This window comes from Camellia sinensis, chromosome 7 (assembly GCF_055761805.1).
Source record: "Camellia sinensis isolate YWXY chromosome 7, ASM5576180v1, whole genome shotgun sequence".
In the NCBI taxonomy this organism is placed as follows: Eukaryota; Viridiplantae; Streptophyta; class Magnoliopsida; order Ericales; family Theaceae; genus Camellia; species Camellia sinensis.
In genome coordinates this window covers 164,558,917-164,631,005 of record NC_138967.1, presented here as the reverse complement: position 1 = coordinate 164,631,005, position 72,089 = coordinate 164,558,917, and the positions used below count along the sequence as shown (strand labels likewise).

Sequence of the window (72,089 nt, the reverse complement as noted above, 5' to 3'; positions counted from 1 at the left end):
CTAGTTGGATCAAATCGTGAGATACTTAATATGTTAAAACCTTTGGATTAATTCTGGACCGTCAAGTGAAACAATTACGGAATCGAGAGATCCCAATGGTAAAAGTTGAATGGCGAGAACATTACGGAACCGAAGCAACGTGTGAAAAAAAAGAGCAGATGCAACATCAATATCCACATTTATTCTGATCCGGAGGTAAAACAAGTTTGGAGGACCAAACTTATTTAGGGGGGGGAGAGTGTAATAACCCGACCCTCGTACATGATTCTGGTATCTTTTTAGTCCTCTATTCTGTGTTTTTGAATGCTTATTGTGAAATTCTATGTGAAATTACATTGAATTAAATGAAACTTGGAAATATGGATTTCTATCTGTTGAATAAGAAAATTATCTGTCGCACTTAAACTGTTTGAATCCGGAATTGGAAGCCTTAGAGACTTAATTTTCTGAAATTGATTTGACATTTGAAATCTGCATGATTTTTAAGCTATAATGAGATTTTCTGTGTAATTTCAATTTGGGATGATTAAACGATTAGATTTTGTTTTATTCACCTTTTATATATAACATATATATCTAAATCAAAGCTTGTAGATATCTTTGACTTGAAATATCTCCTGTTTGCAACCTAGAAGAGGGAAGTTCGTGAGAGTAGGAGAGAAAGTCCTTCAAGTGAAGGATTTGGGAAATTTTGTGAAGATTGTCTAATTTGAACTTAAGGTATGAAGAATTCCTTTATATAAACTCTCTCTTGATCATGGGTGAACATTCTCCTTTTGTTTTGAAAAGTTAACGTAGATGTTGAGGGTTTTATGTGATGATTTATGTTTAAGAACCAAATTGAGTTATAGGAGGGGAATCTACATCTTGCTTCCTTGCTATCTCATGAGAATACTCAACTATATGTTTGAATTATAGCTTAGATGGCTCTATATGTATGTGTTTATGTAAACCCAAAATAATGAGAACTTTGGAAAGGTTATGGTTGGTTTTGTGTATGGATTCAAATGATTGAGAGTTTAAGGAGTGTTGTGATTAATTTGTTGTGTGATTTAGCACTTTATTTTGATGTTAAATCTATCCATTCTGAGACCTTGTTTTGTGTTTTTAAAGATCGAGTTTTGTATTGAAGTGAGCTGCCAAACAGGGGCCAGGTCACACGTGCAGAGGTCGTGACCGCACGTGCGGAGAAGAGGAAAAAAATTGGGTTTGGCTACTACTTTCGGCCGCTCGAGCGGAGAGAAGGGACCGCACGTGCGGTGCATGTTCGCACGAGCGGAGGGGGTGGCCGCACGTGCGGCCCAGGTCAGAAACCTCGTTCGCTTCGTTTTACGTGCTTAACCCTCAGCTCTTTTCGAAATTTGTGTTTAACACCTTTTGATGATTTTACATGCAATTGAAATGTAATAACGCAAGAAATGGTTTAAAAGAAGAAAGAAACTAATGTGTGTTATCTATGTGTGTAGGACACACCACAGGAGGAACCACCGCTCCGCAATAACACTGTGAGTAATAGTACAAGAACGCACATTTGATTACCATTAATAATTCTTTTGTTTAACGCTCTGGTCTTCACAAGTAGTTATGTTAATCGTATGTTGGGAATCAGTGGGAACATTGCAAGATTTTGGGTGTGCATTTGTATGACTCTAAACCTCCTCTGTATTTTGGTTATGACTAATGGTTGTTGGTAATGTACCATCTTAAAAATTACCTATGATTCCGTATCAAAATGTCATACAAAGTATTAAACGGTGAAGCCAGTTAATAGAAAGGAATTGAGTATCAACGACATTGTTATGTGACTCATGTTGTGATATAATTGTTCTGACCTACTGATATACTGGTACCTTTACCTTCAGATTATTGTTAATGTTAAGGTTCTGCTAATTACGAGACAAGTATGCCGACTTTCAAAGAACCATGAAGAAATCTAAGTACATCATTGCACTAAACATTTTGTTTGCTACGGATAATGAATATGAGCATTATGTTATCTGCTAGTTAATAGTATTGAAACATGATAAGCACATGGGAGGTATATGCATTATGGAACTGTGGTATCTACATATTTCTGGAAGCGTTCATTCTGTAAAATATACTTACCTTTTTGCGAATAATTATCAACAACATTCTGTTAAACTGATATTATCTATGTTAATTCACATGAATAAAGGGAAGAATGTGTGTATGTTCTATATGATTCTGAAGTTAATCTATTCTGTATATTTCTGGGCCGAAAGGCTGTTCTGTATATATTTCTGGGCCGAAAGGCTGTTCTGTATATATTTCTGGGCTGAAAGGCTATTCCGTTATTTCTGGGCCTATGGCCGTTTTGTATCTGAAGACCTATGGCTATTCTGGGCTTAAAACCACTCTGTTAAGAAAACTGGATCTATGGCTATTTTGGAATAATTAGATAATGAAATCAATCATATGCCTCTGCAGTTTTATGCTTTATTATTCACGTTAAATCTTACATTATTTATGTACTATTATTCACTTAGTTTCACTCATTCTGTATTTTGTCTATTTCTGTAGGTAATCAACTGAGAGGCCAGTCCTAACCCTTAAGATTCGTCTCCCTCTTGTCAACCTCGGTGTGTCCAGGCACTAGCTGAAGCCCGTGCATTTTGTAACGTGTTGTTAGGTTTTTGGGATTTATGCTTTGATTATCTTTCGTTAATATGTTTTGTCATACACCCAATTATGGGCTGAGTCGATGTATGTGCGTATATTTCCTGTATATTATTTATTTGATATGATGTTGTGATCCTGGCATAATAGTAATAGCTCAATGGCATAGAAGTTTTGGTTATCAGGTGCTCCCGTTCAGGCCCCATGCGTTACGTATATTGGTTTTTGTTTATTTCTGAAGCGGTCATGTCCAACACTTTTAGGGGCGGTTTTGGGTCGTGACAATACGTGCTTAGATCGCATGTTATCCAAATTGATTCATATGCCATATTAGTAGTCGAGCCTAGTAATTGCATATCGCATGTATTGCATTAGTCATCTCACATTTTTCTAACTCATTTCTTTCTTTGGCTTGGAGTACTAGGTGAGCCTTTACTCGCTTTAGCATATCGCATGCGTGTGATTGTTTCCATGTCTAGCATACTTGCCATGAGGCTAATTGCTTAAGTACTAAGCTGCTTGAATGCTTGTGGATGAAGGCTAATTGCTTGAATTGGAACAATTTGAGTAAATGTTCATATGCGATCACTTTTTCAAGTGGTACATATTTCAAAACAAACATGAATCAAGTGTTCTAATTCTTGTAAGTTAGTTTATGCTTGTGTGTGTGCGCATCACATAGTAATGCTAGCCTAATAAACTGGAACAAGAGCATATAATGTACATAAGATTCATATCATGATTAGTAGAGGCCAATCTTTGATCGAGCGAGCGGGGATGCTCAATTCATGACCTTCTCCTCTTGTACTTAAGTTCCCGAGCCGAGACAATTTTGATGATGACAGACACGTAGCCTTGGGCACGAGTCATTGTAGACACCCCATTTTTGACCGACCTTAAGACTCAGACGTCACCGATTGAGCGCTCGGTGATGTTGCATATTGTGTTCGTTCAGAAGTTTCAGAGTCTCGGCTGCGAGCCTTGCTTCCGGACTTCCGGACTCTTTTGTGCTTTGCCTCGGTTTGCGAACCAGGCTCTGTTTTCTCTGTTTTCTCTTCTCGAAGGGAGGGAGAGGTCTCGTAGATCATCTCTCAGTGGCCGTAGGCCACATTTCGTGGTCGTAGGCCTTTTTGCCCGTTTGGAACCCAGTTTCCGATTTTTCGGAGCCGTTGGCCGTGTGCCTCGGTTCGGGACCGCTTAACCACCTCCGTTTGCCTCAGTTTTTGGCATACATCTTATTTTCTCCCTTTTGAGGGACACTGTGGTCCGAGACACCAACTTCGTGGTCGGACACCACTTCCGGTGCCTAACAGCCCACTTTCGGGGCCCCGAACTGCGTGTTTTGGCTCCTGAACCCTCATTTTGCATTTTTGGGCTTTGACCCGAACTTGAGATAGTCATATTTTGAGCTCCTTTTCATGTTTGATTGAGGACCTCTTGATGTTTGACATCTCCATCTATCACTTGCTTCTTTACCCCTCCATTTTTCCCTTTTCTTGCACGATAGTTTAGGCCTACGTGTATTTATTTTCGTGGCTTGATGTAAACTACAAAGTTCCTTGTTTTGAGACCCTTTTCAACTTTGTTGAAGGGATCTTGGCCATTTGGGACCCTCAGCTACCACTTCTCTCTTTGTCTCACCCTTTTGGCCTTTTTGGGGGGAATTTTGAATCCGAATTTCCCCCCCCCCCTTTTTTCCCCCTCTTTTTCCACCCCTTTTGCCTATATATACAGCCCCTCCCCTTCAGATTTAAGGGTTAGAAATTTTTGTTTAGAGCTCCTACATTATATATCTCTCTCTCTCTATATTCCAACCATCATAACTCCAAGTTCCCTACACTATTTCTTCGCCATTCCTTCACCACCACCTAGCACCACCACCACCACTCCATACCAGCAGTTTGGAGGTCATTTCCAGAGGCAAGGAGCATCTTTTTCTCAAGCCAAGTGGTTGCTAAAGACTAGTCTTCAAGGGTGAGTCTCGTTTTTCCCTTTTTTGCTCTTTTCTTGGTCTATATCTTAGCCCTTCTTGCTTATACATTTGAGCTCCGACCAAAACTGAAAGTGGTCATATTTTGAGCTTATTTTCATCTTTCATTAAGGGTCTTACCCTATTTGGGACCTCCTTGTTGCACTTGCTTCATTACCCTCTTGTATGCCATCTTTCTTGCATGATATTTTTGGCTTGTGTGTGATCTTTTTTGAGGCATGTTATAAACTGTAAGTGTGCTTATTTTGAGCCCTTCTTCAACATTGTTGAAGGGCTCATCACCATTTGATATTTCCATATGCCACTTGCCATTGTAGCCCTCTTTTCCCCCTTTTTTTGCATGATTTATTAGCCTATGGTGTTTTTGTTTTTGGACCTTGATTCGAACTGAAATTGGTATTATTTTGACCCCCTTGTCATGTTTCATTAAGAATATTTTTCTGTTTGGGGCATATTTTGTATACTTAGCGTTGTAACCTCTTTTGGGCCTTATCTTGCATAGCATTTTGAGCATACTTGTGTCTGTTTTTGGGGTTTTTACAGTTCTGTAAAACATCATATTTTTGGCCCCTCTTCAATATTGTAGAAGGCCCCTAACCTGTTTGGGGTCAGCAGCTGTGAGTTGCTTCTTTGTCTCACATTTAGAGCCATTTTTGTATGCTTGTTTTGCCCTGTTTTTGTTTACTGTTTGGCCGTGCTTTGAACTGTAAAAATGCTAATTTTGGGGCTGCCTTGCTACTGTCTATTCATTGCATGTCCATATTGTGCATGTTTGGTATAGCTATAGGCCATTTCGGGTGCCAAAATTCATGTTTCGGGACTATTCCATGCATCGGGTGTACTTTCGCCTCATTTCGGGGCTGTTTTCCCCCACATTTCAGTGCTGAAATTCCATTAGCATGTTTACATATCATTTTCCATGCCATTGCATTGCGTATGCCATTGCCTCGGTTTGCGTGCCCGTGTGCACGCATTTCGAGGCACTTCATTTTCATCCATCGGCCTCTTATGTGAGTGTGGCTGAGGCTCTCTCATGTTAGTATAAGTCCATGTTGCATTCTATATGCCATTTTAGCCATATTGCATTGCATATGCCATTGCCTCGGTTTGCGTACCCATGTGCACCCGTTTCGAGGCACTTCATTTTCATCCATCGGCCTCTTATGTGAGTGTGGCTGAGGCTCTCTCATGTTAGTGTAAGCCCATATCATATTTCCATGTCATTTGCATTGCATATGTCATTTTCTCGGTTTGCGTGCACGCATTTCGAAGCATCTCATTTTCACAGCATAGTGCATACTAGGTTGTATCTTAGATCGCATTCATGCATTTCCTCAGTTTGTGTGCCCGTGTACACGCATTTCGAGGCATCTCATTTTCACAGCATAGTGCATACTAGGTTGTATCTTAGATCGCATTCATACATTTCCTCGGTTTGCGTGCCCGTGTGCACGCATTTTGAGGCATCTCATTTTCATAGCATTGAGCATGCTAGGCTGTATCTTAGTTGCATTCATGTATGTCATGCATATTGTATCGTGTTCGGGATAGGAGTTAGCCCGGGCGCGGGAAATGAGGTGCGTTTCGTACTCCGAGTGACGGAACGCGTCTCAATTCCCCAGTCACCGACACTCCGGATCATCCATGATGGAGTTAGGTTTTGTTGTGTTTTCATGTACATTCATTCTACATTGAATTGTGCAATTCAGCTCCTCGGCCATCATGTATCGATATGCGTGATTGGTGGCACGAGGATCGAGGCATGCATATATTTGTGAAATACATTGCTATGCCCCTTTCTTGCTCTCTGTTGCAGCAAAAAATCAAGAATCAGCAACTTTTCGGAGTTTGGCGCGCATATCAAGAAAAAGTGCAAACAGAGGCTAATCGGGGCATCGCCGTGGATTTCCGCGCAAAGGCACCCGGGCATGCATCATTCATCATCCGGAGCGGAGTCAAGGCAGTCCCTGGCTTGCATGCCAGTTTTACAGCTTTCTTAGTTAATTTGTAAATTAATTAGAAATTTGTACATTATTTGGACTGTACTATTCTTTTATTCGGGACTGTATTATTTATTCGGACCCTCTGCGCGAGGGCACAACTGTAATAAGTGTGCGTGTGTGTGATGTATGTCTTCCAACCCCACGTCTTTCTTCCCTTTTATTTACCCGCTTATGATGGTTAGATTAGGGCATATTTCAATTAGCATACAGTATGACAGCATGTTTACATTCATTCATCTGTTTTGCATGCACCGGGCTCGGCGCATCATACTAACTGCATTGTATTTTCAATTCTAAGTTGAATACATGTTAGCTGTAGCATTTCATATGCCATGATTAGAATAGCCGAGCCTGCTATAGTTGCATTTTGCATGTGTTGCATTAGGCATTTCTGTGTGTTTAGGATCATGCATGATTTCTAATGAGCTTCTGTTTTGGCTTGGAGTACTCGGTGAGTTTTATGCTTTAGCATCCTTGCATGCGTGTGAGCGACTGCCATGAATAGCATGCTTACCATGAGGCTACTTGCTTATGTGATATATCTGCCTGAATGCCTGTGGGTGAAGGTTGGGTTACTTGGATTGGAATAATTCATCAAATATATGTTTTAAGCCCACTAGATAGTGGCAAAATCATGTTTTCTAAGCCCACCTGAGGGTAGCAAATCCACGTCTTAGCCTACTTGCGAGTAGCACCATCAAACCATTTTCAAATAAACAAACATGAAATGTTTTGTTCCAATTCAGGCGATCCAGTCTATACTTGTATGCTGTGTGCATCACATAGTAAATCTAGGCTAATAACCGGAATAAGAACACACAATGTTTTCAAAAATAGATATCATGGTTAGTAGAAGCCGATCTTTGATCGGGCGAGCGGGGGTGCTCACGAAGTGACCTTCCCCAATCGTACCCAAGTTCCCGAGCCGAGGCAACTTTGGTGATGACGGACACGTGGCCTTTGGCACCGAGTCAGGGTTTCCTAAATTCCCCCATTAAAAAATATTTAGGTGGCGACTCTGTATCTGGCAAAGCAGTCCATGTTTGGCACTTCTTTTCTAAAAATCTGTTTTCTCAAAACGATTTGCCGGATTTGGACTCTTTGGTTCAGATTAAGAACCGTGACAAATTTGAGAGTCCGAGCTGTAGTGATCCCAAATGAACAGAACGGGACTAACCCTCCCGGGGCGTTCGGGGACGTCTACAGTCATAGGTTTCTTAGATTTCTCAAAAATATTTAGGTGGCGACTCTGTATCTAGCAAAGTAGTCCATTTTTGGTAATTTGATTCAAAATTGATTTTCCAAAAGATTTGTCGGACTAGGACTCTTTGGTGTTTATCTATTTCACATTGCACTTGTGGAATCAGATTCAAAACCGCAGGAGTCCGATACTGTAGGGCTTATTTCGACTTCCGAAAGGGGGCACGAAAAAGCCGGGCTACAGAGTGCCTTGGTTGTGTTTGAAACAAGTTGGGAGTCTGTTTTCAAAAGTTGATTGCCTAAAATTTTGCTTGTTCGCTCGAGCGACTCTTTTTGTGCTCGAGCTATCTTTTATAGTCTGCAAACTACTAAGAGTTTGATATCTACGCTCGAGCAACGCTTCTTGGGCTCGAGCAAACTTTGGCAGGTCTGAACTACTATGAGGGGTGCATTGTATACTCAAGCAACCATTCTTACGCTCGAGCGGTGTTTTCATTGTGTTTGGTCACCCGAGCGACCATTCCTATGCTTGAGCGATCGGCACATATATCAGTCTGAAAAGGGTCACTTTGTTAGGAATTGACCCTTTCTAACCAAGATCGGTGAGACACAAAATAAAAAATAAGGAAGAAAAAATGAATCAAACAAATCACACACACAAGAACACACGGATTTACGTGGTTCACCCCAAAATAGGGCTACATCCACAGCTGCTGTAGTTTTCACTATGATCAGAAAAATACAACTCACTTTTAACCTAAAAAAGGCGCCCCCTCATCTATTTATAAGTATAGAATTAAGGTTACACAGAAGAAACATAGGAATTACGAAAGTACCCAAAAAATTTCAACCAGGGAAAGACCCCCTTCCCTCTTGGGGAAAGGCCCCCCAAACCTCCCATTAGACCAGTGTTTGAGTGAGCAGTAGGATTGAGTGAACAGTACTTATCAGGGTCCACCGACCCAACACACTTTTGAGTCATTTTTCTCATCTCCCTCTCTCTCTCTCTCTCTCTCTAAAACCTAGATCTATTTACTCTCTCTCTAGATACCTTGTCTAAAACTCAAATACATCTTGATATGTTGATTTCTACAGATAGTCCCTTTGATAAAAATATAGAGCTCACCTAGAGCTTTGTTTTAATTGGAGCAAAGTTCGTTTTCGACTTCGTCAAGTTTCAACTCTTGTTCTTCTTGGTCCTTGTCTTTGAGGTAGGGATTTCTTAACAATTTAGTTTGATTTTTAACTTAGTTATTTGTCTTTTCAAATAAATCATGGGATTTGGGGATTTTGATAAAAATCTAGGGTTCGGTGTTAAAATCAATAAAGGGGTTTTCAAAATGTGTTCTTGTATATGATTGTGGTTTTGTAAAAATGGTTGGGTTGTGATAAATGGTGAATTTTATCCATGGAGATTGATTTTTACAGGAAGGGGGGTTTTGCCTTAAATTTTGAGGATTTTCTTTTTGTAAAGAGAATGGGATTGATGTTGGTTTTATGGAATTAGAACAATGATGATGTTGGTGATGGAGTTGGATATGAATTATCACTCCTAATTGGAAATGTTGGAAAGTATATCTGTGCTGAAAATTAATTATATATTTAGAGATATCTATTTTGGGCTATTAGTGGAGGATAACTATGATTGTTGTAGAAATTGCATGAGAAATAGGTGAATTGAAACTAATTTCTCATTCATTTACATTAAGCATTGTAACATGTTTAACATATTGAAAATATTTATCGTTTTGAGAAAAAATAGTGAATACCTTGGTGAATCTGGGTAGGAGTGTAGTTATGGTATTATGTTGGCCTGTATGTCCTTGGTGAAAGTTCAGAAACCAGTGCGGATAGGTGCCGAGCCCTTCGATTAGTACTAGTAAAAATAGGAATTGGTAGTGCTTGTAGCCAACTTGTAGACACATCCTAGAGATTCCCAATGTTGTATCCACCACCTCTTTTCTATTGTGACATAAATGATTTTCATGAATTAGGACATGAAACTTGGCATGGCATGGTTTTAGAAAGAGATATAAATGTAGCGTTTGATAGAGTTTTAGGATTATAATTTGATAATAGAGTTATATTTTGAGTTTGTGAGTTTTAGAATTATGATTTAAAATGAAAAAATTTGTTTGGTTATGAGTTTTGAATTTTTGAAATTAGAAAAGTTGTTTGATTCAAAAACTTACAATTTATAACCAAATACACAACTTAAAATTTTATTCAAAACTCATACAAAAAATTTAAAATATTTTGAAAATACTTTTTATTTAAAATATAAAAAATAACAAGTGCCAATTGCTCCCCCCCCCCCCAAAAAAAAAAAACACTGTTCCAGTTAACCGGTCGGACATCCTGAAGGATGATCGGATAGGCATGTCTTCAAAAGTGAGTGTGGAATCAATTTTTGAAAATTCTAACCAAACACAACACTCAAACCAATGTGTGGAATAACGTTTCCAAAGCTCCACCAAACACAACCAAAATGTTTTAACACGAGTATTGTATATGCATTCACCATATAATTCTGTTAAAATTCATACACTGTATTAGAGTATCTTTACTGGACTTTAGCTCACCCTATGTGGAAAACTATTTTCAAGTGCTAATGATATGTCTCGCCAAGGCAATGGCTTGGGAGGAATTAGAGCCAAGAGCTTCTATTTTTGGTTGTTGTATTTATTTCATACAAGTCTAGGGCTTTATTTGTATTGAGTTTAAACTCACTTTTATTCTAACCAAGTATTATCTTAGAAAGTTGTAGCCAATAGGGCATTACCATATTTGTTTATTCTTATTTCTTATTTTTTACTAATGACACATGCTATAAATTCAATGTTAGGACTTGTGGATGTATTACTACATGTGTTACACTTTTGTAAAAAAAAAAAATTAAATAAATAAATAAAAAATGATGATGAAACCTTATGAATGAGAGAATATTATATTTAGACATATTTAATACCTATTGTGAGATGATCTTATTGTAATATTTTTGGGGTGTTACATCATTATTTTTTTTATTTAACTTTTTATTTTATTAAAAAATTAAAAATGAAAGAAATGAGTTAGAGAGACTTCAAGAACTGCCACATAGGAGAGAGAATGTTTACTTTCTTTGAAAAAATAGTATTGAGGTTTTGGAGAGTTTTGAAAACACACTACAATTGCTTATATGTGTTTTATTTAATTTTTTGTTATATTAAAAAATTAAAAATTAGAGAAATGAGTTAGAGAGACTTCAAGAACTGCCACATAGGAGAGAGAATGTTTACTTTCTTTGAATAAATAGTATTGAGGTTTTGGAGAGTTTTGAAAACACACTACAATATGATATACATATATTGCAGATATGATGGTTTAAGATAACCTCCCTCATCCCATTTCCATATATGTAAGACTAGTGATAATCCGTGCTATGTACGAGACTTTATAAATTAAAAAAATATATATTATAATTATCTTAAAGTAATTTAATATTTTGACTTGTGATATACATAAAATTTATAAGTTACCATTTATGTTTATAACTTTTTTAAATTATTAGTTTAAAAAATTAATATATATATATATATATATAAATAAATCTATTTAGTGTAATTTTGATAATTTGTATTAAAAAAAAATTACACCTGATTAAATGAAATTAAATGAGTTATGACATACCTCTTCTTATTATGAAAATATACAAATTTAAAAGTTATAATTAAGACAAATATACAATTTTATTATTAAATGTGAAGTGAAGTGATATTTAACAATAATTTATATGATATTTCTATTATTAATCCAATAATTTAAGTTACATTTCTTTTAATTTCACTTTCATAGCTAAAAACACAATATGAATATAATACACACACAGATTTGTAGTCTTTAAGAATAAGAAGATTTCAAAAAAAAAAAATCAACTTTCAACATTTTCTTTTAATTTTTTTACATAATTTTATTTTAAATTTGAATAAAAAATTTGATTTGATCTGAATTATTTTAACTTTTTCATTAAATTTTTATCAATTTTTAAAAGAACTATCATTCTTATTCCAATTTATTTTCTTTTCATACATTTTGATGGGGGAAAATATATATATATATATATATATAATTTCCAACGCTTCATCTTTTTAAATTTTTATCAAATTATAATTTGATAAAAAGAAATATTAAGCGTTGAAAATTCTCTTAATTGAAATTATAGTGAAATAAATATTGAAATAGTAAAAATTTGAGTATGTAGTTGGTTGAAATCTATAATTTTATTAATTCTCTTCTCATATTTATATAAAAATTGACACTTATGACTACATCATTATAAGTCGGATTATGAAAAGTTTTTTGAGGTGTCAAACATTTTCATTTTTAAATATCCTACCTATTAAAAAAAAGAAAAAAGAAAAAAATGTGTAGCTTTTGGATATGTATTTTGTCATGTGGACATAAACAACTAATGTTTCAATTTAAAAAATTAAAAAGTAAAAAAAAAAAAATTAGATTTGGTTTTTTGGGGATAAAAGAAGCCATCAATGTTTCAAACCCCCTTTGACCCCCTTTCCCTCCCATTGGCCAGTTTTTCTTCTTCTTCTTCTTCTTTTTTTTTTTTTTTTTTTTCAATCACCACCCACCACGTGTGTGTGGGGGTGGTGGGGGTGGTGATTGGAGGGGGTCTCTATCAATGTTGCTCATTTGTATACTATTTAAGATGGACTATTTTAATCACATAAAAAAATAAAAATTATATTTAGAGATTATTACTATATATTATGCTATTATATATAACTATAGCGGTAACAAATTAACTATAATATATATATATGAAAAGTTATACTAAGCTTTCATTTTTAATTAATTGTATTATAATTAACAAACTAACAAGTAGCAATAATAGTATAATGGGATAGAAAGAGGATAAAAATAAAAAACACAATGACATTTAAAAAATTTAAATTTACCTAGTTATACAAAAATCTAATGTTCTAGTGATGTCTTGAATTCTCAATAAATTTTCATATTTTCTATAAAATAAAATAATAATAAAAAATAAAAATTCGATACCTATTTTTTTTTACTTCAATTTTATGGTCTTCCTTGAAGAAAACAAAATATGATTAAAATCTTTGGTACAGAATGGATATAGATACTTTGATTGCAATCATCATCACCAATAATTATTCTCTACCATGCAAACATGTAAACAAACACATAAACCTCACTAAAACCAAAACCAAAACCAAACCAACAATAGAAAAAGAGAATCACATAGCGAAAAAAATAAAATTAAAAAAATAAATAAATTTATGAAGTGGTAGGATGTTACCTCCAACAATTTAGACCTCGCCCAGCCCAATCCATCAGCTCCTCCGCCAGTGCCTGCAAAGTCTAAGAGTTTGGATGACTAATTAAATTATTCTTTAAATATAACTTGAAAATTGATTAATTTGTCTCATTAAATGATTTTAAAAATTAAAAAAAAAAGAAGATAATTATATTACTAAATCATAATTTATTGTCATATCTTTTTGAGATCCATATCTAAATTCTTATTTTCTTTATTTTTGTGTGGTTTTTTTTTTTTTTGTTTGTTTGTTTTTTTTTCCAATTTATTTAAGATGGAGTTGTGGGTTTCTATTTCTTTTTTAAAATTTAATTTATATGTGGTTTCTATTTGTTTTTAATTATTATTATTTAGGTAAGTTATGATGTGAGTTAGATATGTGATAGATATGTGAGTTTTATTGATTTAAGTATGATGGTGAGAGATATTTTCAAATTAGATTAGTTTAGATAGACTTTAAAAAAAATTTAAAATTTAAAATTGGATATTGAGATGCAAAAGAAAGAGTTTGGGGGGGGGGGGAGAAGGAAGACAAGTTTTAATATTTATTTATTTTTTTTGGAAATTGGTGAGAGATATTAGGATGGAGAGATTATGAAATATTTTTGTTATCTTCCCATTTGAAATTCATAAATTAAGGGATAATTATTATTTCTAAAATAATTAAATAAATAAATCAGACAATAGTTTTTTTAATCTATTTTATAAATTAAAAAATCAATAATTTTAAAATGAGGGTTTTGAACTCTTAAGAGGTTTCTTATTAGAAATTCTTTTTTCATTAATATATAGATATGACCTCAAGAAAAAGCCCAAAGCCCATGGATCGGTTCAACCTGACCATAAAATGTATGGGTTGGGCTTGGGCTTCACTCTCTCTCTCTCTCTCTTAAACTTTTTGTGTTAGTAATTATATTTCCACAAGATTTCAATGCATACAATTTAATAACATAATCATAATGGATGTAATTTTATAAATAAATTACAAATTTTTTATATTTTTTATGATTCAATATGAAATTTTAATTGTTGTGATGCACTTCAAAATTCGACATTATGATTTCTTAATTATTTTTCAAAGAATTTTGGATTTTATAAAAAAAATCTGAATTAAAGCCAAAATCTGGACCAAATTAGGTCCATACGAGCCAAGCTGGCCCCTAAGCCCGTGAAGCCATACTTTTAAGCCCATGGGAAGGCTTAGGCTTTATAAATATAGACTAGGTTAGCCCAAGCCTGGCCCATTGACTAGTCAGGTATTGTGTTTGTCATTCAATCTGGGCAGTTGGACTGGTCGAATGGTTGGGCTAGGATTAAGGTAATGAATCTTCTGGTGCTGATTGGTGTAGTTTGTTCTACATTAAAAGCAGATAATTTAAAAGCAGAAGTCATAAGCATCTCTCAACTAACTTCTAAAAATTATTATTATTTTTTTTTAGTTTATTTAAATTATTTCTGCCTAATAAGTTATAAGAAAAAATTGTATCAAACAGTTTAGCATAGACTCCTAAAATAAATATTATATATATATATATATATAAGCACCTCAAATAAATTGTATCAAACAACCCATTAACACAAACTCTAATTTTAAAACACCACAATCATACTCCATCGTTGGTGCCACCTCTATCCTCTGTCATTTCCTCATGTCACCTCTTTCCTCCTCCACTGTGATTAAAATATGTCATAAATCATACACTACCACAAGTCGCTCGCCACGAACCACCTACTTTCAAAATTGACTGTGGAGGTCTAGAATGGAAGAGAATGATCTAGGAGTGGTGATGGTGGCAGTGGCGGCAATAGAGATTGAGAGTGACAACAACAGCGGCTAATGAGAGGTAGGTGGGTGGAATTATGATCTTAAAATTGAAGATGAGAGTATTATTAGAATAAAAAGATGTGTACTATTTTTTTTTTATTATGTGTACACATGTGTATTGAGAAGGTGCTTATAAAATGTGTTCACTAAAAGAATTTGTGTATAAAAATAAAATTACTCAACATGTAATTCAGTTAACCCAAATGCCATTCATTTGCTTTTAAAAGTTTAAATTTGTATAACTTTATACATATATATATATATATATATTTGATAAAATTAGTACTTTGCTATTCAATTTATTATTATTATTATTAGTTGTTGGGCATCGCGGGTAATTTTTATTTCATAGCAGTCCAATAATACACACTTTCAAAACATGGATGGATGCATTGGTTAGACCACGTATTTGCTAATATATTACTTTTTGAAGGAACAAATTAAAATAAAAAACAATTAAAAGGACAAAAATAAATAAATAAATAAATAAATAAATAAATAAATAAAGAGATTCCCTTTGTCTTTCAAAAACCATTCATCTAAAGATTCGCTTTGTCTTTAATGATAATAATCATAAAATATGAGGATGGCTCCTCCCCAGTTTGGAAATTTGGATTGGATCATCCAGTTTTTTCAATGGGCCCATTTTTGGACGGATAGTTGATAATTTGAGTCGTTCATACTTTTAGATTCATCAAGTAAATTATTCATGTAAAAAGTTTAGTTAATCAGATAATGATAATTACATATTTAAATCAATTTTGTATTAAAAAAGAAAATGAACTGTTATATTTAACATCAAGGTCCATTTTTTTCATGTAAAATTAATTCGAACAGATGGTTACCATTATCCAATTAACTTAATTTTTCTATGAATAATTTACTCGAAAACTTTAAAATGTGAACGGTTCAGATTATGGTCCAAAAATGAGCCCACTGGAAGACTCGATGGTCAAGTACAAAATAAATAAATGGTAAAATTTTGTAATACATATTGCTCTGATAGTAAGAGTTTTTGTGAGACACGTGGCATAAAGAAAATCATGCAATGACTTCCTATCAAGTCTAACCTTTACTTAATATAATAAGATAAGGGGTCACTATTGTGCACCTCGTAAGGCCCGTTTTGGGTTCTATTTTGATTATTCGAATCATTTATTTTTTAGAAAATATCGAGTAGAATATACTTGTAAAAAATTAAATTGATTAAACATCAATAACACCTTCATCAAATTACATTTGTAGATTAAAAATAAATAAATTGTAAATAAGAATGTAAGTGCAAAAATGAAAGCAAATATGATTTGATAAAGATACTATTAATCACCACAAATAAGATTGTAAGAATGAATTTTTTACACATCAACATTAATCACCGCCCATTAAGCCGTGGTCAGCATTTTCTATTTAACAATACACAATCATCAGTCATTGTCTTTGATTGGCATAACATAAACTAAACATGAGGTTTAATGAGTATGGCGATAAGAAAGTAGTACAAATAAAAACAAAATAAAAATGTTCCCTTTGTTTATTTATTCCATCAAAAAAGTAAACTGATGGTAGTTTATAAAATAAGGAGATGATAGGCAATTAGTTTCATATAGAAATGGTGCAATAATGGCTCTAACACCACTGTTGCATCAATGATCAATTTCTTGTTTCTTCTGCTCATCAAGTTCATGAAAGGTGGCAACAAACTCAAACATCCTCCTTCGTTTCCTCTGGTTGTATCTTTCATAAGTTCCATAACATTGTTCAGTTCTAGCATCCTTTTGTATCAAGCCAAATTCCATTAAAGGGCATTTTAATTTGGTAGAACAAATCATTGATGGAAACATAGCAGTGGCCCAACCAGTAAAAATAGGCACGGTATGAAATTCAACATACATTTTTTTTTTTTTGGATAATTGGATGTCCAATATACGCGTACCGAGACTAATCTCGGGACTTTGAAGTTAAGGTTTGGACAAATCTCCAGTGACCCTAAGGTTTGAGATGTTTGACTTTCATGATATTTGACCTTCATGAGATTCAACCCTACGATTTAAATAACCGTTTCAAATTTTGACCAATTTAACTCAAATTGACAATTTTAAAGATCAAAATGACAAAATAAAACTTAAGAGACTAAAATGACAAGAAAAACACATATTTTAGAGATTAAAGTTGTCTTTTATCCATTGATATAATATTTTGGAAATTTCACTATTCTCTTTTGAGCTGTGAAAAAAAAAAAAAAAAAATTCTCATAATTTTGACATAATTACATTGAACTCTCTAAAAATTTCAATTCACATAGTGCATTTATCCCATTTTCATCAATAATTCATTGATTATGTGAAAAAGAAAAAGACATTTAAGATGCACATATACCGTCCCTTGAAGCCCTGTCCCCTCTCTCTCTCTCTAAGAAACCCTAGTTGCTCTCTCTCTTTATCTTCTCATTAAAGGGGGGAGAGTTCCATTTCTTCTCCTGTGATTTCTATCACCATACTAGCCACTCTTGCTCTTCTTGTTTCTATCATCGGCTTGCCATCGAAGAAGCTTTTAGATCCAGACTCAGATCTAATTCATGACTAAGATCTGATGTTATTAAACACATTGTTATATGTCAGGCAACCACCTCAGATCTAGAATATTTTATTTTGTAACGTAAAGACGGGGATTAAGGTACCATAGCTATCGGTTACAATGATAAATGGATCATAAAGATAATTGGTATTGTTTGTTTGGTGTTGATCATTTTGTGTTTTTGTTATTTTAAATTGTGTTGCAATAATATCTCTTTATGTAAAGGTTTCCTCCTTTCATGGTGGTTTTCTCCTCCTTGCGCAGATGTTTGTTTTTCTCCCTATGTAGAGACTCGTATCCGCTCTGTGTCGAGGTTCTCTTTATCTCTTTTATGATCTATTTTGTACTTCGATGTACTTTATTGGATGACTTATTGTTGGATGTACAATATACAAAATATTGAATTTTCTCATCCAAAAATATATATATATATTATGGATGAAAAATTATGTTTTTATCTTTTTTATATTAAAATGAGTATTTTTCTTTGTTTTTTTTTTTTAACATACCTTTGTTTATTTTTGTGTTTTCACACTATTTACATTAATTTTGGTCACTTTAGTCTTTACTAAAAGGGAGGTCAGTATAGTTATATTAAATCTGTGAAATTATATGTATATATATTTTTTTCAAGGCCAATGTAATTTGCTTAATATTTTTATTTGTTTGAAAGGAGTTTGGCATGCTACAAGGTTTTTTTTTTTTTTTTTTTTTTTAAATTTTATAAAATCCAAGGTATGTCATGTCCGCCGAGTCTAGCCTAATTAGACCTATCTCATATTTGAATAGCTAAAAATTAATCCTTAAAAGTCTTGCAATTAACAATCAAACAAACCTCCACTAAACCCTACACAACCTTTTTTGAGTGAGTTTATGCATGAAATTTTTATCGAAAAAAACTACATTAAAACACAATTAAAAATGTAAATTAATTGATAAAATTAAATTTACAAGAAGCAAATTCAAACTTTGCTTTAATTTATTCTTCAACACTTTTATGTTTGATGTGACGTATATGAACCACCAAAATTCAAGTTTGATTTGCTTATTTTCATCACTTTAGTTATTATTTTATTTTTATTTTGTTTTGCACGCCAAGTGATTCTTATTTCATAGTAGTCCAATACTACACATCACTTTCAAATCACTTTCAAAGGGGTCACAAGTCCCAGGAGGAGCAAAACATTGATACATTGTTTAGAACAAATTCCAAAACTGGTGGCCATTCTACAATTGAGATTCCAAAAGTGTCTAATATGTGAAAGAAAAAAAGATTCTAACCCTATTCGATACAATTAAGAGCTCAACTTTTAGTACTACATTGGTGATTGTAGTAAATTAAAAATTAATACTTAATATATCACATTATTGTTAATAAATTAAGATCAGGCATGTTTCATGATGTATTAGTGATAAAAAGTTAAGTTTGTTATCAGTGTTTGTTGACTTGTTTGCAATGGCGGTGTCTGTTATTGTTGTTTTGTTGTGTTGTTCATTGGAATCTGTCCAACTTGGGCTTGAGTATATCTGTGTTTTTCTTGGTGCCAATCTAGTTGGAATTAGAAAGTAACACTATGTTGCTCTTGCCTCTTATCCTCCTTTTGTTGATGTTTCTTGTAAGCTTTGTTTTATTTGAATTCATCAATAAAAAATTTCTTTACCGATTAAAAAAACTTATATCAAAATCTCAATTTGATTCATTCACTTTTAATTGTAAGTTTTAATTCAGAAAATATTTATTGCCTTTTAAAAGAATAAAATATTTGATTTTTTTCATTGATTTTGAAAAATATTTTTCATTGATTTCGTTTTTCATTATATCAAATGTCAGAAAATATGAAAATCATTTTTCAAAAACTTCGGTCCAACAAACGTGGCGTATATTTATAATTTTTTAAAACACTTTTTAATTATTTTATATTTTTCAAGATATTTTTTTCTCACATTTACAATATTAACAATTGTCATGGAAATACTTCTTAATTAAAATATTTTTCTAATATCATTAAAAATTATTAATTGACTTGATGATTCATTAATAAATAGGTCATTTGTTATGTGATTAGAAACTTAAAGGGACAAAATGAAAATTTTAAAATCACAAAAAATATAATTTATATTTTAAACAAATTTTAGAACGTGTATTTGTATTTACCCTATAATCTTTTGACACACGAATCATTTTTTCCCCCTTGGGTAGTGTTCAGTGTATAGATTTTGATAGTAATTTGAAAAAAGAAAGAAAAAATATATAAAATATAATTATATAACCTTAAATTCATAAATCAAACATAACTTTAAAATAAACCTCAATCTTCCACCTGGACCAAGTATTATGGGGCTGTAAACGACAAAGCCCTAAACATTTCGTGAAGTCAAAGACAATGCCCCAACACCATGACACATATAATAAGCAAGGGATATGATATCAAATAATTTAGAGATTCCACACCTAAAATAATACTAGCTTCAGCACTGATAAATTTTTTAGACCTATACCAACCATAACCACCGATCATTGACTGCAGTTTTCCATTTGGCATGGGTTTCACCAGAGGAGACTGACTGGGTTCGTGTTTTGTTTTGGTAATTTAAATTAAAGTTATGTGTGGTGTGTACGGTTTATGAATAAAATTATAAATCGAATCGTGAATGCAGATTGACAAATAATCAAATCGCAATCTAGACAGTTTAGGCAGTTTCAATTTACTAGTTATTGAAGAATAATCTTATTCAATTATCAAGTATTTACATAACATATAACATTAATTTACATAATATTTTCATATATGCAACACTAACTAATTTTACATAATATTTTTCATTTATATAATACTAATTTGTAATAAATTTCATATCTTAAATCTCTCACACTGATTTTACTTTGATATTTTATTAAAGGTAAAAGAAAATATTTGTATTAATTATAACAGGACAGTTTCAAAAGCGGATTATAAATTTGAAACCGTGGATCAAATTAAACCGCAATGAAAACCTGCCCTTGTTTACTTATTTGATCAAGAAAGTAAGTTGATGTGGGTCTTTAAATTGAAGTAATGATAGGCAATTAGCTTGTTTATTAATAATTAATTGAGTTTGAGCTCGACTCGAGCTTGAGTCTAGTTTAAATTGAGCTCGACTCATTAAATATTTGATAAATTCAAATTCTGGTCAAGTCAACTCGATTGCATGAAGGAGATGAGTTTGATCTCGAGTTTGAGTTTGAAATAGTTTTTTTAATTAATTTACTTATTAAGATTAAAAAAAAACTATAAAATTATGAGCAAAATATACAAGAATGCGTATTCATCAAAATCAAATATGTAAATTTCTAGAAACACCAAACACAGATAAAAAAATAAAACAAATTAATGAAAATTTATTTAATATATTATTAAAATAAATATTAATTTATTTTATTTATGTTCACGAGTTTTATCAAGCTGAGCTTAGGCTACTTGAAAGCAATTCGATTAATAAACAAGTTTAAAAATCGATCTCAAACTCATTATTTTAGTAAACGAACCGAACTCAAACGAGTAGAGCACGAATTGTTTACGAATAGTTCGGTTCTTTTTTTTCTTTTTCTTTTTTATCAGCAAAAAAAAGCTTTATTGATGGAAAAACATACAAAGTATGAAAAAGTACATCAATAAAGAAGAGAGTGCAAAGAGCATCACTGTGTAATACCAAAATCCCGACCAGGTTGGCACCAAAATGCACACTCGATCATCTGCTAGCATAGAACTCCAAGCTCAAAGTTGGTGAGACCACCAAAAAAGCAAAACAAACACCTAAGACCACCAAAAAAGCAACCCCAACAAGCACCTAAACTCATTGCTGCTCCTGCTGCACAAGCATAAGCAGCCCAACTACAACCTAGATCAGACACAACTTCAACAACAACACCTTCACCCCAAGCATTGTTCAACCTGATTTGAGTTAAGCACTATAGCTAGAACTGAGTATTGCACCCCTGAGCACAACATCAAAAACTTCATCAAGGCAGACATCAGCAACACCAGCAGTGATGAGACTAGTGCAAACAACAGCAGTTCAGCACACAACACTAGTAGCAAACAACCAACCAAACCTCTGCTGCCATGAACTCCATTCAGGCCAACAACCAAATCAAACCAACAACCAACCGGACAAAGAGCAGAAGACTAATTGGTTAGGCCAAGCACAACACCTGAGCACAAACCCAATCCACCACAGAACCAGACAACCAAGACAGAAAAACATTAGCAGACAAAACAGATAAACAGAACACACCCCTATTCAGAAGGCAGAGTTTCACCAGTTATGCAAAATGCAGACTAACACCTGCTTGAGATTATACACAATCTCATTAACTGAGTAACCAAGAGAAGGGTTAGAAGCTTTAAACCACAATGCAATCCTTAACTTGATAAAATTACATAACCTTTCCAAATCCATTAATGCACCATTAAAGAGGTTGTCATTGCTCTGCCTCCAGATGGACCAGAACACAGCCAGTGATATGACCTTCCAAATGACCCTCACCTTTTTTTTATGACTATAAGTAGGCCACTACTGCAAGAGACCAGTCACTGACCCCGGCATCACCGAAGAGACTTCCTACCAATTAAGAACATTGGACCAGATCCTCCAACTAAAAGGAGAATACAGCAGCACATGATTCACAGTTTTGATTTCATTTCTACAGAAAATACAGTTAACATTTACAACAGCACTGAGGACTCCAATTCTTTGAAGGTAACATGCTGTCTTGAGTCTCCCTTTCTATGTCAACCACCCAAAAAATTGCACCTTCGGTGGAGCCACATTCCTCCAAATGAATTTCCCTATTTGTGCAAAAACATTAGATGAAAATTCATTTCCTTTATAGGCAGAGGCAACAGTAAACTTACCAGTCTTATCTGCATTCCAACTCAAAGTATCCAACACTCCATCCCTTAGAGTAGGTGCATTTAGTAGCAATACCTTCAACCTCCTTAATTCTTCAATTTCCCATTGAAACAAATTTCTCCTAAAACCCAAAATCCACTCTTCATTACCACACCTCCTGCTTTTAACCACTGCCACTGATTCAAATTTATTAAGAGACAAAGAGAATAATCTAGGAAATGCATCTTTTATGCACCCAGAACCAACCCAATTATCTATCCAAAATTTTGATTCTCTCCCATCGCCAACTATAAGTCTTGTGTTATCCTTAAAAAATTCCATCAGCTCAGGGCAAGTTCCACCAACCCCCAAGATATCCCTTCGGACCATAAACAACCTTGTGCTTGTTACAGGCAAAGACAACCAAGCTCCACCAACCTCAGGGTATTTGCTGCAAATTACCTGTTTCCAGAGAGTTCCATTCTCACACCCAAATCTCCACCACCATTTCAAAAGAAGACAATCATTCATGGTTCTTACCTTTCTAATGCCTAGTCCCCCATTACTTTTGCTTTGAGTTATTTCCCCCCATTTGGCCAAATGTATTTTCTTTCTAAGAGCATTACCCCCCCCAAAGGAATCTAGACTGAATTTTATCAATCTCCTTTGCAATCCCTTCAGGAATTTTAAACAGTGATAAGTAATAAATAGGTAGGGATGATAACACAGACTTGATCATTGTCAACCTACCAACAAAAGATAAAAATCTTCTTTTCCAAGAAGCCAACTTGGATTTGAATTTGTCAATAACAGGTTGCCAAGTCCTTTTTCTCCTTGGATTAGCTCCCAAGGGCATACCCAAATATTTTAATGGTAAACTTTGCTGTAACCAGTTCAAGATGGCGGCGTAGTCTTGAATGAGCACTTCATTAACTCCAATTCCACAAACCACACTCTTATGATAGTTAATCTTCAATCCAGACAATATTTCAAAGCACTTTAATATCCTTTTGATATTAAGCACCTCATCCCTTGTTGCTTCACAGAACAATATTGTGTCATCCGCAAACTGTAAGTGAGTAATGGTAAGATCATTGGTACCAATAGTTGCTCCTTTAATCAACCCCAACTGTACAGCTATGTTCAGCAAAATGTTGAGGCCCTCAGCCACAATATTAAAGAGAAAAGGTGATAATGGGTCACCTTACCTAAGACCCCTTTGGGAGCTAAGCTTAGGTGTAGGTGAACCATTCACCAGAATGGATATTTTCACTGTTACAACACACTCCTTCATCCAACTTATCTATTTTGATCCAAACCCGAAATTTGATAACATAGAGCAGAGGAACTCCCAATTAATTGAATCGTATGCTTTCTCGAAATCAAGTTTTAAAACAAAACCTTTTTTCTGTTTCTTCTTCCAATCATCCACAATTTTATTAGCAACTAGCACACCATCTAAAATGCTTCTACCTCCAATGAAAGCTGATTGAGAGTCACTAATGATCTTGGGTAGTACTAATTTTAACCTACTAGATAATACTTTTGAAAGCACTTTGTACATAGAACCTATGAGACTAATAGGTCTGAAATCACTAATACTGGAGGGGTTATCATTTTGGGAAGCAATGCTACAAAAGAGCTGTTAATACCAAAAACCAACTTAGAATTGAGGTGAAACTGTTTCATGAATTGCATCACATCCCCTTTGATTGACTGGCAACACTATTTCAGTTCGGTTTGTTTGCCACCCAAATTGTAAACCATATAAAATACCAATTTCTTTCTTTTCTAAAAAGAATTTCTTTTATTTCTCTTACTTTGAATTTACAATTTGAGTAAATTACTACCCTACACTTCTATGAAAATCTCACTTTGGTTCATTCACTTTTAATTGTAATAATCAACCCTTTACACTTTAAGTCAAGTTGCAATATCACTTTTTCATCTATTTATTTTCAATAATGCTAACAAAAATTAAAAGTGGAGGAGTAAAAGTGAAATTTTGATAAATTGTTAGGACTAAAGTGAGATTTTAGTACAAATATGAAGGTGCTAATGTGACAAAAAAATGTCACATATACTTCATATGACAATTTTCCACCTTACAAAAGGCAAATGGATAGAAAAGTGACATTGCAATTTGATTCAAGGAATAGGAATTAATTGTTTCAATTGAAAGTAAAAAATCAAAGTAAAATTTTAGTGAGAGTGTAATTAACCCTTACAATTTTGTTTGTTGATTGTGATTGCTGTTGGAATTTATGTTAATTTAATTTGTTCAATTATAGAACATATTATAGAATTATATTATTTATTTATACATACTACTAATTAGGTTTTTGATAATATTTATCTTGTTATAAACAACTGCCTTGAGGCCTTTGTAGAATGGCCTCAATTAATATAATAATATATTTATTTGTTGGAGAGGAGTTTGACATGCTATAGATTTATATATATATATATAAAATTTAAGGTACCCCATCCACCTAATCAAATTGGACCTGAATTACCTCGGATTTGGACAGTTAGAAATTATTTTTTATTTTTTATTTTTTACGCAAAGAAAGATTCTTTATTAATGTAAGAGCAAAGTACAAAGTACATAAACAACAAACATCAAAAAAGAAAGGGGAGTGCAAAGGTATCACGATAAGCTAAATCATCCCAACTATGTTGGCACTAAGAAAGTCATCCTATCATTTACTAGCACCTCCAAAGTTGGTGAGCAACCAACCAAGAGACATGAGAACAAACAAGGAAACAACAGAGCAACCAGACAATAGCAGAGCAAAATTAACACAGAAGACCACCAGTAATACAGCCACAGCCAACAAACCAGATCTGGAGGTGGAAAGCAGGACAACAGAATAGAACAAACAAATAGCAGCAGCCAGAGAGACATCATCATACAGCATACACCAGCAGATATACACCCTACAGCAGCATGCACCAGCAGCAATCTAGCATCATACAACTCAAACAACATCATACACCAGCAGCAATATACACCCTACAATAGCATACACCAGTAGCAATCTAACAGCAATTCCACCTCTCACAGCAGCACTACTCTGCACCAGCAGCTGCCAAACAATGTACCTCCAATCTGCAACAGCAGCTAAATTGATTCTCAATTATACCCAGTAGCATAACTTCACCAATTTAGACAATCACCCACACACCCCGAGCCAAGCAACAAAAACTGAAGCAAAATGGCAGCAGAGTAAACCAGATAGAATCTGAAGCAGAGCAGTAGCAATTCTACTACAAAGCCCTACCGGACACACTACAAACAGCTTCTAACTTGATGGATATTAAACACAAACTCGTTCACTGTGTACCCTTGTCCAATTGAGTGAGTTTTTAGCCAAAGAGCCACTCAAACTTTAATAAGCACACGCAGATCTTCATAGGTATGCGGCAACCCATTGAAAAGATAATTATTCCTTCATTTCCAGAGGAACCATAAACCAGCAATTAGGATTGATCTCCAAACTTGTTTTTCCTTTTTTCTAACCGTCCAGCCCAGCCACCAGTGCATTAGCATGACTATTGAGTTAGGGGAGACCCAATGCAAACCCCACCACTTAATTAGGTTGGACCAAACTTTCCAAGTAAAAAGGCACAGTAACAGCACATGATTAAGTGTTTTAATCTCAGCTTGACAAAACACACAGTCAGAGCTAACTGTTATACTGAGGATGCTAATTCTATATAAGTATTCAGAGGACTTTATCCTCCATTTCCAAGCCATCCAGGAGAAAAATTGGGCTTTAGGAGGGGAGGGATTATGCCAAATCAAATCAGGAATTACCAAAGAAGGACTAAACAGAGATTCACACCATTTAACAGCACTTTTGACACTAAACATACCTGAAAGATCAAATTTCCACCAGAACAAATCAATTGAATCCGACCTCAATGCAGGGTCCTCACCTAAGACAACCCTTAACCTCTGCAATTCATCTTTTTCCCATGCCAATAAGGGCCTTCTGAAGCTAAGTTCCCAATTGTTTTGATGACTAGCCCTAGACAACTGCAAGTGCAAGGTGATGCCTCTATCCTCTGATAAGTAATAGAGTCTAGGAAATTGGGACTTCAAGCACATGGTTCTCAACCAATTATCAACCCATAAACTAATTCTTTCACCATTACCAATCTTGATTTCAACATTCTCCAAATAATAATTGAACAAACTGCTATTAGAATCACTAACAAGAATAATGTCACTCCATACCCGTGAGATATTATTGGCCTCCACATGAAATGGAAACCATCTACCTCCTTCTGACTGATACTTGCTGCAGATGACTTGTTTCCATAGCGAACTGTCTTCTTTCCCAAACCTCCACCACCATTTAGCAAGAAGGATGTTATTCAATATACTTAAGTTTCGTATGCCCAGCCCACCTTGCTTCTTATCCATGGTTAAATCCTTCCATTTTACTAAGTGAACTTTCCTCCTCACATCTGAATCACCCCACAGAAAGGCTGCTTGTATCTAGTCCAGGTCTTTTGCCACACTTCTAGGAAGCCTAAAGAGAGACATATAGTAAACGGGCAGAGAAGAGAGAACATATTTGATTAATGTTACTCTTCCAGCAAAAGACAATAGCCTCCTCTTCCAATCTAACAGTTTCTTCTTAAAGTTGACCACCACAAGCTTCCATGTTGCCCTCCTAGATGGGTTGGCTCCTAAAGGCAATCCAAGATACTTCAAGTTAGAAATTATTCTTTGGTGGCTATAAAGTTAACAACTGAACAAACTTGTAATGATACTTGTTACAAAGCTTTTTCAAGTGAGTTGCATGTAGCATTTTTATATCCGAAATATCCAAAATATTAATTTTAAGGTCTCAGAATTAGTCAAGCTGTTGTTTGATAAGTACCTCACTCTGCTATTGCTTTAATATTTTTACTAAACCAATGATAATAGGCTCAAAACCAAACCTGATAAAGATGATAAGTAAATTATTATTGATATTCTCGTGATAGCATCACACTCATTTAACACTACAACAAGAAAGATTAATGATTAAAAATATTTTGCTTTTAAACAAATTTTTTCCCCGTGTACAATATACTATTTTTTTTTTTTTATTATTGGTAAAAGTCAATTATTAGTTGTTAAATTAACATCTATGGGAGTTAACCTCCCTACTCTTGCAAAGCATCAAGTACTTGCCTCCTAATTCAACTCTCCATCATGACCTCTCCCTTAAGACTAAGCCCTTAGGATAGCTATGATGGTCAATTAGGCTAAGCCTAGTTGGTTCTTGTACAATGCACTGTCAACCTTTAAATCATGAGAAAATTATAAGACGGGTAAATCTTGAACCATAATTTAATAATTACAAATATATTGAGACAATGATATAAAAAAAAAAAATGAAGATAGAGAATACCACACCTAAAAGAATGGTAGCTTGAGCACTAATTTAATAGAGTCTTAATGATTGTCCACCGAGTGTTGGTTAAAAGATCAAATAATGTCAAAAGATTCAGTATTTAATACACATTTCACATATACAATTTTTTTTTTTTTTTACATATTTCATTAATTTTTTTCACATATATACCAGCATCAACCATGGCCTATTTAATAGTGCTTAGCATTTTCCATTTAACAAAGGCAAGCATATGCACAATCATTTGTTGTTGCAAAAACCATGGCCTATTTAATAGTGCTTAGCATTTTCCATTTAACAAAGGCAAGCATATGCACAATCATTTGTTGTTGCAAAACACAATGCTGAAATTATCATTACATTCATAATCACTGAGTAGCATAACATAAACTAAACATTCATAGGTTTAATGAGGATGGCAATAAGAAATTAGTACAAATAAAAAAAATATATTAAAATGGGCCATTTGTTTATTTATTCAATCAAAAAGGTAAACTGATGGCAGTGTATAAATTTCAAGCAACGACAAGCAATTAGTTTGATGCAGCATTTGCGCAATAATGGGTCTAACACCACTGTTGCAACAATGGTGGCAAGAGCTCTACAAAACAACACTAATCAAACCCTTTGTCTTCCCTCTCCTCCTCTCCTCCCTCCTCCTGTTTCTGCTTAAATTCAAGAAAAGTGTTAGCAAATTCAAATTCCCTCCTTCACCACCTAGGCTACCGGTTATCGGACACCTTCACTTACTAGGGAACCTCCCTCACCGGTCTCTCCATGCTCTCTCCGAAAAATATGGCCCTATGTTGCTGCTATACTTGGGTGGTGCTCCAACTCTGGTTGTCAACTCTGCAAAGATAGCAAAAGAAATCATGAAGACTCATGACATTGCTTTTGCAAACAGAGTCCAAACAAGGGCTGCTGATGCATTAATGTATGGATGCACTAGTCTAGGGTTTGCTCCGTACGGTGAGTATTGGAGACAAATGAGGAGAATCTGTGTTTTGGAGCTTCTGAGCATCAAAAGGGTACAATCATTCCATTTTGTTAGAGAAGAAGAAGTTGCGATGATGATTGAGAAGATACGCAGCAACACGGGCCTTGATGGAGGAGCTAATTCTGTCAACCTTGGAGATATGTTGGTTGATACCATGACTAGCATAATATCCAGATGTATTCTTGGGAAGAAGTATGAAGGAGAGGATAATAAGAAGAGATTCGGACAGTTGGCGAGAAACGGAATGGAGCTCTTGATTGAGTTTTCCTTCCAAGATTTCTTCCCATCTTTTGGATGGATTGATGCACTAACTGGTTTGGTTAAAAGACTCAAAGACACTTCACAAGGATTAGATGCTTTCCTTGATGATGTGATTGAAATATATCGAACTTCAAAAGGAAATGATGATCAGCCTGGTAATAAGTGTCTGATTGAAATTCTGCTTCATCTTCAGGAGGAAGGCAAGCTAGAGATTGATATCTCCCAAGACAATCTTAAAGGAATTTTACTGGTCTCTCTCTCTCTCTCTCTCTCTCTCTGTGTCCCTCTATGTGTGTGTATACCAGTCGTGAATTGGGTGACACGGTGGTGAAATTTTTTAAATCATCTATTAGTAGCAAAAAGAGTTTCATAGTTGCTGAACTAGCGGTAGCAACGGTTAATCTTCCTAAATCGGTGCTACGGTTAATCTTCCTAAGTCGGTTATGAAATAATACATATAACAAATTGGGTTATAAGTACGATATTTTCATTCCCACCAATATACTTATTTCTATCAGTATTAGAAAGGCCAAAAAAATATCGTTACAAGAATCATTTTAAACACTGATATATACCATATCAATCAGTATGTATATGGTTCTAGCCATTTTGATAGTGATACATCCCAATATATTGCTGGGAATGAAAAAAATCATGTTTATTGCTCAATTCTCGATATATATATCAGTTCATAGCCAATTCACATGCTAATACAATTGGTTCACAACCAATATGGCTAGTTTGGCTATTATAAATCTCCTTTTTGCAGTTGCTATTTTGAAAAATTCATGACCCCTAATACCAATTCGTATTCCAATACTCTCGACACCACTACACCGCGGCTAATACTAATTTGTATCCTGATATTGCTATTTAAAACTTTGGCTACAACACATATATATAAAGCAATATTTAAAACAATCCCTCACCTGCCCACACACACCCAGAATTCTCTTAATGTAGTATTAACTAATAGTAAATAGCTTAAACAATATTAAAGTTTGTAAGAACTCTCAAATTAGGTCTATCGTGTGACCTGTAAGTGAAGTTACAGCTAGAAGTGATTCCATCTCTATCTTTATAACTCTATGCAACTTTGTGTGTCTTTGCCAATTGCAGGACATGTTTATTGGAGGAACTGATACTACTTCGACAGCCATAGAATGGGCAATGACAGAACTAATAAAAAATCCCACTAAGTTGAAGAAAGCTCAAGAAGAGGTAAGAAGAGTGGTAGGAGAAAAATCAAAAGTCAATGAAGATGATATTGATCAAATGGTCTACTTAAACTGGGTTGTCAAAGAGGCTCTAAGGTTACATGCTCCAATTCCTTTCCTGTTCCGTCAAGAATCGATTGGCAATGAGAGTACTAAATTGGGAGGCTATGATATTCCTCCTAGAACTAGAGTGTTCATCAATGCATGGGCAATTCATAGGGATCCCAAATTATGGGACAATCCAGAAGATTTCGTTCCAGAGAGATTTGCTAACAGCCTTATTGATTTTAAGGGCCAAGACTTCAATTTCATCCCATTTGGTGGCGGCCGAAGAGGCTGCCCTGGTTTCTCATTTGGAGTCCTAATAGTTGAATATGTGCTTGCAAACCTCTTGTATTGGTTTGACTGGAAGTACCCAAGTGGTCCAGGTAGGGACGAGGACTTCGACATGAGTGAGGTTACTTCCTTGGTTGTTCACAAGAAAATTCCTCTTCAACTTGTTCCAGTTTTGCACTCTCCTTCATTCATCACCTAAGTGATCATCCATATATATATGGTCACATAAAATCAATGTTTGTGATAGCTCCTAATTTGTTTCCTCCTAGTATGTTAATTTGTTTTCTGCTCAACTATATAAAGCTTGAAATAAAGGCTATTGTTTTATTATTCAAGTCTCTTGAACCGCATAGCTTGATGTGGTGTCCATTGACACCACTAAATTCAGAAATACCATTGAAAAAAATATATTGTTACTCATATTTTTAGGTAAAATTGACACAAATGATTTACAAAAATTGAACCCATACTTGAAGTCAGGTTTACTTTTAGATTGTGTGCAAATTTCACACTCCTTTTCCTTTTCCTATTTCAAATTCCTCCGCAAACCCATAAATCAAACACAGCCTACAATTTACACATCTTTTCCCTACCTTTTCTAAATCCTTCCACACGAACCAAACACAACCCAAGTCTCTACCTAAATTCAAGTAAAATGGTAAATAACATAATTATATATGCAGAGACCAAATCCACACACTCGAAGGTTAGCGAGATGCCAACCAAGATGATGCAGCACTACCCAGAGACTTAAAAAACCAAGCAAAACCAAACAAGGTACAATAAGATAAAAATAACCAACAGATTTTTTTTTTTTTTTTTTTTTTTTGTGGGGGGGGGGGGGACTATTCCATCATTAGTCATTAGGGCACATAAGTTAAACCAAAACTAAAAGCTAAAACAAATTAGGACTAAAGTTACTGCATTAAAATTTGATTTTTAAAGAAATGGAGAGAGAGTGTGAGGACTCACAAGTGGGGTTTATCAGGGACGAAAAAGAGATCGAAGAGAAAATCGTTTTCTTTTCTTTGGAATTTCACTTGCGCGGTAACTTTTTTTTTTTTTTTTGACCGAACATAATGGGTGTTTAGGAAGTGACTATTTTACAGACTTTTTGACTTTTTGGCTATTTTAATAGGCTATTTTAGTTTTTGTGTTTAGGAAGATGGTATGGATTTTTATTTGAGTTGTTGTATTGAAAAATGTGTTGAAATGATATTTAAAAGTAAAATGACAAATTTATCCCTAATATCACATTTTTCAAAATTAATATAAAAGGGCAAAATCGTCATTTATCAAGGGATGAGACAACTTGTCAATTGACCGTGTAGGCGGTGCCTACACTCTCCCACGGCACCAGCTAAATATATATATATATATATTTTTTTATTTATAAAGTGTTAATTTAAGAGCTTTTTGGCTTTTTTTTAGTTTTGAGGCTATTTTAGCCTCAAACTCCTCCTCCCAAACATCCTCGTAATGTTGAACAAACCCCCGAAAATTTATCCCCTTGGATTGATTTTGGCCAGATTGTTGATTGGGTTGGGCCTTGTTTATGTACCGCTATAATAGAAAACAGTAATGATATATTTCCTATTTTAGAGTTTTAATTGAGTTCTAATGATATGAAAATTTATACCAAAAAAAAAAAAAAAATTAAGGCCAAAACACCACATTAATAGATGGGACCCACCCCCTAGAGTTCCTTTAGAACTCATATTTTAGAGCTCCCTAATATTTTTCAACAGAAAAATTATTTCGGCGACCATATTTTTCACTGTTTGGTATTTTTTCAGTTCACTCATTATGTGAAGTTAACATGATTTTCAAGTGTGATTGAAAAGATGATCGCACTGAGTAATTTTTTAGCTTTTTTGGATTATTGTAGAATCATTTGATTTTGTTTCAAATTTCATGGTCCTCAAAATTTTGAATTTTTGGTGCCTATACAAGTCTTTTTATTGAAGATAATTTATGGGAAGCAGTAATCCATTGATATTCCTATCTCTTAAATAATAATTTCCCTTAAAGAGCAAATTTTAGTCTTTTTTTTTTTTAATCATCGATATAATTGGATAACCAACTCGCTTAACATGATCACTGGTTTTAAAGATGATGACATGGCTAACAAAGTTTTCGAGATTACAAAATTTAGGCTCACATGATCAAAGCAGTGAAAATATTAATAATTGAGTCACATAATGGTTCAAGAAATAATCAAACAATAACCTCAGAAACAAGGAGTTGCAACAAGGATTAAGGGAAACTTTCTATGACTAGTCATCCCCGAAGATTCAGCTAAATCCATATTGTCCCCTGTTACCCCTCCAGGCAACGCCCAATTAAACTTTTGCACAAGACTGGCTAACACAAGCTCAAGATTGGCAATAGCAAATACAATTCCAGGACACCCTCTTCTTCCAGACCCAAATGGAATAAATTGAAAATTTTGTCCGTTGAAGTCTATCAAACTATTCAAGAACCTTTCTGGTCGAAACTCCTCTGGCTCTTCCCATGATAAAGGGTCTCTTCCAATAGCCCATGCGTTGATGAATACTCTTGTTTTGGTCGGGATGTCGTAGCCTTGTAATTTGACATGTTTGGTTGATTCTCAAGGAATTAGTAATGGCACCGGAGGGTGTAGCCGAAGAGTCTCTTTGATTATTGCTTTTAAATAATGCATTTGTTCAAGATCATCCTCACTTAAGTTTGCTTTTTTAGGGGCAATTCCTCTAACCTCCTCTTGGAGTTTCTTCATTGTTGTAGGGTGCCTTAGCAAGTCAGTCATAGCCCATTCTAATACTGTGTAGGTGGTATCCGCTCCAGCAGCAAACATATCCTACAAAGAATGATAAATGGATTAGGTTTATTACTATAGTTTTTATGATCCTTTGTTAGAATACAAAAACTAGATAAGGCATTTTGCATTGATGACAAAATGAACATTACAGTCAAGATTCATCGGCTAACGACAATTTTTATGTTACAAATTATTGTAACATAACATTTAGTACAAAAATGCGTAACAAATATTAGAAAAATGTAGCATAAGATGCATATAGTACTGAATGGATTTCCTTTTAACTATGTGACACTGCAAGAAATTCAGCTTTTAGTGGCGTTTAAAAAACGCCGCTAAAAGTGTTAAAAACGCCGCCAATTCTTTTTGTGACGCTTAGCACCAAACGCCGAGGACGCGGCCGTCGCTATAGCTTTATAGCGTTTTAAAAACGTCATGATATTAGTATAGACGGCGTTTTTAAAAACGCCTCCAAATGTCCTCCTAAACACAACCTGACGTCACTGACGATATTTAGCGACGTTTTTAAAAAAACGCCGTTATATCTTTTTAAAACAAATATGACTGTTAGTATTTATGGTTTAAGATGCGTTTGTAGAAACGCCGTCATATCCTTCTTCTTTTTTTCTTTTTTTTTTGGGAAATTGTACTAATTTTATCCAAATTATTTGAGAGCAAAATAGTTTGAAACACATAAAATGAATAAACGTAAAAGGTATGTCCACAATATAATATCCAAATGTGTTAAAGAGAGGGAGGTCTGGAATTGATGGGGTAAAGAAATATATTCCACTAAAATTGATTAGGTAAAAGAGAGTCTAATATGCTTGAAAAAAATGTGAAAAATACAAAATGGAAATAGATGGATGCAAGAATATCTACTAAACAAGCGGTGGTAATAGGACGAGTCACTCAATCTTTCATGAACAAGGTGAACCCCAAAGTCAACAGCATCGGCGAGCGATCAATTGTGTAACCATTCCAATTCAAATTCCTCTTATTTGGTGTGTGTTATAAGACTTGCAGTTGGGGCATTTCTGAGCTACTATGTGAAACTGCACTTCTGATTTGGTTCCACAGTCATTACAGAGGATCCGGACCTGTAACACCAAATTCACATTAGTAAATCTCCTCTTGCAAAATATCCAATGAATTTTGAGAGAGAGAGAGAGAGAGAGAGACTGCAAAATATCCAATGAATTTTGAGAGAGAGTGAGAGAGAGAGAGAGAGAGGGAGAGAGAGACTGCAAAATATCCAATGAATTTTGAGAGAGAGTGAGAGAGAGAGAGATTGACCATCTTGTTTTGGTAAGGTTTGGGCATGGGTGTAGCCGCAATCTCCATGTCAAATTTCTCCCATACCTTCGACATATCACAGACTGACTTGGAGCAGATAGGACATGCATACCCATTCAATAACCAAGTAAATTAATACATACAAAAAAAATATATATTTCTCAAAACCATTTACCCGAGAATTAATTCTTTAGACCCTCACCGATAATGTTCATGCATATCCTTTAAGCAGCTCTCGTGAATAGTATGCCCACAGGGCATGACGGTTACATCATTTCTCGACTCAAATAGATACTGCAGAAACCGCTTTTGATTAGCATGTGCTTGTGGACACGTACTAAAACATAAAACACTGAAATCATTATAGTATAGGAAGAACCAAAGCAAATATGGATAATGTCAAATACCTCAAAGCAAACAGGGCAGTCATTATGCATTGCTCCTTCAACACAGGGATGGCTATTCTTCAAAAGAACCGAGTAGCAGCATCCTAAAAGGTATGTCCACAATATAATTAGCACAAACAATTAAAATATACTAACATAAACGTAATCAAAACACCTATATGACATATAACCAATACAGGAAAGAACAGAGACTTACGGCATTTATTGCAATGGAAGAAATTCTCCCACCCGCCAATTCTGTAACAAAAGCAAGAGAATAAAATATGTATGTGACTTTAGGCATTGAGTGTTAAGGACAATCTTTTAACTATTTACATTCTTGCTCTAATGGGAAATTGACCTTCAACATTAATCCTAATCTTAAGGAGACACTCTTGTTAAATTTGATCATTTGCACAATGTCGATTGCTTTCCTTCTAAAAAAGACCCACTAACTTGAAATTTTGTGCATAGACACCAAGCACTAAACTTCACCTTCATTTCACATCCATCAGTTTGGAACTATTCTCGTTGCTTTAAACAAGATATCAAACACAGATGCTAAAAACATATGTTAAACTGAGACAATGAATGATTCATACCTGCATATACCACAGCCATTGCAATGATATTGTTTCTTTGACGTCTGCAAAATGACAAAATAAGATGGTCAGATCAGCACACATCGTCCACTCAAAAGTAAAAGCATCATGTGTTTCAGCAAATGAGGTAGTCCCTGTATGTGTGTGTATGTTGAAGAGTTTATCCCAATGACATTCCATTTTAGCCTCCCTTTTTTCACTGTTCAACTCAGGCAGGGTATGTTAGTGTTAAAGGCCAGCACAAGTCAGACCTTGCCTCAGCTTCAAAATACTTTGGACAAATACTTCAGGCATACAAAGAATATGACCAAAAAAGATAAGGTTGGATCACAATAACCAAGTTAATATATGTATATTACTTTAGTATGAAAATTTAAACACAAAAAGCTGACAGATACTAGTTAAAAGTCCTCCCAAGTTCATAGCCAATAGACCATACACCAAAAAGTTGATACATTGGCAAAGGCTATTTTTTGGCTTTTTGGACTAAAATTTACAAAAAGATAAAATAGGTTAAAATAGCTAATAAAACAAAATGTCACATCAAACCCATAATTATTTCATTTTTTCTCTCACAAGCATCACATCCAACCACAAAAATAGTTGTCTCACATGATAAATGGGGGTGGACATGAAACTAATATGTGTTGAATAAGCCTGTAAGATGAGTATCAACTAAGAATAAGCACATTTTTGACAAACATGATCAAAACAGAATTCAAGCTTCTTCTCTAGAACCTCCCCAAGATACCGTAATCATCTGCCATAATGTTACACAGATCTCAAAAAAGTGATGTAGCATGTTGGACATGCTAAAAGGATATAGACACTTCACCCAACCCCGAAGTGCAGGAGAACATTAAATTAGGTACTCCCACATCTCATCAGCCCCCCCCCAATGCCTAAGGCAGATCCACACATGCCTAAGGCAGATCCACACATAGCTGCAGCTCTAGGTACTATACAACTGTCCCTGCACATTGCCTAGCACAAAGATGCATAAAGCCACCATTGCATCAGGCATGCCAGGGTAACCCCAGCCTCCTCCCCTCCTCCACCACCCCTTTCCATTCTTCTTCTTCCTAGATTTACGGTTTCAAGGTGCGGTGGGGATACAGTCTTCTTCCTAGGTCTAGGGTTTCAAGGTGCTGCGAGGGTGGAGGACGGTGGCATGAGGGTGGGGGAGGGGGCTGGGTCACGGTGGTGGAGGCTAGAAAAGGCGCTGTGAATCTGTGATGTGTTGAGGGTTAGGGTTTGGAGGTGGTGGCAACTAATGGCTAGGGTTAGGTTTTAAGGTTAAAGAAGTGAGGGTATTCTTGACGTGATAAGTTGTGTACTGAGCAAAAAGTCAAGTTTCAAAATCAATTAGTGTGTACATTGAGAGATGATGTGCACAGAGTGTTTTCCGTGTGGAAATAGAAGCTAATAAAATTTTAGGGTTCATACTAACTCATAATTGTGCACAAATCCTCTAATGCTGAGAAAGATTATAGTCCAATGTACCAGCAACAAAACAGATAATTACAAAATTGACAACTTACCAATGCCAACAATCTGTTATTATCTCTGCAACCATTGGATCAATCTCCTTTGTAATGTCAAGGTGTCTATTTTGAAATCCAACAGCTCCAACAACTTGCATTGAGTTCATCCCAGTCCATGGCACACGTAAAGTTGCCAACTCCCACAATATCACGCCAAAGCTGTACACATCGGACCTGCAAACCAGTCCGCAATTATTTTATCAGCAAGACTTGAATGAAACATTAAAAAATGAATTAAACTCTCTAGCATGGCTTTCAAGTCTAACACAAAAAATAAACCTACTTCTCATTGGATGGTTCATTTTTCAAAACCTCAGGGGCCATCCATTCCGCCTGCAGTTCAATGGCACAGCTTCAGTATAATTGATATAATATAACATTCTATCCTGACATCAATTACCGTTCCAGCAGTAGATTTTGAAGACAGGAAAGTATTGTGCTTCATTCGTGATAAGCCAAAATCACAAACCTGTAGAGACAACAATAAATTAGAGAAGTTTCAGAAAAACATCCTTAAGCATGAAAAAGTCTAGATCTTAGTAAAAGAGACGAAGTCCATGGTGAGTCACGGCATTGTTAACTACGCATTTTCTAGATTACATTAAATACAGCAACAATTGGATAATCAAGGAAGGAATGGGAGATTTCAAATGCCAAGTTCTAATTTCAGCAAACCTTAACAACCCAGTTTTTATCAACAAGAAGGTTTGGAGTCCTTAGTGCTTGTCCAAAGCAACCTATAAGAAATGAGACTTGCAGAAAAACACAAGTGAAATTAAGGTAGACCATATCAAGCATAATGGAAAAACAAATGACTTGTAAATTACATTATCAAACTAATGTATTGTTTGTGGCTTGCCAGTTTTCTACTGCTTGACTATTTCAGAACATGAATAGTAGAACTTCAAACATAAGAAAGAGGCGAGGGAGGAATATTGGAGCCTGTTTAACTTAGACAAACTCTGGCAACTTTAAGGTTTAGGGTGCTGATGTCAATTAGGATTGCAATTCAAAGAGCAAAACTGTGCAAAGAGCATGTTGGAAGCCCCAGCAGATGGAGACGTGGAGAAGAGGGACATAAAATTTGACCTGATACAAAAATAATATAGTATACCAGTACCACTTAAGTGATAAAAAATAAATAAATAATTAGTTAAAAGAAAAACACGTAGCAAACATTTACTCAATTTTAGATGTCTCAAAACTAGAAGTCCCAAATAAATTTTCAAAATATGACTTTCTTGGATTGAACAATGACAAAAGTTAACATTCTAATAAAAGCATGAAACTTATGAAATTGTAGGGGTGAGAATTTTTAACATGACACGAATCAGACACCAAGTTGGAAGGTTAGGGTTGACTATTTATCAACACAAACTTGAAAGCAACTTGACACAAAAACACAAAAAAATAAAAAGGTCAGTTAGTGTCAAACCAACACAACTCAAATTTCAAGATAAATACATGTTTCAAGATAAAGGCCTTGCAGCTGTGAGGAGGCATACTACGCCTCTGCCCTAAGAGAGCAGCCAGATTGTTGAGGTTGCTTTCAGATGCCTATCCACTTTTGCTTCTCTTCATCTGTAGGGTAATTCATCAACAAAGATTAAATCTTATTTCCTTCTCAAATGTGATGAACTTGGTCTTTTGTGATCTTCAAGGCAGTCAATTGCAGGTAGATCCTCATATAACATTTAGTTCCAAAAAAAATTATAAAGGGGTTAGGTGCAAATTTTAAAACAAATAAGATAAAACAACACCAAACAATAACCACCAAACAATAAAATGATTCTGCACATCCAAACACAACCTTAAATTTTTACTGGGCTGCTGCTGGTGGACTGATAGCCCTTTGAAGAAACTTACCTATTTAGCCTTCTGGTGTGGTGTTTGAGATCCATGTAGGTTCCCCTAGAATGGATGCTACAAGTAGAGACGAGAGAATGAACTCACTCAATAGTCAATCCGAAATAAAATGTCTTAACTTGATGAGGAATATAGATTTAATCTCTCAAATTTCCAAATCATCTGATCTAGCACTGGCCAGCTACTAACTGTAAGCTTATCGGATTCCAAATAAACTCACAAACTAGATAAATTCAGTTTGATAGGTGACCTGAAAAATAAATTGAAGTGCAGGTTAATGTTTTTTGTTTCAAAAGTGTATACAAAACAGACCTGATAAGGCTTTTTGGGCACGACATCAGCATCACCTTTCTCATCAAAATCCCTAGCCTTTCTCTTTGCCTTACCTTCGCAGTCTGCTGCTAAATGACCCAATCTTGTTGTCCAGCGGTAAATACGACCTGACAAGTAAATTGTGTAGACAGACTCAGAAAATCAAACCAAACATGGCATTTATTTCTCATTTCCATACCTAACCATTTTCCCAACTTAAACAATCGTGCAAATTTGAACCAAAAATGTTAGTCAAGAGTCTTCAAAAAAAATGAATTATTTTATCGTAATACACTAACCTCCCTGAGTATTGCAAAATGGACTTCATGGGTAGCCAAAGCCAACATGATTAAATCAGCATCCTGCTATGTAGCAACATGTTAAAATTCCAATAAGAACATTGCAATAACACTAAAGAACAGCAAAACAGAAAGAAATTTATAATAGATTCACAAATAGGATAGAGAAGACGTACCAAACCATACAAGCAATGGCGTGTGTTAGGATCATAACCAGGAAGGTTTCTTTGAAGACAAATATTCGACATAATTTTATGTTCCCCTTCACCAGGAACATTGGCATCAGAAAGAATAACCTTCAAAAGAATAGAATGATGAGCAAAAAATAGATCACTCGTCCTTCATCATGACACACTAAAGTGCAATGACATCAATTATTCGCAAGAGAAACCAAATATGATTAGTGAAAACTGTTATTCCTAAACACCAAATACCCAATACCCAACCTTAAGTACTCAGTAATTGTAATAACATGATACCTGTTATTCCTAAACACCGATACCACTCCCGGCATCTCTGTTTCCATTTTTTCAATACAAAAACAATTTGAGAGTCATAAATATGAATTAATCACTTGATATATATATCCAATGCAACAAGTGGAGTATGAATCCAGCCAGCAACCTTAAAAAACAATTTAGTTTTCTTTATCCATGCTATCTCTAATTTCTAGTATTAAAAAATTAAAAATTTTAAAAATAAATTAAAAAAATAGGAGGAATAAACATGATGGTACTAGGATTCTAGGGCATTTAACATTAAATAAACCAAGGCTAACTCATTTGTTGCTTAGAGTCAACATAAGAGTAAGAGAGCAGATAACTAACATAGGTGCACACACATGTTGCTAGTTTAAGAGAATGAAACAAGAAATCAGTACTTTGATTTTGTTAGATGCTCAAATCCATCCAGTTGATTGAGAAGCTCCAGCATCGTCCCCTGCACTTCACTATCACCATTACTAGATCCAGATTCCATTCAAGCAGATCCAATGCTGTCGATTTCATCCATAAAGATGATCGATGGAGCATGCTCCCTGTGCAATAAAAACAAAAATAAATCACACATAAAACATGTAAGAGGAACTATATAACACTTCAGTAGACTAAAAAGATTTATTAACCTGATATACAAGATATTATAATTTTTTTGCAATAACAATGTTATCAATGAAGTCGGACAAACCTGGCCATAACAAAAAGTTATCTAACCATTCGACAGCCCTCACCAATATACTTCTGAACCAACTCAGAACCAGAAACCCTTATAAAGGTACAATCAGTATGAGATCTAGAGAGAAAGAGAGAGAGACGATGGAGCACACTACCTTGCCGGTGCAGATGACGGTGGCGACGGAGCTTCGAAATCGCTCTAAATCCCAAAATCGATCTGAATCTTCGAAATCGCTCGAAACAGCCGATTGATATCGATCTGAATCTTCGAAATCTCTTCGAAATCGCTCTGAACAGCCAATGGAGCTCGTGTTCTTTGAAGTTCTCTTCAAGAACAGCCGATTGATCTTTCGAGAGACGAAGCTTCTTCCAAGAGTTATCTCCTCCGTCTTCTTCGTCGCTGAGAGAGAGAGATGTCTGCGTACAAGGTAAGAGAGATGCATGCGTATAAGAGAGTGGGCTCAGATTTAAACATAAGGGCTTCAAAAAAAGGGGCGCGTGTATCTACCGCCTTTGGAGGCGCTTTTAAACGCCTTTAACTAGAAAACGGTGCCGTTTTGGTTAAAAAATATACGGCGGTTAAAAAACGCCGTTAAAAATTAGAAAACGTGATGTTTAATAAAACGCCGTTAATTCCTTGATTTCCTGTAGTGTGAATATTAAAATCTAGTGTAAGAAAAGTTTTAGATTAATGGTATACTTGACAAATATTAATAATTAAAAAAAAAATTACACCGTTTGTCATTGTACTTTTGTCCATTGTGTAATTTTGATTCTTGTAATTTCAATTGGTTCTCTTTATCTCAAATTGATTCGATTATGAGTAGCATGTGTCATGCTTTTAATGAAAAAAATTATAAACTTGATTAATTTAGTTACTTAATGTTAATTAACTTAGTAATTACTTTCTATCTAAAACTTTAAAAAGGTTATCAATTGAATCAAATTAACATAAAATCAAAAATTAAGGATAAAAAATTGAGCCAAATGAAACTATATGGATCAAAATGACACAAGTGGCAAAATGTAAGGACTACCAGTGTACTTTTTCCTAATTAAAATTATAAAATTTTTCTTGAATTTGTAATTAAAAAAAAAAAAACTGAATTGTAATTAATTTCCCCTTTTAACTATTAGCTAGATGAAATTTTAGCCAAAAAGTTTTCAACCCATAGAAAAAAGTCAAATATTTTCTTTCATTCACTTTACATTTTACACTTTTTTTTCATAATAATAATAATAAAAAAAAAAAACAAATCCAAAACATATTAAATTTTTAACCAAAAAAACCCGCTGAAAAAAGTTACTTCCCAAATATCACAAAAAGATAAATTAACAAAAAATTAGAAATCATACCAAAATAATAGCTTTGAGGTTATCTCTACCCAAGGAAGCACCAACATCCATGCTACTATCTTTCTGAATTTCAAGCAAAACATCCACTAAATCCATTTGCTCATCATCTTCCCCTTTACCACCACCCTTTTTTCTTCCACTCCTCCATTGCCCCATATGATCATCAATAACCTCATCAAGAAAGCAATCAAACTCCCTAAAATTCCTCCCCACTCTCCCATTCAAACCACTCACATAGTTCACCCAACCAAGCCATGGTATAAAATCACCCACATTAAAAACACCGAACAATGCACCAAGCTCTAACAACAACTCCTTAAACTTCTTCCCTCTCTCACCTTCACTAAACTTCCTCCCAAACGCAACCGTACAAATCACATCATTCGTAAACGAAGCCAACATTTCGCTTAAGTCCATCGGAGAAGAAGACCGGTTTTCAATCTTTTCAAGCAAGGCGATAGTCTCTTCTTCTCTTACTCGTTGAAACGAGTGAACCCTTTTGGTGTTTAGAAGTTGTAAGACACATATGCTTCTCATTTGTCGCCAGTAGTCGCCGTAGGGGGCTAAAGATAAGATTTTAAATCATAGAGGAGGCGTCGCGAGATGGTTGCGTTGGGCCTGTTTGAGAAGAAGAGATCATGGGTTTTCATGACCGCTCGAGCGAAGTCAGCTGAGGAGACTATGAGAGTGGGGATGTTCCCAAGGTGGAGGAGGATGAGGGGGCCATGACGCCGAGCTAGGGTTTGGAGAGAGCGGTGTGTAGACGTCCCCGAACATCCCGGGAGGATGAGTCCCATTCTGTTCATTTGGGCTCACCACAGTTCAGGACTCAAAGTCACGGTCCTGTATCTAATCTCGCAAAGTGCAATGCAAGACCGATGAATCATCAAAGAGTCCAAATCCGGCAAATTGTTTTTGAAAACAGATTTTTTTTTTGAAAGAAGTGCCAAACATGGACTGCTTTGCCAGATACAGAGTCACCACTTAAATATTTTATTTTGGGAAATTTAGGAAACCCTGACTCGTTTCCTAAGGCCACGTATCCGTCATCAGCAAAGTTGCCTGGGCTCGGGAACTTGGGTACGATTGGGGAAGGTCACTTCGTGAGCACCCCCGCTTGCCCGATCAAAGATCGGCTTCTACTAACCATGATATGAAGTTTTGAAAACATTATGTATTCGTGTTCCGGTTATTAGCCTAGATTTACTATGTGATGCGCACAGCATACAAATATAGACCGGATCGCCTGAATTGAAACAACACATCTCAAGTTTGTTTTGAAAATGGTTTTCTACTGACAAGTAGGCTTAAAATGCAGGTTTTTCCACCCTCAGGTGGGCTTAGAAAAACAAGTTGATTTGCCACTCTCAAGTGGGCTTAAAAACTTACAGCCGATGAATTGTTCCAATCCAAATAACCCAACCTTCACCCACAGGCATTCAGGCAGGTATATCACATAAGCAAATAGCTTCATGGTAAGCATGCTATCATGGCAGTCACTCACACGCATGCAAGGATGCTAAAGCATAAAACTTATCGAGTATTCCAAGCCAAAACAGAAGCTGATTAGAAATCATGTATGATCCTAAATATACAGAAATGCTTAATGCAACACATGCAAAATGCAACTATAGTAGGCTGGGCTATTCTAAGGATGGCATGTGAAATGCTACAACTAACAAGTATTCAACTCGGAATTGAAATACAATGCAGTTAGTATGATGCGCCGAGCCCGGTGCATGCAATACAGATGAATGATGCAAACATGCAAGCATAAGTATGCTAATTGAAACATGCTGTAGACACCCCATTTTTGACCGACCTTAAGACTTAGACATCACCAGTTGAGCGCTCGGTGATGTTGTATATTGTGCTCGACCTGAGGTTTCAGAGTCCCGACTGAGAGCCTTGCCTCCAGACTTCGAGGCTCTTTTGTGCTTTGCCTCGGTTTGCGAACCAGGTCCTGTTTTCTCTGTTTTCTCTTCCCGAAGGGAGGGAGAGGCCTTGTAGACCATCTCTCAGTGGCCGTAGGCTACGTTTCGTGGTCGTAGGCCACTTTTCCCATTTGGAGCCCAGTTTTCGGTTTTCGGTTTTCGATTTTCGGAGCCGTCGGCTGTGTGCCTCGGTTCGGGACCGCTTAACTACCTCCGATTGCTCCGGTTTTTGGGACACACCTTATTTCCTCCCTTTAGAGAGACACTGTGGCCCGGGAGACCACCTTCGTAGTCATACGCCACTTCCGGTGCCTAACAGCCTGCTTTTGGGGCCCCAAACCACACGTTTTGGCCTTCCGAACCTTCGTTTTGCATCCGTTTTGGTCCATTTTTGATAGAGATCCTATTTTCATTGTTAGGAAGGTGGTAGGATGGTGGCCGGCCACCTTTTCCCCTAAAAAACTAGTTTTCTCATTTTCTCTCTCCAACAGTCGATTTTTCTGACAGAAAGCTGGTTTTTCTCACTTTTGAGCCACATTTTCTGGCTTTTCATACCACTATTGTGTTGTGCTCATCTGGGAGGCCACCAATATGGGTAGGCCGGCCAGAAATTCATCTGGACCCTTTTGAACCTTGCTTAAAAGCTGACTTTTCTTTCTCCTGGGTCATTTTTCTGGCTTTTCAAACCACAGCTGTGTTGCACTCATCTGGGAGGCCACCTTTTTGGGGTGGCCGACCAGAAATTTTTGTTGACCCTTCTGACCCCTGGTCGGCCGACCAGGGGGAGTGGCTAGCCGGCCACCTTAGCTGGTCGGCCAGCTTCCTGCTTTTTGCTCTTCTCAAGTGCAACACAGTTGTGCCAGCTGTTTTGCACTTGACCCACTGTCCGAGGGTTTTGTCCATGTTTTGGTCCTTAAAAGAGGGTTTTGACCCCTTTACTTGGGGAGGAAAAGGGATTGGCCGCTTTGGTCAAGCTTCTTGAGGAAGCTTGACCCTTTTGGTCTAGCTTCTCCAAGAAGCTTGACCCCTTTTGCTAAGCTTCCTTTAGAAGCTTTGAACCCCCCTCTTGGCTTCTCCAAGAAGCCTCACCCTTCTCCCTCTATATAACACATACTCCACCTCCATTTGCAAGGGTTAGAAGCTTTGGGCTGAGATATATACACACAAACCTCCATCTTTCCACTTCAAGCCTCCAAACACCCTTATTCTTGGCCATTTTACACTACAACTCCTAGCCTACCACCTCCACCATCCATTCCAGCCCCTTGAAGCTGATTTTTAGAGGTTGAAGGTACACCAACTTGGTCTAGAAGCTGCTGGAAATATGCTCTTCAAGGGGAAGTGCATATTTCCCCTAAACTCACATTTTTTTGCATGATTAGTTAGCCTTATTTGCAAGCATTTTTGGGCTTCGACCCAAACTGTAAAGTGTCTTATTTTGATCCCCTCTTCAACTTTGTTTAAGGGCATTTTGCTGTTTGAGGTCATTTACTTCCCCTTATCCTCTATCTCTCTTTTAGGGCTATTTTTGCATCCTATTTTAGCCTTACTTGTGAGCATTTTCGAGATTTGATATAAACTGGAAAAAGTCTTATGTTGACATCCTCTTCAAGTTTTGTTAAGGTCCCATTTCTGTTTGGGGTCATCTTCCCCCTATGCATGCTTCATCTCTTCATGATTAAGGCTATGCATTAGAGCACTTGCATTGGCCATGGTTTGGCCTCTTAGCCACTAAAATCCAGTAGATTTTCAGTGGCTTTGATGCATTTTTGAGGGCCAAAATTAGAAGGGGGTGACCCCCTCTCTCCTTGTCTTGTTTGGTGGTCTTTTGGGCCTTCCAAAGGGACCCTATTTTGCATGCATCGAAATCATGTTTCAGGCCTCATTCTATGAGTTTTGAGGTCTTCCTTGGCACTACCCAAGGCCCTTTTGGCCATATTTTATGTCTACAATGCATGTGTAGAGCAATCCCATCCAAGGCTCTTCAAAGGAGCCTTTCTTTGCATGTTTCCTAGACTGATTTCAGGGCCTATTTGGTAAGTTTTAGGGCTTTCATAATCCATTTCCAGAGTTTGTTTTATCATGCTAAGTGTCTATCTTGTATGTGCTTAACAACCCCTTACAAGGCCCTCCAAAGAAGCCCCTCATTTTTACATGCATTGGCTGCATTTCAGTGATTATTTGGGCATATTTTGGCATGTTTTATTCACTGTTTTTGGCTGGTTTGATGAGTTCTCATTTTCTTCATATACATGCCATGTAAACCATGCTTGCTAGCCAATGTTGCTTGCTATTTTAGTCCATCATGTTAGCATCTTTTGGCAATGCTCTAAACTAAAAATGTGCATGTTTTGGGACTGCCTTGGCTCTGTCTTTTGACTTCATGATCAAATAATGCTTGATTTGTATACTTGTGGTTCAATGCATGTGCCTAGTATTGAGTTTCGGGGCTTATTCCATGCATCGGGTGCCATATTTCCATGTTTCGGGATCATTTAGAATCATGTTTTAGTGCTGGAAATTACATGTTCATAGGCCATCTTTCATCCCTTGCCATGCTTTGGTAGAGTGGCATTTGATGCCTTAGGTTCGGTCCTCGGTATGCGTGCATGTGTGCGCTCATTTCGGTTGTCTCATTTTCATCTAATGGCTCCTGATGTGAGCGTGGCTGAAGTCCACTCATGTTGGTGTAAGTCCATTATGCATTGTGTATGCCATTTCATAGCACTGCGTATGCTAGGTTGTATGTTAGAGCATTGTGTATGTCATGTTGCATCGTGCATTGTGTATGCCATTTCATAGCATTGTGTATGCTAGGTTGTATGTTAGTCGTATTGTGTATGCCATCTCATTTGCATTGTGTTTGGGATAGGAGTTAGCCCAAGCACGGGAAACGAGGGACGTTTCGTACTCCGAGTGACGGAACGTGTCTTAATTCCCGGTCGCCGACACTCCGGATTACCCATGATGGAGTTTAGGTCTTGTTGTTTTTTTCATGTGCATTCATTTCACATCGAGTCGTGCAATTCAACTCCTCGGCCATCATGCATCGAGATGCGTGATTGATGGCACGAGAATCGAGGACTACGCTCCCTGAAGAGTAGTCAAGCATACATATGTGAAAATACTTTGCCATGCCCTTTTCTTGCTCTCTGTTGCAGCAAATCAAGAATCAACAGCTTTCTAAAGCCTTACACAGCATTCCAAGAACAATTGCAAACAGAGCCAAACCGGGGCATCGCAATGGATTTCCGCGTAAGGCAACTTAAACATGCATCATTCATCATTCGAAACAGAGCTGAGGCGGTCCATGGATTTGCGTGCTAATTTACCTGCTTTCTTAGATTAATTTGTTAATTAATTAGGATTTTATATTTATTCGGACTGTACTATTTATTCGGACTGTATATTATTTATTTGGACCCTCCGAGCGAGGGCACAACTGTAATAAGTGTGCGTGCGTGTGATGTATGTCTTCCAACCCCACGTCTTTCTCCTTTTTATTTACCAGCTTATGATGGTTAGATTATGGCATGTTTCAATTAGCATATAGTATGATAACATGTTTGCATTCATTCATCTGTCTTGCATGCACCGGGCTCGGCGCATTAGACTAACTGCATTGTATTTCAATTCCGAGTTGAATACTTGTTAGTTGTAGCATTTCATATGCCATCTTTAGAATAGTCGAGCCTATCTTAGTTGCATTTTTGCATGTGTTGCATTAGGCATTTTTGTATAGTTAGGATTATGCATTGATTTCTAACTAGTTTCTGTTTTGGCTTGGAGTACTCGGTAAGTTTTATGCTTTAGCATCCTTGCATGTGTGTGAGTGACTGCCATGATAGCATGCTTACCATAAGGCTAATTGCTTATGTGATATAACTACCTAAATGCCTGTGGGTAAAGGTTGGGTTATTTGGATTGGAACAATTCATCAATTGTGAGTTTTAAGCCCACTAGATAGTGGCAAATCATCTTGTTTTCTAAGCCCACCCGAGGGTGGCAAATCCACGTCTTAGCCTACTTGCGGGTAGCACCATCAAACCATTTTCAAAATAAACAAACATGAAATGTTCTGTTCCAATTCAGGCGATCCAGTCTATACTTGTATGCTGTGCGCATTACGTAGTAAATCTAGACTAATAACCGAAATAAGAACAGATAATGTTTTCAAAACTAGATATCATGGTTAGTAGAGGCCAATCTTTGATCGGGCGAGCGGGGGTGCTCACGAAGTGACCTTCCCCAATCGTATCCAAGTTCTCGAGCCAAGGCAACTTTGGTGATGATGGACACGTGGCCTTAGGCAACGAGTCAAGGTTTCCTAAATTTCCCCAAAATAAATATTTATGTGGCGACTCTGTATCTGGCAAAGCAGTCCATGTTTGGCACTTCTTTCTAAAAAAATCTATTTTCCAAAATGATTTGCCGGATTTGGACTCTTTGATGAGTCATCGGTCTTGCATTGCACTATGTGAGATTAGATACAGGACCGTGACACCAATTGAGTCCAAACTGTAGTGAAGCCCGAGGGCGCGTCTACAATTTCTGGCGACTCCGCTAGGGAATTAGAGAACTTGACTCTAACTCATGATATCTTGTTTTGATTACACTTATGTATTTCTTTGCATTGCATTTGCATTGGTGCGCCTAGGACACTGTGTTTGCCGTATGCTATTCCTGAACGGTTTGCCGGAGGCTCGCTTCGAGAAGCGTGCCATAAGGCTGACCGGTTGCGGGCTCTGCCACGATGGGAACACAAGCCCCGGTTTTAGCAGGGCACCCTTTTGACCATTCGACCTAGTGCATATTCGGAGTCCATAGTGACCATTCCAAACTAGGACAGGTTGCTTACCCGTTTATAGGTTGTTTGAAACCGCTGCGTGCGTAGTGAAACCCTAGTTCTTGACAAAATAGTACAGGGAAACCTTACCCCAACATAGGGGTGTTTTGGCTCTTACTTGTTTGTTATGTGCTTTTAGAGTGCGTCTCTATACGAATGCATGCATCAGTTTACAAGTTTGGGCATCAAGCCTGCGGGCACCAGTTCAATATTTCTGGGTATCAGGCCTGCGGGCACCAGTTCAGTATTTTCGAAATCAGTTATCTGCGGGTATCAAATTCAGCTTCGGGGACAGTGATTTAGGAATAGTAATTTGGGAATAATGATCGGTCTTTGAGAACAGTGTATCAATTGCGTGTTAATTATACCCGACTGTGTGTTGTGTTTATTTACGCCATTATGTTGTCCGTTCGTCTGCTCGTTTATTTCCTTATTATTGCTTTATTTATCTTTTTGCTAGGGTAGTTTAGCACAATTGATCCAAACCAAGCAGATATTCCCAAGCACTCTGGACAAGAGGTCGCCGACTCAATCGATCTGAGGATCTGGTCGACGGATAACTAGTGTTCCACTCTCTACCCCCGGTTATCAGACAAAGGTCGAAAAGGCGCAGTGTATCTGAGCAGAGGCTGGCAGAGCAGCGGATTACCCCATCAGTGGACAGTCGGATTGAGATCCCAATTGTTGCTATAGAGATAGACCTGCCAGTAGTTCAGCTAAATCAGGGCAGTATGGCGGGACCGACAGGAGTTGAGGAAATGATGCGTCAGATGCAGGACACCATGAGAGCCATGCAGCAGGATGCTGTTCACTGGGACAAATTTGCCAAACAACAGGCCGAGATCATGGCCCAGCAGGCAGAGTTAATTGCCAGATTGCAACAGCAAGCCGGAGCATCTGCTTCACACCCAGTTCCTTTCCCACCAGGAATCCCGGCACCCGAAGAGGCACCAAATGTCCAGGTAGATACGGACATACCAACGGGGCCAGCTCCGCCCCCAATTCTGCCCCAGCTATCTAAGGCACCTATGCTTGTCAATCAACCGGACTCTCCCTTCGAGTTCGAGGTAGACCATACAGCACTGAAATTGAGCAAGCTTGAGAAGTTGTTCAAGAAATTCCAAGGGGTAAAGGCTATCCCGGATATCGAGGACGGATATACCGACGTGGCTGTTACGCTACCGGATAGGTTTAAAATGCCGCAAATTGATCGCTTCGACGGATCTGGGGACCCCATGGTGCATCTCCGGCTATTTTCAGATATACTATGGCCAATGGGCCTCACCAGACCACAAAAGCTTTCACTATTCGGCCGGACCCTGTCGGGTGTGGCCGCTATCTGGTATGCGAAGTTAGAGGATGATGTCAAGCAGAGTTGGGATGAAATGGCCGAGGCCTTTGTCGCACAATACTCTTACAATACCCAAATCGAGATTACAACCCGAGATCTTGAAACAACAAGGTAGGAGCCTAAGGAGAGCTTCTCAGATTTCGTAACTCGGTGGAGAGCGTAGGCTTCAATGATGACCCTGAGGCCTACCGACAAAGACCAAATCAGGATGATTGTGCGCAATCTCCAGCCAAAACTGATGCAAAAAATGATTGTGCTCCCCTTTCCCACTTTTTTAGATTTACATGAATGGGGGTACAAATTGAAAATGCAATGAAATAAGGTCTGATTGACCAAAATAGAGAGCAACCTAGAAGAACCTTTAACCGCAACAACAATACAGGCCCAAGTGGCGCTGCAACTGCAAGAGCTTCGGAGGTGAGCATGGTCACCACTATTCCTCCACCCCTTCCAAGACCCATGGCAGCTACACCTTTCTCCGGCGCATCTGGAAGCAACACACAAACCACTTGATTCCAACCTAGAGGCCAAAGAACCTTCACCCCACTGTATATGCCCCTGTCCAAGGCTCTAGGGGTATTAATCAAGAAAGGGCACTTAAAGCCTCTGGAGCCGAGGCCATTGCCGAATCCACTCCCTCCTTCTCATAACCCAGCAAAATACTGCGCATATCACCAACAACATGGTCACTACACTGACCAATGTTTCAGATTGCGTCATGAGATTCAAGACCTCATTGACAAGTAGGTGATTGTACCTCCAGAAAAACCCAATGTCACAACAAACCCTCTCCCACCGCACAACCAAGCTCCACCTCCCAAAAAAATCAACTTCATCCAGACTGGGGTCGTGTCTTACGATCCCAGCATATATGTCACTCCTTCCCACCTGCCTAAGCGGGAGGTGCTCCTTCCTGATTACACTAACTCTTTGTGCATGTTGGACATCTCTAGAACCCAACCTGAGCCAATGGTGGTGACTGGCAGAGATAGAACAGAGGAGATTTCAGAGGAGGATGGAATTGTTCAATCAGGGTTTGAGCAGTCTGGGAGTGTCGCTGGGGAAGACTACGATCCGAGTGATTACATTCTGCCAGCAGGCCAGTTTGAGCCTAATATTGAATTGCCAGAGAGGGCAGAGCTGTGTGTGATCCGAGAAGATGGATTTGAGCAGGGGACAGATGTTTGACGGTTGTGGAAGAGGACTTGGCCAACCTCCCGTTTTTCAACGACCAAGATCCAGGAGAAGCGGCAGTCAACTGGTTTGATTATGAGGAATCGTCAGAGGCTACTGGGTGGCTTGATGACTTGTCAGACGTTGTTGACGAAGCTCAGTTAGAACAGGGCCTGGCAGGGGCAAGTATATCAGTGGTGGCCGGACAAGCCGGAAATCAGAATGAATCGCCGAAGAGCGCCGATGCTAAGAATTCTGCTCAAGACTTGGGCATTATGAATGCGGGAATTGTTGAACAGACAGCTGTACTGACGCAGCTGGAACAAGAAAGGTTGGAGGATGCTGAGAGAATTAGGAAAGCTAAAGGCCCTGAGGGGACTGAGAGTGCTGTGTGCACGAAGATAGAGAATGCTGTGAGCATGTGGACGGAGAGTACTGCGGGTGCAATTGAACCGGAGCCAGACATGTGTCTGTTGGCTGCCGACAGAATGTGGTGGGAGGACGATGATTTATGTCTTGCCCATATGGATGAGGATTGGGGAAGTAATCAGCCAGATGATACCTGGTATATCGGTGAGGTCGATCATATGACAAGAAGCAGACGGTATTTCAAGCCCCCGCACCTAGACCAGCCGGAGGCATCTGGAAAGGATAAGGAAGTTGAGAGACAAAAAGAGAAGCAAGTCGAAGAAGAGGCTGTACTGAAGCAGTTAAAGAAGATACAAGCAGACATCTCTATCTGGGGACTGCTTATGGCATCGCGAGTGCATCGACAAGCTGTCTTATCGGCCATGGACAAGGCCAAGCTCTCTATAGATACCACGCCCGAACAACTGGTGGGCTTAGTTTTTCCAGGAGGAGCTACCCCGATGTTGACCTTTTCTGACAAAGAACTGCCACCTGAGGGTACGAACCATAACAAGCCACTCTATATCTCCGTGGAGTTCAAAAATAAATAGAGACCCATGGTGCTTATCGACACAGGGTCCGCCATCAATGTATGTCTAGCGAGGACTGACTATGCAATCGGCTTGAAGGTCGCGGACTTTGTGTCAACAGCCCAGGTGATTCGGGCATACGACCATACAAGCAGAGAAGTCGTGGGGATAGCGAAAATTCAGACCAAGGTTGGGCCGGGGCAGCATGAAATTGACTTTCACATCCTAGAGGTTCCTGCCACTTTCAATCTGCTCTTGGGGCAGTCGTGGCTGCATCAAGTGAAGGCAGTTTCTTCTACCTTGCATCAATGGGTGAAATACCCCCATGGAAAGGGAGTAGCCATTGTTTTTGGGAATTCATCGATCCATCCACCGCAAGAAGTATCTACGCCAGTTTTGGAAATTGAGCACGGTATGGAGGATATGTTCTTATCCGGTTTTACCCTAGCTGAGGCCCGGGTCGTGGAGAACATCTTAGCTGTTAATGAGGGAGTGTATGTCAGTGCTTAATCGGTATACCTCATGAACAAGTTTCAACATATCCCCGGGATGGGATTAGGAAAAAGCGGCCGGAAGGGTGTCGCAGCATCGGCCGAGGTGCCACATAACCCACATACCTTTGGTTTGGGTTATCTGCCCACCAAAGAGGATTAGATAAGGAAGGGTAAGGAGATGGCTGGAAGAGCCAGAGCGAAGAAGGCGGGAAGCCTTTTGACTTAATGCACCGGCCCATTCAGGATACCCTAAACGGACGCTTCGTCCGGGAAGGGGAGGACTTTTCGTTTTGTGGCTTCCCAAAGCCGTGGCTGAACGCGGAGAGGAAGCGCGTGCCGGGGTTTGAGATCTTCTTTGACCTGCAGTTACCTGGGGATGACGTTGCTGAAGAGCAGACAGACCCATTAGCTGAGGTTGAGCAGAGCAAGAAAGTGGAGTCTGAGGACGTCGAAAGTGAAATGGGGGTAGCGCTGGCGTGTCTACTTTCAGATCCTCTGATCGAACAGAAGTGCTTGGGGGATAACTTCTCGGTATGGATGATCGGGAATGGAATGGCTGCGGGCCTACCAGCAAACATTTTGGATGCATCTATCGCATCCTCTCTCATTTGGCAGTATGAAGAGGGATTTTTGTCCAGCAGCACCGGGTCAAGTAGTGAGCCGGAATCTTATTCCACCGAATCTAGTGAGTCGGAATCAGGTTCCAGCTCGATTGAGTCTGAGTCTAGTAATCCTGGGGATGATAACCCGGATGCCACAATCTTGTCCAGGTCGTCTTTTTCTTTCTCTTTTGAGTCTGTTGTAACCGAAGAATCGGACGATTTGGATGTGTTTAATGAGAATCAAGTAGCTGTGGTTTCTGAGTACTTTTCTGTGCCCTTGATTTATTGCATTAATTCAGACTTTCAAAATTTTGATGAAAACGACGAGGAAGAAATTCCTCCGATTTTGCAACGGTTAATTGAGCAAGAGCAGGAAAGATTTGTTAAACCCTTAATGGATGAAATCACTACTGTGAATATTGGTACTGAGGAGGACCCGTGGCTGGTCCAGATCGAGTCCACATTGTCTTCGGAGGAACGCGAGTGCTTAGTTGCTTTATTAAAAGATTTCAAAGATGTTTTCGTGTGGTCCTACGAAGACATGCCTAGAATCGATCATGAGATTGTACAGCACCGGATCCCTCTTGATCCCGAGGCCTGACCTGTTAAACAAAAACTCAGAAGAATCCGCCCGGATTGGGCCCTCAAGATTAAGGAAGAAGTCACCAAGCAAATTGACGCAGGTTTCCTGCAGGTATCCGAATACCCGACCTTGTTGGCTAACATCGTTCCAGTGCCGAAGAAGGATGGTAGGATCTGAGTATGTGTGGATTTTAGGGATTTAAACAGAGCTAGTCTGAAGGACGACTTTCCCTTGCCGCACATTGATGAGTCAGTGGACTTCACAGCGGGGCATGCTTTGCTTTCGTTTATGGATGGCTTCTCAGGCTATAACCAAATAGTGATGGCACCTGAAGACCGAGAAAAGACTGCCTTCACCACCCCGTGGGGGACATACTATTATAGAGTGATGCCGTTTGGGTTGAAGAATGTTGGAGCTACATATCAATGGGCCGCGACCACGATATTGCATGACATGATCCACAAAGAGGTTGAGGTGTACGTAGACGACATGATTGTCAAGTCCAAAGAAAGGGAGGGCCACTACACCGCCTTGCGAAAATTCTTTCAAAGGATCAGAGAATTCCGATTATGGTTGAATCCTCAGAAGTGTACGTTCGGTGTCACAGCAGGGAAAATGCTGGGGTTTCTCATTACACAGAGAGGTATCGAAGTCGACCCTTCCAAAATCAAGGCCATCCTAAAAATGCCACCACCAAGGACGGAAAAGGAGGTGCGAGGCTTTCTGGGTAAAGTGCAATTCATAAGACGGTTTATCTCAAAATTAACCTTGACTTGTGAACCACTTTTTGGTCTCCTGAAGAAAGGAAAGAAATTCCAATGGGATGGCCGATGCCAAGCTGCTTTTGAAAAGATCAAGGAATATCTACAGAACCCACCTGTGTTGTCACCACCAGAATCGGGAAGACCGTTGATATTGTATCTTTCGGTAACTAAGACCACAATAGGCTGCATGCTCGCGCAGGAATCAGAGGACAAAGTGGAAATGGCCATCTATTATCTTAGCAAGAAGATGTTATAGTATGAAACTCGCTACACACCATTGGAGAAGGCTTGCTTGGCCTTGGTATGGGCTACCAGGAAGCTGCGACACTACCTGTTAGCTCACTCTGTAATGTTGGTTTCGAGATTAGATCCCATCAAATATCTTTTCGAGAAACCGGCACTTGTGGGTAGGCTAGCTCGTTGGTTGTTGTTGCTTTCTGAATTCGATCTAAAATATGTGACGCGCAAGTCGGTCAAGGGAAGAGCAATAGTAGAGTTCTTAGCCGATCATCCAGTGGAAGGGGGTGAAGCAGTTGAGTACTTATTCCCAGATGAGGCCATTTTGCATATCGACGACGAGTTTTGGACGATGTACTTTGACGGAGCGTCAAACCAATATGGGTATGGGATAGGAGTGTTGCTGATAGCACCCAACAATTCCCGTATCCCTCTAGCCTTCAAGCTCCGATTCAAAGTCTCGAACAACGAAGCAGAGTATGAGGCATGCATTGCCGGTCTAGAAGCAGCCCTGGAACTAGGGGCAAAACGGTTGGACGTCATCGGGGACTCGAACCTTGTTGTATCTCAAGCGAAAGGAGATTGGAAAGTCAAAGAAGAAAAGATGAGGATGTATCATCAGGCCCTGGATTTGTTAATTCCTCGGTTTAAGAAGCTAAACTTTGCTCATCTAGTAAGAGAGAACAACAGGTTCGCAGATTCACTAGCAACTCTATCTTCCATGATAGACATCCTGTTTGGAGTCCGGATGCGTCCAGTCATTATTGACCAGAAATTTGCGCCAGCTTATGAGTCAATTGCTACTATAGACGAGGTTCAAGATGAGAACCCCTGGTATTACGACATTTGAAACTTCTTGGAGAAGAGGCGTATCCACCAGGGGCAAACGCCAAGGATGAAAGGGCAATCAGAAGAATGGCTATTCAGTTCATCATTTGCGGAGGTAAATTGTACAAGAGAGGTCATTTGGGAATGCATAAGCTATGCGTTGAAGCTGAAGAATCAAAACGCCTGATGGAGGCCATCCATAGAGGAGAATGTGGAGCACATATGAACGGGGTAATGCTGGCACGGAAGATCCTCAGACAGGGTTACTACTAGTCCACCATGGAGGAGGATTGTATCGGCTTTGTTTGGCGATGCCACAAATGTCAGATCCATGCAAACCGCATGAACATCCCGCCATCAAAGTTGTACAATATGACTTCGCCATGCCCATTTTCAGTTTGGGGAATCGATATGATCAGGGCTGTCACTCCAAAGGGGTCTAACGGGCATGAGTTCATCCTGGTCGCAATAGATTATTTCACGAAGTGAGTTGAGGCCCAATCCTATGCGGTGTTGAAGGCTTCGCATGTTGCAAAGTTCATCAGAAACAACATCATCTGTCGTTATGGGGTCCCAAACGAGGTCATTTCAGATAATGGTTCCTACTTCAAGAAGGAAGTGATTGACTTGTTGGAGAAATACAACGTGGCTTTTCATAAGTCGTCTACATATCGGCTGCAAACCAATGGAGCGGTCAAGGCCGCCAACAAGAATATCAAACACATATTGCAGAAGATGGTGGAAACCTACCGGGATTGGCCAGACAAGCTGCCGTTTGCTCTGTGGGGGTACCGGACTTCAATTAGAGCTTCTACTGGGGCGACTCCGTATTCATTAGTTTATGGGATGGAGGCCGTTCTACCTATTGAAATTGAGGTTCCGTCTTTGCGAGTGCTGGCTAAGTGTCAGATAGCCGAAGTAGATTGGCAACAGAACAGATTTGAAGAACTCATGCTTTTTGACGAACGCAGACTGAAAGTACTGTACCGTGTTCAAGGCTATCAGCGCAGAATTGCCCGGGCTTTCAACAAAAAAGTTAAGTCCAGGAATCTAAAAGAAGGAGATTTGGTGCTCAAGGACAACCGAGCTCCCATCCATGACCCAAGGGGTAAGTTCAGACCCAACTGGACTGGTCCCTACATCATCAAGTCAGTCTGGTCAGGTGGAGCTGTGGTTCTAATGGACCAAGATGGCTTGGAGTTCTCGCAACCGATCAACATGGACAAGTTGAAGAAATATTACCCCTGAGAGGCTCGTTAGGCCGAAAACCCGAAAGGGCGACCAAGGCAAAAGTTAGAGCATTGAAAAATTGGAAAATATAAAAACCGAGCTCGCAAGGTTGAAAACCCGCAAAGGGCGACCTTGGCAAAAGTTAGAGCGTAAAAGGAGAGTGAAAACACTCGAGTGAACCTAAGCCTGAACTACGTATGGCTTGATTCCCATCTTTGGGATACGTAGGCAACTTCATCCTGAAGTTCAGCCATGAACTTTTCCCTGATCAACTTTGTCCATTTGATCATCTCGGCCATCTTTGCCTATTCAGCATTCAAGAGTTCGGTTATGATCTCCGGTGTAGTGCTCTTCAGACTAGGGGCAACTTTCCGTTGCTGTGCAATGCCACGGTACTCTTCAGACTAGGGGCACCTTTCCAGTTGCAGGGATCCGAGGTTGTACATCTCAATGACAGATCTCAGGCATGTCCAGTTCTGATCCATATCGAAAATGGTTTTGAAAAGTTTTAATAAAAGTTGACTGTGTTCAAGATTAATTTTTTTACAACTTAGATCATTTTCGGACCAAAGCAGAAAATTTTCAGTACCCACAACCTTCAATTTCATTGATTTCAATACAGAGTTCTCCTGCTCTTGCATACAAATTGAAGTTGTTTTTTTATTACAATCATAAAGAAAACTTGAAATTACTACTAAAGCAATAAATTCGAGGCATAGCTAAGTCAGGTGTTCCTGCGCCCCCTCCCAGAGCTGGTCGAAGCCTCTGATGCCAAAGTAGGCCCTCCCTGCACCTCTTCATTGAGCCAATCCAAGCACTCATCAGACAAGGTGCAACTGAAAGTGGGAGCAGGGGCCAGGAGCTCTCTAGTCCTCCATGCTGTGGCATACCGGGCAAGCTGTGCGCCTTGAACCGGGAATGCAGCAGAATACTCTATCCCCTCTGGCGGGCAAGTCTGATCATGACCAAACTGGCGCCGGAACCGGAACGGAAAGTAGAACACACAGTGGGTCAGACCAGTCAACTGGATCCCGGTCTGCCGGGACATGCTATAGCTCATTGCCGGAAGATTGAGCCAAGGACAGTGCCAAGCAATGCGATCCGCAGACTAATTGCACATCCAGTCGAACCACCATCCCTCATCAAGGGCATCGACTAGTCGTTGTCGGAATAAGTAGCCGTGAGCTGAGTAGGCTGGGCAAGAGTCCACAACCTGCAATTTATCCATCAACCATACCTGGGGAGGGATGAAAAATGAGAGAATAAAGAATAGAGAGATGTACGATGAGAGAAAAGTAAGAAAAGGGTTTTGTGAGAAAAACCGAGCCTGAGGGCCGAGTGATGTGAGCAACATATATGTGAGAAAGGGTGGGAAACATTACCTGTAGCAGTAGTGGACTCCCCGCGAATCTGGTCGTCTCTCGGCGATAGAAAGCATCCAAGCCCATCAGCGTCTCGGCCAATGTCATGGCAATGCAGCTCTTTCCTTCTTTCAAGCCTTAAGCAACTTCAATCAGACGGATGCTAGATTCGCTAAAGCCCAGGGCAAGCAAAAAGTGAGATATGTTGCCGAAAGCCTTGCCAATGATGGTCGCCGCGGTTACCGGCATCAGAAAAGCGATGAATCAAGCCAAGGATATCCAGTTCCCCGTTGCAGATCAGAGACTGAGCATCGTGCATGGTGAGCCCACACATCTGTCCTAAAGCTTGGGCGTGACCGAAGCAAAACTGAGACAAAATCTCTTCATGGCGTTCAGATTCCATCAAAACTTGAAAATCTTTGAAGGTCGGACACATCTCTTGCCCGCCGAAGCTAAAGACGTGTGTTACCGGATTCCAAAACCTCGCCGCGGCATGGAGGAAAGGAATGTGCAGCGAAGTACGGCTCAACGTGAATAGTGTATTCAAGCCGAAGCCCCGAAAGTTCAACTTTTTCGAACCGTCTAAAGTAGCAATCCAAGCTGTGAGATTTTGGGTGAAGAACGCCTCCATTTTGATGCAAAACTAAGATGAAATGAGAGAACCACGAGGCTGGAGTTTTTAAAGAGGATAAGGCACTGTTCGGAGGACACGTGTCAAAAATTTGGTGGTTGCCAAGCTAGGTGGCCGGCCGGCCACCTTTTCTGGCAGGCCGACCACCCCTCTCCCCTCCAATGCAAAAAGCTGGTCGGCCAGCTCCCTTAGGTGGTCGGCCATGAAGAGGAGGGTGGATTTAGGGCAAGTTTGGGAAGATCCAAAAAATCCAAAAAGCCAAAAAGTTACTCAAAAAGCTAAAAAGTTAACACTATTCACCAAAAGTCAACAATTACGGCTGCACAACTCCCAATTCAAATTTTTCCCTACAAATCAATTTTTATAATTTTTTATTACACATTTTTCAATAAAAAGTCAAAAAGTTAACCCAAACATCCATATTTTCAACCTCAATTTTTTAGTTCAAAAAGACAAAAAGTGCACTTTTTTAGTCTTCCCAAACTTTGCCTTAGTCTTGTTCTAGCCTCTAGAGGAAAGTTTCAAGCATTTTCATGCATTGGAGGCGTTAAAGGTGCGAGTTTTCCTCTGCTTCGGATGCGTTCCGTCACCCAGATCGTCCGAAATGCATTTGTTTATCGAGTTGTTGTTAAATCCTGCTTATTGAGTTGTTGTTTTTGCCTATTGAGTTGTTGCTTTGCTTACCGAGTTGTTAAGCTTACCAAGTTGTTAAGTTTTGTCGAGTTGACGAGTTTTGTGTATTGAGTTGTTACTCTTTGTTTATCAACATTGTTGTGTCTTGCTTATCGAGTCGTAAACTTGCTAAGGTTCTGTCCTTTCTTAGTAAGTTAAGTTGCTTTGTTTGTTGCGTTGGTTCACTACCTGACTTGGCAATTTTCATTGCACGATTCCCATTCAATCTCATTTTTGTGCAAAATAATGCGATGCGATGCAAGAACATAAAATACAACAATTTTTTTTTGAACAAAAGTTGTTTCATTCCATCATGCTTCCTTTGTTACAACATTTTACAACAAGGGTACGAGTTTTACAGAAAATAAAAAGGCCTAATAATGTGCAATGTGCTACAACTACTAGTAAAAAAGGCAAATAAAGCAGGGAACATCTGTGCTCTCAAGCGTAAGAAAAAGAGGCCCTCTTCATCCTCTTCTGCGGAACAGCCTCTGTGCCATCTCCATCAGCACCACTATCCGAATCAGAGCCACTGTCCTCGGCATCACCTCCGCCCTTAGAGCCAGACTCAGAGTCATCCTCTCTGCCAGCAGATGTCTCTGACTGACGATGTGTGGACTCCTCCTCAATGATATGTGCTTTGCGTCCGCCTCATCCGCGAGACGACTCCCCTCTCTCGGCTCCTCGAGAAGGCCTAGATGGCCCAGCTCCTCGGGAAGGCCCAGATGGCCCGGCCTGTGGTCCGGCATATATCAGAGGCATCTGAAAAGAAAGAGTGCAATTTGAATGCATCAGCCAAAATATGTATATCAGATGCACAGATAAAAAACTACTTGGAGTGGATGTATGCAAATATAGTACATGGATATGGTGTATGTCAGATGTGCTCTCTGCATACAGTCGGTCAATCAATGCAGTGAAATGTTCAAATTCAGCATGTCATCAGAAATATGATAAATGCAAGAAAACTAAAGAGTACCAAGAACCCATGATGGACAGCTGCGTCTTTCTCCGCAAGACCATACCCTCGAGTGAGGCCACCAATCCGAGCATCTCCACCATGTACTCTCTGGGTGGCTGCAGACACAAGCTCAAATCATCAATGAATAAATGAGTGTCTAAGTATCTGAGTGATAAATAAAAAGCAGTGGGACATACCGGCGGTGAGTCAGGATCACTGACATATCGATGATCAAGCATAGGAGGCTCTATTGAAATCGGGTAGGAGCTCCCGTATCGCCAACCCGTCAATTCGGTCGGAATGTCTGGCCATCCTGCATGATGATAAGTCGGGGGAATCGGAGGGACCAGTCCAGCCCCACCCTTGGATGTACCAGCCCTATTGGTCGAAGGAATGTCTCTGGCTCAGGTGCGACTCGAAGACGGCATGCCGATAGACCTCCTTGAGGGAGTATGGACACCTGTCAATAGAGGCATCAAGTAGGTGTGACGGTAGGTCGCGTACTTCCCGTCCTCCAAATGCAGCAGTGCATCAGTGCCCAGCCTGGCGTCAATGACACCCTGGGGAGTAAGCCTATCAGCGAGCCGTTTATCGTCCGGGGGTGCTGAAGGGACACTTGGCTCAGGGAAGCCCATAGTCTGACGAAGGAAGCGGTCTCCCAAGAACCAGGCCCTACCAACTGGCCCCTCGAACAAGATCCTATACCGGGAGGCAGCCCATCCTCTGGCAAGTTGGAATCGGAGATCCCCACCCAGAGGCGCCCAGGGCTGCCATAAGATCTGCGGATGACCAATGCATAAACCGATTAGAAATCGCAAGTGTGAAAAATAAATCAAAGATCAACACATGAAGAATTGAGAGTTCTGAAATACCTCAGCCGCCCGCACATTGTCAAAATACTGCCATAGGTAAGGGAGAGTCTCCCGGGGCCGCGGCCGGTACTGGCCCTCGAAAATGAGGGAATAAGGGGTCACGAGAAGGGCCTCCACCTCGAGCTCTGGGGCTAGCGTCGAGAAGTATGCGAAAACCCATAACTGTGGAAAACAGGGCAAAAGCCATCAGAATACAGAATGCTGAGTGCAGAATGTGAGTACAGAATGTAAAGTGTGCCATGTGTGCAATGTACAGATAATGAAAAGCAGAAATATGAATCAAGAGGGCAGAAGGTACCTCCCAAGCTCTCTAGTAGTTGTCGACTATGTTTCCCCGTCCGCGGGAGGTCGCGCTCATATAGCAATAGAGGGTAGCCAAACTGGCGCCACCCTAGTCATACTGACTAACCTGTGTGAGGTCTACCAGGGCACTCAGGCCTCGTTTGGGAACAGGCTAATTTAGTAATTTCTTGGTTATTTGGCTAAAATATGAGCTAAAAAAAACAAGTATGTTTGGGATGACTTTTTGGCTTTTTATGAAAAGATGTGCAAAAAGTAGAGAGAAAAGAGAATATTTGACTTTTTGGTATGGGTTGTTGGCTTTTTGGCTAATTTAGTAACTTTTTGACTTTTTAACTAAAAAGAAAGGTTCCCAAACGAGGCCTCAGCAAATATAGCCCAAAGGTGTTCCCCTTGTCGACGAACAGAGTGGTCCCGAAGAGGAACATCAAAAACCCTCGGGCGTGCAATCTCCTCAGGAGTCTCGGGCTCGGTCCCCCTGAACTGTATAGAAAACCAAGTGTATCGGACTCGGCCCGAAGATCGGTCAACCGGCGGACGAGCTCCTAACAGATGAACCCAGGCAGTCTCCCACTCACCCATGTCCTCATCGTAGGGGATCGCCCAGCTTCCCACGTCGAGGCCTGTCAACACGGCGAAGTCAAATGGCGTCATAGTCATATCCCCGGCAGATGAAAAATGAAAAGAGTTAGTGGTGTCCCACCACCTCTCCACCTGGGCGCCCATCAACGTCCTACTAGCTGGATAGCGAGATATCCCAGTACAAAAGGGCCCGAACCCTGCTAGATCAACCCAATCGCGGACAGCCTCCGAGAGCTCTGCATACCAATCTCTCGCAGCAATAGAACCGTATCCCCGTGTAATGTGGGGGGACATCTGCATTCATAATGAACATATGTATTCAGTTTCAGAATGGAATGAATAAGCTGTGTGCAAATGAAGGATATGAGTTGTGTGCAAATCAAATCAAATTCAATTAAAGTTTGGGCTGCATGTTCAACTTTCAATCAAATGTGGGCTGCGTGTTCACAATCAAATTTGGGCTGTGTGTTCAGATTTCAGAAATTTAAAGTTTGGGCTGCGTATTCAACTTTCAATCAAATGTGGGCTGCGTGTTCACAATCAAATTTGGGCTGTGTGTTCAGATTTCAGAAATTTAAAGTTTGGGTTGCGTGTTCAACTTTCAATCAAATGTGGGCATCGTGTTCACAATCAAATTTGGGTTGTGTGCTCAGATTTCATAAATTTAAAGTTTGGGCTGCGTGTTCAACTTTTAATCAAATGTGGGCTGCGTGTTCACAATCAAATTTGGGCTGTGTGTTCAGATTTCAGAAATTTAAAAGTTTGGGCTACGTGTTCAACTTTCATCTAATGTGGGCTGCGTGTTCATAATCAAATTTGGGCTGTGTGTTCAGATTTCAGAAATTTAAAAGTTTGGGCTGCGTGTTCAACTTTCAATCAAATGTGGGTTGCGTGTTCACAATCAAATTTGGACTGTGTGTTCAGATTTCAGAAATTTAAAAGTTTGGGCTACGTGTTCAACTTTCATTTAATGTGGGTTGCGTGTTCACAATCAAATTTGGGCTGTGTGTCCAGACTTCAGAAATTTAAAAGTTTGGGCTGCGTGTTCAACTTTCAATCAAATGTGGGCTGCGTGTTCACAATCAAATTTGGATTGTGTGTTCAGATTTCAGAAATTTAAAGTTTGGGCTACGTGTTCAACTTTCAATCAAATGTGGGCTACGTGTTCACAATCAAATTTGGGCTGTGTGTTCAGATTTCAGAAATTTAAAGTTTGGGCTGCGTGTTCAATTTTCAACAAATGTGGGCTGCGTGTTCACCATCAAATTTGGGCTGTATGTTCAGATTTCAGAAATTTAAAAGTTTAGGCTGCGTGTTCAACTTTCAATCAATTGTGGGCTGCGTGTTCACAATCAAATTTGGGTTGTGTGTTCAGATTTCAGAAATTTAAAAGTTTGGGTTGCGTGTTCAACTTTCATCAAATGTGGACTGTGCGTTCACAATCAAATTTGGGCTGTGTGCTCAGATTTCAGAAATTTAAAAGTTTGGGCTGCGTGTTCAACTTTCAATCAAATGTGGGCTGCGCGTTCACAATCAAATTTGGGTTGTGTGTTCAGATTTCAAAAATTTAAAGTTTGGGCTGCGTGTTCAACTTTCAACAAATGTGGGTTGCGTGTTCACCATCAAATTTGGGCTGTGTGTTCAGATTTCAGAAATTTAAAGTTTGGGCTGCGTGTTCTACTTTCAACAAAGGTGGGCTGCGTGTTCACAATTAAATTTGGGCTGTGTGTTCAGATTTCAGTGATTCAAGTGATTGAGCTGTGTGTTCAAGGCGGAGTATTGTGTTATAGACTAAGCATGCAGAACAAGTTGTGTGCTAAAATGAGCAGAAGCATGGCATGCGAATGTGTTCAGAACGAGCAATAAGCATACATAGCATGAAATGCATGGAAAATGCAGAATTAAGGTAAGAAATGTAAAAAGTGAAGTACGTACCTCTCGTGCTTGATGAGAGAGATGGGACTCCGGCTCCCGCAATAGCAGGTCCACAGGAGCTCGAGGATCGAAGTCGGTAAAGTGATAGAAAACCACCTGAGGAAGGACGTGTGCCGGAGGGTCATAACTCTCAGGAATGAATGGCCGAATCCTCGGCGGCAAAGACATGATGTCTGGATCGCCTCCGACACCTGGAGAACCTCCGCCATGGGGAAATTGACCCGCCATCTCAGGGAATCTGCAAAAAGGAGCAAAAATGAGCGAAATGAGCCAAAATTGGAAAAAGTCAACAAAAGTTAACTCTCGGGAAATGAAAAAGTCAACAAAAGTCAACTCCTGAGAAAATCTTCCAAATATTGAGACAAACTTACCTCACGTGGTGAAAATGAGAAAAGAAGCTCCGAAATCAAATTTTAATCGGTTTAAAGTGAAGAAAACTGAAAGTTTTCGTGAAACAACTTTGTGTGGGGCGTTGGAAAACGCGTATAGAGTGCAGATCTGAGAGAGAAAATGGTCTAGGAAGGAGGAGAAAGCAGTTTCGGAGCTGAAGTTATGAGAAAAAGAGCTTTGGACATGTACATTTAAAGAAATGAGAGCAAAAAGACCAAATTGCCCCGGATTTGGGCTAGGTGGTCGGCCGGCCACCTTTTCTGGTAGGCCGACCACCCCCTGCATTCAAACCTGGTCGGTGGCCTCCCCTGGACTCCAAACCTGGTCGGTGGTGTTCCCAAGGTGGTCTCCAAGGTCTCTGCAAATTTTGGTAGTCATCGGAGTCCCCAGCACCCGAGAAAGTACAAGAAAAGTGCACTTTTCGTCGCGAAATCCCTCCGCGGGAACTCCAACTCCAACTTTCGATGCGTGTTTCATCGTCACTCGCCAAGAGCAAAATGTATCTTTTTTTGAGCATGCTGTGACCATTCCGGGAGGTAAACCGGAGGTCGCGATTGAGTCGCACTCGTCCAAACTTGCATTTCTTTGCTCGTTGTTTCGCGCCAAATGCGCATTCGAATTCGCACTTATCCTGCATTGTCGTGCACGTTTCATTCGTATTGTCATGCCTCCATGCTTAACTTGCGTTGCTACGCGCATGTCTCTCGCATCGCGATGTGCTTTCCCATTGACACCCTGTTTGTCCACATTCGATGTAGTGTTGAACATGTGTAGCTAATGATGTTGTACTTGTTAAGTTTCTCTCTTTTACAGGCACGATATTGTATGTACGGTTCATTTGATCTGGTGCAACCAGATGAATCGCGAAGGTATTGTATCTTCTCCGTGTGAGACGTGGCGAGAATTGAATAATTCTCCGCATTCTTAAACTGCATGAAATGTAGTTGTTGCTTTGCATTCTTGCTTAAAACTGTTGCGTGTGCGCTTCATTACAGCTTGCTGCTTTGCATGATCATGAGTTATGCCCGGCTTTGTGCATATCATTTTGCATTTTGCCCCCTGCCTGCGAGCACATCTGTGTTATCTTGTCTGTTTGTCTAAGTCTTCGGCCTTGTCAAAAATGGGTCGTCTCTGGGCTTTGACATTCACTCCCGTCATGTATGACTTCCGAGTTCTGTTAAAGAGGGGCAACTGTAGACACCCCATTTTTGACCGACCTTAAGACTTAGACGTCACCAGTTGAGCGCTCGGTGATGTTGCATATTGTGCTCGACCTGAGGTTTCAGAGTCTCGGTTGAGAGCCTTGCCTCCGGACTTCAAGGCTCTTTTGTGCTTTGCCTCAGTTTGCAAATCAGGTCCTGTTTTCTCTGTTTTCTCTTCCCGAAGAGAGGGAGAGGTCTCGTAGACCATCTCCCAGTGGCCGTAGGCTACGTTTCGTGGTCGTAGGCCACTTTTCCTGTTTGGAGCCCAGTTTCCGATTTTCGGAGCCGTCGGCTGTGTGCCATGGTTCGGGACCGCTTAACTACCTCCGATTGCTCCGATTTTTGGCACACACCTTATTTCCTCCCTTTAGAGAGACACTGTGGCCCGGGAGACCACCTTCGTGGTCATACGCCACTTCTAGTGCCTAATTGCCTGGTTTCGGGGCCCCAAACTGCGCATTTTGGCGCCCGAACCTTCGTTTTGCATCCGTTTTGGTCCATTTTTGGTAGAGACCCTATTTTCATTGTTAGGAAGGTGGTAGGATGGTGGCCGGCCACCTTTTTCCCTGAAAAGCTAGTTTTCTCATTTTCTCTCTCCAAAAGCTGTTTTTTCTGACAGAAAGCTGATTTTTCTCACTTTTGAGCCACATTTTCTGGCTTTTCATACCACCATTGTGTTGTGCTCATCTGGGAGGCCACCAATATGGGTAGGCCAGCCAGAAATTCATCTTGACCCTTTTGAACCTTGCTTAAAAGCTGGCTTTTCTCTCTCTTGGGTCACTTTTTCTAGCTTTTCATACCACTGCTGTGTTGCACTCATCTGGGAGGCCACCTTTTTGGGGTGGCCGGCCAGAAATTTTTGTTGACCCTTCTAACCCCTGGTCGGCCGACTAGGGGGAGTGGCCGGCCGGCCACCTTAGCTGGTCGGCCAGCTTCTTGCTTTTTGCTCTTCTCAAGTGCAACACAACTGTGCCAGCTGTTTTGCACTTGACCCACTGTCCGAGGGTTTTGTCTCTGTTTTGGTCCTTAAAAGAGGGTTTTGACCCCTTTGCTTGGGGAGGAAAAGGGATTGGCCGCTTTGGTCAAGCTTCTTGAGGAAGCTTGACCCTTTTGGTCTAGCTTCTCCAAGAAGCTTGACCCCCTTTTGCTAAGCTTCCTTTAGAAGCTTTGAACCCCCCTCTTGGCTTCTCCAAGAAGCCTCACCCTTCTCCCTCTATATAACACATACTCCACCTCCATTTGCAAGGGTTAGAAGCTTTGGGCTGAGATATATACACACAAACCTCCATCTTTCCACTTCAAGCCTCCAAACACTCTTGTTCTTGGCCATTTTACACTACAACTCCTAGCCTACCACCTCCACCATCCATTCCAGCCCCTTGAAGCTGATTTTTAGAGGTTGAAGGTTCACCAACTTGGTCCAGAAGCTGCTAGAAATCTGCTCTTCAAGAGTAAGTGCCTATTTCCCCTAAACTCACATTTTTTTGCATGATTGGTTAGCCTTATTTGCAAGCATATCTGGGCTTCGACCCAAACTGTAAAGTGTCTTATTTTGATCCCCTCTTCAACGTTTTTTAAGGGCACTTTGCTGTTTGAGGTCATTTACTTCCTCTTATCCTCTATCTCTCTTTTAGAGCTATTATTGTATCCTATTTTAGCCTTACTTGTGGGCATTTTCGAGATTTGATATAAACTGGAAAAAGTCTTGTTTTGACATCCTCTTCAAGTTTTGTTAAGGTACCATTTCTGTTTGGACTCATCTTCCCCCTATGCATGCTTCATCTCTTCATGATTAAGGCTATGCATTAGAGCACTTGCATTGGCTATGGTTTGGCCTCTTAGCCACTGAAATCCAGTGGATTTTCAGTGGCTTTGATGCATTTTTGAGGGCCAAAATTAGAAGGGGTGACCCCCTCTCTCCTTGTCTTGTTTGGTGGTCTTTTGGGCCTTCCAAAGGGGCCCTATTTTGCATGCATCGAAGTCATGTTTCAGGCCTCATTCTGTGAGTTTTGAGGTCTGCCTTAGCGCTGTCCAAGGCCCTTTTGGCCATATTTTATGTCTACAATGCATGTGTAGAGCAATCTCATCCAAGGCTGTTCAAAGGAGCCTTTCTTTGCATGTTTCCTAGACTGATTTCAGGGCCTATTTGGTAAGTTTTAGGGCTTTCATAATCCATTTCTAGAGTTTTTTTTGCCATGCTTAGTGTCTATCTTGTATGTGCTTAACAACCCCTTACAAGGCCCTCCAAAGAAGCCCCTCATTTTTACATGCATTGGCTGCATTTCAGTGATTATTTGGGCATATTTTGGAATGTTTTATTCACTGTCTTTGGCTGGTTTGATGAGTTCTTATTTTCTTCATATACATGCCATGTAAACCATGCTTGCTAGCCAATGTTGCATGCTATTTTAGTCCATCATGTTAGCATCTTTTGGCCATGCTCTAAAGTAGAAATGTGCATGTTTTGGGACTTCCTTGGCTCTGTCTTTTAACTTCATGATCAAATAATGCTTGATTTGTATACTTGTGGTTCAATGCATGTGCCTAGTATTGAGTTTCGGGGCTTATTCCATGCATCGGGTGCCATATTTCCATGTTTCGGGATCATTTAGCATCATGTTTTAGTGCTGAAAATTACATGTTCACAGGCCATCTTTCATCCCTTGCCATGCTTTGGTAGAGTGGCATTTGATGCCTTAGGTTCGGTCCTCGGTATGCGTGCATGTGTGCGCGCATTTCGGTTGTCTCATTTTCATCTAATGGCTCCTAATGTGAGTGTGGCTGAGGTCCACTCATGTTGGTGTAAGTCCATTATGCATTGTGTATGCCATTTCATAGCATTGCGTATGCTAGGTTGTATGTTAGAGCATTGTGTATGTCATGTTGCATCGTGCATTGTGTATGCCATTTCATAGCATTGCGTATGCTAGGTTGTATGTTAGTCGCATTGTGTATGCCATCTCATTTGCATTGTGTTTGGGATAGGAGTTAGCCCAAGCACGGGAAACGAGGGACGTTTCGTACTCCGAGTGACGGAACGTGTCTCAATTCTCGGTCGCCGACACTCCGGATTACCCATGATGGAGTTTAGGTCTTGTTATTTTTTTCATGTGCATTCATTTCACATTGAGTCGTGCAATTCGACTCATCGGCCATCATGCATCGAGATGCGTGATTGGTGGCATGAGGATCGAGGACTACGCTCCCTGAAGAGTAGTCAAGCATACATATGTGAAAATACTTTGCCATGCCCCTTTCTTGATCTCTGTTACAGCAAATCAAGAATCAATAGCTTTCTAAAGCCTTACACAGCATTCCAAGAACAATTGGAAACAGAGGCAAACCGGGGCATCGCAATGGATTTCCGCGCAAGGCAACTTAAACATGCATCATTCATCATTCGGAACAGAGCTGAGGCGGTCCATGGATTTGCGTGCTAATTTACCTGCTTTCCTAGATTAATTTGTTAATTAATTAGGATTTTGTATTTATTCGGACTGTATATTATTTATTTGGACCCTCCGAGCGAAGGCACAACTGTAATAAGTGTGCGTGCGTGTGATGTATGTCTTCCAACCCCACATCTTTCTCCCTTTTATTTACCAGCTTATGATGGTTAGATTAGGGCATGTTTCAATTAGCATACAGTATGATAGCATGTTTGCATTCATTCATCTGTCTTGCATGCACCGGGCTCGGCGCATCATACCAACTGCATTGTATTTCAATTCCGAGTTGAATACTTGTTAGTTGTAGCATTTCATATACCATCTTTAGAATAGCCGAGCCTATCTTAGTTGCATTTTTGCATGCGTTGCATTAGGCATTTCTGTATAGTTAGGATCTTGCATTGATTTCTAACTAGTTTCTGTTTTGGCATGGAGTACTCGGTAAGTTTTATGCTTTAGCATCTTTGCATGTGTATGAGTGACTGCCATGATAGCATGCTTACCATGAGGCTAATTGCTTATGTGATATAACTGTCTGAATGCCTGTGGGTGACGGTTGGGTTATTTGGATTGGAACAATTCATCAATTGTCAGTTTTAAGCCCACTAGATGATGGCAAATCATCTTGTTTTCTAAGCCCACCCGAGGGTGGCAAATCCACGTCTTAGCCTACTTGCGGGTAGCGCCATCAAACCATTTTCAAAATAAACAAACATGAAATGTTTTGTTCCAATTCAGGCGTTCCAGTCTATACTTGTATGCCATGCGCATCACGTAGTAAATCTAGACTAATAACCGGAATAAGAACACATAATGTTTTCAAAACTAGATATCATAGTTAGTAGAGGCCGATCTTTGATCGGGCGAACGGGGGTGCTCACGAAATGACCTTCCCCAATCGTACCCAAGTTCCCGAGCCGAGGCAACTTTGGTGATGACGGACACATGGCCTTAGGCAACGAGTCAGGGTTTCCTAAATTCCCCCAAAATAAATATTTAGGTGGCGACTCTGTATCTGGCAAAGCAGTCCATGTTTGGCACTTCTTTCTAAAAAAATCTATTTTCCAAAAGGATTTGCCGAATTTGGACTCTTTGATGAGTCATCGGCCTTGCATTGCACTCTGCGAGATTAGATACAGGACCGTGACACCAATTGAGTCCGAACTGTAGTGAGGCCCGAGGGCGCGTCTACACATGCCCTAATCTAACCATCATAAGCGGGTAAATAAAAGGGAGAAAGACGTGGGGTTGGAAGACATACGTCACACGCACGCACACTTATTACAATTGTGCCCTCGCTAGGAGGGTCCGAATAAATAATACAGTCCGAATAATAATTACAGGCCGAATAAGTACAAAACCCTAATTAATTAACAATTTAAATAGGAAAGCAAGTAAATTAGCATGCAAGCTTATGGACAGCCTCAGCTCTGTTCCGAATAATGAAAGATGCATGCTTGAGTTGCCTGGCGCGGAAATCCATTGCGATCCCGATTCGCCTCTGTTTGCAATTAATCCCGGAATGCTATGCCAGGCTCTAGAAGGCTGTTGTTTTCTGATTTGCTGCAACAGAGAGCAAGAAAGGGGCACATCAAAGTATTTTCACATATGTATGTTTGACTACTCTTCAGGGAGTGTAGTCCTCGATCCTCGTGCCACCAATCACGTATCTCGTTGCATGATGGCCGAGGAGTCGAATTGCACGACTCGATGTGATATGAATGCACATGAAAATACAGCAAGACCTAAACTCTATCATGGGTAATCCGGAGTGTCGGCGACCGGGAATAGCATGCAACTTTGACTAGCAAACATGGGTTGTATGGCAAGTATATGATGCACATGGAATCTCACCAAACCATCAAAAATCAGTGAATAAAACATGTGAAAATAAACCCAAATAACCACTGATATGCAACCATGGCATGCAAAAATGATGAGTTACTTTAGAGGGCCATGCAAGGAGTTATTAAGCACATGCAAGATAGACATTTAGCAAGACCAAATCAACTCTGAAAATGAGTTTTGAAGGTCCTCAAACCCACTGAAAATTGATTGAAACAAGGCTTGGAAGCATGCAAATAGGAGCCCCTTTGGAAGGCCAAAAAGGGCAACAAACAAAGCAACAAGGGAGAAGGTCACCCCTCTCCTTCTTAGGACCTTAAACCACCATCCTCACCACTGAAATCCCTCAAGATTTCAGTGGTGAGGAGGCCCAAACAAGGTAGTCCCGAAGCTCACCAAAAATAGCACAAAATGGGGCCAAACAAGGCCTAAGAGGGGGTAAACGACCCCAAACACAAAAGTGTCCTTAATGAAGTATCTTAAACACAAAAAAACAGAACTTTTTTATGTTATACACAAAGCTCAAATCAGCAAGAAAGACAGGCTAAAAGGGTGTGCAAAAACGGGGAATAAAGAGGGAAAATGGGTTACCTTTGTAGCCAAAAGGGGACAGCA

General features: G+C 39.1%; 4 protein-coding genes across 4 annotated transcripts; 1 reads left to right on the top strand and 3 right to left on the bottom strand.

Moving 5' to 3' along the window:
- Window positions 1–28,270: 28,270 nt before the first annotated feature.
- LOC114270922 (cytochrome P450 71A1) lies at window positions 28,271–30,991 on the top strand. The gene is made up of 2 exons (XM_028212535.2): window positions 28,271–29,358; window positions 30,228–30,991. The coding sequence occupies exons 1-2, from the start codon at window positions 28,411–28,413 to the stop codon at window positions 30,858–30,860; spliced, it is 1,581 nt and encodes a 526-aa protein (XP_028068336.2). The 5' UTR covers window positions 28,271–28,410; the 3' UTR covers window positions 30,861–30,991.
- Window positions 30,992–32,823: 1,832 nt separating this feature from the next.
- On the bottom strand, window positions 32,824–42,862 carry LOC114270921 (cytochrome P450 736A117-like). The gene is made up of 2 exons (XM_082879692.1): window positions 42,295–42,862; window positions 32,824–33,500 (listed from the first exon to the last, which is right to left on the bottom strand). Exons 1-2 carry the CDS (start codon window positions 42,829–42,831, stop codon window positions 33,273–33,275), a joined length of 765 nt encoding a protein of 254 aa, XP_082735818.1. The 5' UTR covers window positions 42,832–42,862; the 3' UTR covers window positions 32,824–33,272.
- LOC145794909 (putative E3 ubiquitin-protein ligase RZFP34) lies at window positions 34,277–36,816 on the bottom strand. The gene is made up of 6 exons (XM_082877242.1): window positions 36,772–36,816; window positions 35,746–35,789; window positions 35,361–35,401; window positions 35,165–35,247; window positions 34,758–35,051; window positions 34,277–34,561 (listed from the first exon to the last, which is right to left on the bottom strand). Exons 1-5 carry the CDS (start codon window positions 36,814–36,816, stop codon window positions 34,956–34,958), a joined length of 309 nt encoding a protein of 102 aa, XP_082733368.1. The 3' UTR covers window positions 34,277–34,561; window positions 34,758–34,955.
- Window positions 37,283–39,164, bottom strand: LOC145794908 (serine/threonine-protein kinase EDR1-like). Its single transcript, XM_082877241.1, has 4 exons — window positions 37,965–39,164; window positions 37,690–37,758; window positions 37,573–37,622; window positions 37,283–37,463 (listed from the first exon to the last, which is right to left on the bottom strand). The coding sequence occupies exons 1-4, from the start codon at window positions 38,085–38,087 to the stop codon at window positions 37,283–37,285; spliced, it is 423 nt and encodes a 140-aa protein (XP_082733367.1). The 5' UTR covers window positions 38,088–39,164.
- Window positions 42,863–72,089: the final 29,227 nt, after the last annotated feature.

Coding starts and splice junctions, on each gene's coding strand:
- LOC114270922 (XM_028212535.2), top strand. CDS start 28,411: ATGGGTCTAACACCACTGTTGCAACAATGGTGGCAAGAGCTCTACAAA. Junction 29,359..30,227: donor ATCTTAAAGGAATTTTACTG/GTCTCTCTCTCT, acceptor TGCCAATTGCAG/GACATGTTTATTGGAGGAAC.
- LOC145794909 (XM_082877242.1), bottom strand. CDS start 36,816: ATGGAAAGGGGTGGTGGAGGAGGGGAGGAGGCTGGGGTTACCCTG. Junction 35,790..36,771: donor AGGAGGCTGGGGTTACCCTG/GCATGCCTGATG, acceptor GTCATTTTGCAG/ACGTCAAAGAAACAATATCA. Junction 35,402..35,745: donor AATGGCTGTGGTATATGCAG/GTATGAATCATT, acceptor CTTTTGTTACAG/AATTGGCGGGTGGGAGAATT.
- LOC145794908 (XM_082877241.1), bottom strand. CDS start 38,087: ATGCTTGATATGGTCTACCTTAATTTCACTTGTGTTTTTCTGCAAGTC. Junction 37,623..37,689: donor CAAAATCTACTGCTGGAACG/GTAATTGATGTC, acceptor ATTGAACTGCAG/GCGGAATGGATGGCCCCTGA. Junction 37,464..37,572: donor AATGAACCATCCAATGAGAA/GTAGGTTTATTT, acceptor ACTGGTTTGCAG/GTCCGATGTGTACAGCTTTG.
- LOC114270921 (XM_082879692.1), bottom strand. CDS start 42,831: ATGAGAAGCATATGTGTCTTACAACTTCTAAACACCAAAAGGGTTCAC. Junction 33,501..42,294: donor ACCTCAAAGCTATTATTTTG/GTATGATTTCTA, acceptor CATTCTTTGTAG/GATATGTTTGCTGCTGGAGC.